The sequence below is a fragment of the Gracilinanus agilis genome, chromosome 2 (assembly GCF_016433145.1).
Source record: "Gracilinanus agilis isolate LMUSP501 chromosome 2, AgileGrace, whole genome shotgun sequence".
Classification (NCBI taxonomy): Eukaryota; Metazoa; Chordata; class Mammalia; order Didelphimorphia; family Didelphidae; genus Gracilinanus; species Gracilinanus agilis.
In genome coordinates, this window is record NC_058131.1 from 148,797,543 (window position 1) to 148,865,130 (window position 67,588).

Genomic DNA, 67,588 nt, shown 5'->3' on the forward strand with positions numbered 1-67,588 from the left:
CTGAGAACTCTATCATGGAACAAGCTGCAAGACAGTGCAGTGCATTGAGTGCTAGATTTGGAGTTCAAATTTCATCTCAGAGACACTAGCTATGTCTGGGAAAGTCAGTTAACTCCTCTGTACCTCAGTTTCCTCATACGTAATGCAAGAATAATAAATAGCACCTACCTTACAGGGTTGTTGTGAGGATCAAATGAGGTAACATGTTAAGCACTTTGTGAACCTCAAAGTGCTATAAATGCTAATTATTGTAGACATGTAAGCTATGTACCACTTCTGTGGCATATGAGGCACTAGACATTTTCTTACACTGTTGATATTTTAAGCTCATTTCTTTCTCAGACTTCACTATAGTTGAAAAAGGAAGAGAAATATAATCTGTTACAAACCAGAAATATATTTTGATCTGCCTTTTGAGTCCATTACCTTTCTATCTGAAGATGAGTGTTTTCATTATGCGTTCTCTAGAATTCTGGTTAGTCATTATGTTGATGTGAGTTCCCAAGTCTTTCCAATTTGTTTGTCTTTACAGTATTATTGTATAAATTGTTCTCCTGCTTCTTACTATGAATCAGTTCCTATTTATCTTTCCAGGTTCTTCTGAAGCCAGCAGAAAACTTCATTTCATTTTTTTTAAGTTAATGTTTTTGCTGACATTAAAGTACAAAGCAAGAAATAGTATAAAGCAAGAGATAGAGGTACAGAGGAAAGCTATGAGCCAGGTATTGAACTACATGAAAAAAGGAACATGATCTCTGTTTGGTAGATAATAACCACAAGGGTAGTGGATTGGTTGATGAACTTGAGTAAAGTAGACTTCAAAGGAAGAGAGGTTGCTAAGTAATGAGAGCAGTGGGAGAATATGGAAATGACAATGGGGACTAAGAAGTATTCTGTTTCTCCTTCTAGAGCTAATGTGTCAGGTGGTATGAAAGAATGTAACAAGCAATATGGAAGAAACTATATATATATATATGTGTGTGTGTGTATATATATATATATATATATATACAGGAATATTATCAGGAAGGAGTCAACTCTGTGACTATCAAAAGAGAGGATCATAAAGAAAGAAGTCTAAAATTAAGAGAATTTTGTCACTTATGGAATTTTTGTTAATTCCATAGGGGATAGTAGAAGTTATAGACAAAGCTAAAATAAGCCATTGAAAGGATAGGGTTGAGTTGGATGAAAAACAGAGATTGGATATTGGGGTTGGAGAAGATGATTTCCTCTTAAGTCATGGGAAATGAAAGTGTCAATGAAGGGGGAGGCTAGTTGTTTAAAGGGGCATTGAGGTATTTGAATACTGAATTTTGATCTTTAAATGGATCATTTCTCTTAGCTGCTGAACATTTTTATAAAGTACTATTTGAATATAAAAATATATACTGTCATAGAATAGGGATTCAGAGCTAAAAAGAATCTTAGAAATCAAAAAGATCACTTCTCTCATTTTATAGATGTGGCAAATGAGACAAGTAGTAAGTAGAAGATGCAAGCTTCAAATCCAGGTTCTCTAAATCCAGAGCCTGAGCCCTTTCTGTTACACCATAGAATGGTCTCTTCGTATCTTTAAATAAATTAAACCATAGACTTATTCAATGCCTTTATTAACTCCATAATTCAAGTATATTAAAATATTTTTAAGTTAGTTCTTCTTTCCACTATAGTCCTATCCAGCCTCAGTAGAAAATGATATGAATTGCTGGGGCCAAAAAAATTTTTTTTAATGCCCTTATGGTTAAACTTCTTGTGATTAGCCTTTTTAAACTGAGTTTTACAGCAATAACTTTGGGGTTGATTTTCCCGATTCTTTTCTTTTTCTGCATCAAATTTATTCTACACTCCACCTTGTCACCAGATTAATAACCATAAAGCATTTCTTCATGCTATTTCCCTGTTCAAAGACCTTCAATGTTTCCCTTATTTCCCATTGAATTAAATCCAAACTCCAAAGTTTACCATTCAAAGCCCTCTACAATCTGTCCACACATTGCCTATCCAAATATATTTTCCTCCAAATAGGAACCCTGCACTTCTGTTCTCTGAAAGAATATTAATTTTATCTATCTCCTGAAACTCTGCTTTTCCCCCTGCCTGGAATGCCATCTTCTTCCTGTGTGTACATTCAAATCCTACTCATCCTTCAGCCAGTCAGTCAACAAGAATTTAAGTGTTTACTTTGTATCAGGCACTGTACTACCAGGTATTGATACAAAGAACGGCAAAACCATAGTCTCTTGCCTTTTCCTTCAACTTAACGGAGATAAAGGAAAAAAAAAGACATGTATTCAAGATGTAAGATGGCAATAACCTACATTAGTAAAGACTTTTTCCTGAATCAGTGATATAACGGGTCTAGTTGCTATGCCTGTTTCTTTGTTCACGTTATATAGGACACAGTCTAAAGTTGATAGAACATTTCACTTCTGGGAAAGACAATAGCCTACATTATGAGTATAGATAGAAGTTAGTTGGTCATGGTAAAAATATATATATATTTTAATTTATTTATTTGTTTGTTTGTTTGTGAATGCAGTTCACTGCAAAATTTTACCTATTTTCTTTATTTGCTGGAAGTCATCTTTGGAAATAAATTTAATCTTCTTGTAAATCAACTAATCTACCAGGAAACATTCTACAAACCTCTACATTATTTTGATTCTTTGGAGATTTTTGGTATTCTGAGAGTTGTTGTAATATAGCATCACTGGCAGAATGTGTATGTTAAAGAGATGAATTTTTTGTGTGGAAGAACAGGTTGGGGCATAAAAACTTTGTGGTTGGGGCAGCTAAGTGGATAGAAAGCTGGGCTTACAGGTGGGAAGTCCTGGATTCAAGTCTGGCCTCAGAAACTTCCTAGCTCTGTGACCCCGGCTAAGTCACTTAACTCCAATTGCCTAGCCCTTACCACACTTCTGCCTTGGAATCAATACACAGTATTAATTCTAAGCTGGAAAGTAAAAGGTTTTTTAAAAACAGCTTGTGGATTCCAAAACTCAATCCAGAATATTCCAAACGACTGTATAACTAAAGGCTAAAATGAGCATCATAAAGCAGAGAAAGAGGGGATCAGTCTGGGCTAGATAAATCAAGAAATGCTCATTAGAGGAAGTGATACTTGAGTCACCTCTAGGCTCAAATATAAAATCCTCTCTTTAACTTTTAAAACTTTTCACAACCTGGCCCCTTCTTGGTCTTTCCAATCTTCCTACAATCAATCTTTTCATATACTTTACCACCCATGCTGACCTTTTTGATATTCTTCCATCTCCCTTTTTACTAGCTGCCCCACAAGCCTGGAATGCACTCCCTCCTCAATTCTACCTCCTTGCTTTTCTGGTTTGCTTCAAGACTCAGATCCTATCTTTTCTAAGGGATCTTTCATAGTCCTCATCCAGACACACACACACACACACACACACACACACACACACAGTTAGTGCTTTCATCATCAATAACAACAAACATTTATTAAGCATTAAGCATGTGTCTGCAATAAGCACTGAGGACACAAAGAAAGACAAAAACCTAGTCCCTGCCCTCCAGGAGTGTATATACTCTCTCTCTCTTTTTAAATAGCATTTTATTTTCCACCCGATACATGTAAATTTAATGTTGGGGTGTTTTTTTTTATTTATAGTTCCAAATTCTCTCCCTCCCTCCTACCCTCTTTCCCTTACTTCCTCCTCTCCTACTCTAGATCAGTGATGGGGAACCTTTTAAAGATTGTGTTCCTTGCCCTGCCCACCACCACCACCTAGTGGGGGTGGGGGAAGGATGTCCCACCCCCTTACCCCACACAAGGGAGGGAGAAAGCATTCTCATTGGGCTGCTGGGTGGATGGGTGGGTGAAGTGAAGAATGTCCTCAGTCAGGGTAGAGAGGGGGAGGGAAGTGGCCCGTGTATTCTGTTCTGCCCCCTGTGAGCTACCCACCTTACCCCCTGTGTGGTCCCATTGGACTGCTGAGCAGAGTGAAAAAAATGCCATCAGCTGTGGTGGAGAGGGTGAAGGGAGCAGCTCTGCCTGAATCCCTCTACCTTTCTAGTAATGGACTGGGGGGGGGGGGGGCAGTCACACACCCACAGAGAGTGCTCTACATGACATCTTTGGCACGTATGCCTAGACCAGTGATGGGCAAACTTTTTAAAGAGGAGAACAAAGGAAAGGAAATGCTCATCTGTCCGTCTGTTTCTAAGGCAACTCTTTTGAAGTTTCATTGTATTGTATCCTACTCATTGTATTCGTCAGATTAGGAATAATGTCCACCTGCCAGATAGAACATTTCAGAGGGCTGCATCTGGCTCTCAGGCTGGCCGTAGTTTGCCCATCACTACCCTAGATCATAAAGAATCTGATATAGATCTTACATGTGCAATCATGTAAAACATTTTTCCATATTATTCATTTTGTGGAAGTAATAACAAACAAAAAAAGAAGTGAAAAAATTATAGTATATTTTAATTTGCATTCAGATGCCACCAGTTCTTTAAGGCAGATAGCTTTTTTCATCATGTGTCTCTGGGATGTCTTGTATCATTAGATTGCTAAAGATAACTAGGTCATTCACAGTTATTCATCTAAAAATATTGTTGTTACTGTGTACAATGTTTTTCTACTTCTGCTCACTTCACTCTGTATCAGTTCATGTGAATCATCCTGGTATAATTTCTTACAGCACAATAGTATTCCATTATAAACATATACCACTTCTTTGGCCATTCCCAAACTGATGGACAACCATTCAACTTCTAATTCTTTGCTACCACAAAAAAAAAAAAGCTACAATAAATTTTTTTGCATAAATATGTCCTTTTTCTTTTTAAAAATTTTTTTCTTTGGGATACAGACCTGGTAGTGGTATTGTCGGATCAAAAGGTATGCACAGTCTTAGAGCCCTTTGGGCATAAGTCCAAAGTGTTCTACAGAATGGTTGGCTCAGATTACAAAGGAGTGTACATTCTAATGGGGGAGATAACATGTAAAAGCAATGTACACACATGAAATATATAATCAAAATGAAAGTTAATCTTACAAGGAAGGAGTTGGGAAGGAGGGGGACAGAGAAAGATCTGTAGAAAGTAGGATTTGAGCTGTCATACAGAAATCAGAGAAGCTAGGAAGTGGAGGGAAAGAGGGAAAGCATTTAAAGACTTGCGTGCTGTTGGGAGATAGGTTATCCTGTGTGAAGGGCAGCACAAATAGTCCAGGATAGCTAGATCATAGAGTTGATAGGAAGGTATAATAAAATGTAAGAAGACTAGAAAGGTAGGAAAAGGCTATGTTATGTAAAAATAAAAGGTGAACTGTAAAATTGAAGGGGAGAAAACTATGCAAATATAGGTTCGAAACTGTTTAGATACTTTTGATAGATGTAATCAAAAGTATCTTCACAGATAAAGTGAAGTGAAGCTCATGAATGAACTTCTCTTCAGGGCCAGGTGCAAGGATGCAAAGAGACTCTTGTTATAGAAAAATAAACTATTGAACTATATCAGGATAAAAAGGATTTCTAATTCTAAGAGATTCTAACTCCACCCAAATAAAACTCTCTGGTTCTGCAAGGAACTGCTTCTGTGTTTCACAAACTACACTAATCCTTCCTAATTTGACTAATCCAAATTTTTACTATTCTAAATAAAACTAACAATATTATCCTTATAATTCTTAACTTCACCTTCAAGTTATAAAAATAACAAAGGCTAGCTGGTTAAGTCTTAACAAGAATCAAGTTAGGACTCTGAGCCTTAGCAGACTGAGTTCAAACCAAAGACCAGGTCTTTCTTTGGTCTTCTCAGAGTTAAATCAATCTATAAAAACCACAATAGAGGGGGCAGCTGGGTAGCTCAGTGGATTGAGAGTCAGGCCTAGAGACGGGAGGTCCTAGGTTCAAATCCAACCTCAGACACTTCCCAGCTGTGTGACCCTGGGCAAGTCACTTGACCCCCATTGCCCACCCTTCCCACTCTTCCACCAAGGAGCCAATACACAGAAGTTAAGGGTTTAAAAAAAAACACAATAGATAGTCAATAGTGTTTCCCAAGTTGGCAAAGAGGTTACCTCCTCCAGCCCTGGAGAGAAAGTCCTAGTGTGTGACTCTGCCAACTGCCAAAGACCAACTGCCAACTGCCAGAGGAAAAACAGTTACAACTTTCAACATTTGAAATTAACACTCTGTCTCAGCTCTGCTTCAAACTCCAATTCTTTCTCAAGCCAGCTTCTCTACTTCTTATCTCTAAAGTAATATAACAATGCTTATTTTCTAATACCATCCTTATAGTTGTGAAAGGCTTTAAATGAAAGAGTACTTTTTGTTAGATTTCAATGTTTATAGAGAGTCACTAGAATTTATTGAATAGGAGGAGGAGGAGGGAACATAACATGGTCAGACTTTCACTTTAAGAAAATCAATTTGGCAGCTGTGTAGAAAATAGATTAGAGTAGGGAGAGACTTGAAACAGGAAAACCAATTAAAAGTCAATAATATTCCAGGAGAAAAGTGATTAGAACCTGTTCTAGGGTGGTGGCTCTTTAAGAAAGGAGTACACATATGACAGATGTTAAGGAGGTAAAAAATAACTAGTGACAACAGATTGTGTATGTAATGTGTAAGATGGGATATTAGTATAACAATGAAAGAACCAGAGCAAAACTGTGGGCCTGGGTGACGGGAAAAATGGTGGTCCTCAGACAGTAAAGGTAAAGTTGGCTATTAGAGAGGATGAGGAAGCGGATGGAAGAGAAGGAAATGGCAAATCACTCCAATAACTTTGCCAAGAAAACCCCAAATGGGATCATATTGATCACAACTAAAACGACTGAACAACAGGAGGAAGAGAATAATGAATTCTCTTGGGACTTGTTGAGTTTGAGATGCTTTTGGGACATCCAATTTGAGATATCCAAAAGGCAGCTGATGATGAGGGAGTGGACCTCAGGAGAGTAAGTCAGTCTACAAGCAATTATTAAGCACCTACTCCTCGACAGCCACAGTGCTAGGGGCTGGGGATACAAAGAACACAAAAACAAGGTCCAACTCGGGGAGCTCACATTCTAATGGGGAAACAAACAGACAAGCAACTACGTACATACCAGATATCTAAATGTCAAGTAATCTCAGAGGGAAGGTATTAGCAGTGGAAGAAGAGCCTTGTGAGTATTGGGAACAGCTACTGAAAAAGACCCAGTCAAGAAATTAAGTGTCTATGAGCAGCTAAGTAGCACATCGGAGACAGTGCCAGGCCTGGCAACATGGGAGGTCCTGGGTTCAGATCTAACCTCAGACATCCTAGGTGTGTAGCAGGAGGCAAGTCACTTAAATCCAGTTGCCTAGCTCTTACTGCTCTCCTGCCTTAGGAGTCTAAGTCAGGAGATAAGAGTTTTTAAAAAGAGAGAGTTGGAATCTCAAGGGCAAGGAAAGATAAATAAGTTGTCCGACAAATTGGTTCGTAGGGTTCTTTGAGAGGAGTAAACTTTTAGTCTGAAAAAGATAGGAGCTGACTTGGTCGTAAGGGCTTTTAAAGGGAAACCCAGAGATTAGGGCTGGATACATAAGTAAGAACAACATCTGCGGAGATAAGAATCGAACTCCTCCTAGAGGGCTAATGAAATCGCCCAGTTAGACATGGAAAAGAGGACCCAGGAGGTGACTTGATTGCTGACGTCCCTTCAAGCCCAATTTCTTAGTAAATGAGTGGGCAAGGAAACTAGTACGACGAGAAGAACTGGTCTTGGAGTCAGAGGACCTGGGTTCGAATGACCTGTTTGACTTTAACTAAGTCATTTAACTCCCCTTAGCCTCGATTTCCTCTCTTGTAATCGGAGGAGGTAGGGCTAGACTCGGGCTCCGAGGTTCCCTTTATATCCATCGAATAACACTAGGAAAAGAAGAAGAGGGAATGGGCGGGATGGAAAGTAGACCCGACTCTCTGGACCTAGCCGCCGGGGCCGGACAGTAACGAGGCGCCTGCGCACTTAGGCCGAGGCTTTGTGGCTTTCCTCTCCCACGCTCCGCCTCCCACGGCGCGTGACGCGAAGGCCGCTGGGGGCGGAGCCCGAAGCCGAAGCCGGAGCCGGACCTGGGCTGGTGAGCCGCGAGTCCTCGGTGTACGCAGTGGGTCGGGGCAGTAGAGCAGCACGAGCTGGGGGAGGAGCGAGCAGACCTCGTCGTTGGATGGGGTTAGCCCCGGGAGCGCGGCCGGCAGGCTGAGGGTGAGTGAGCGAAGGGGGATGGAAAGGAGAGGGGGTCGGGAGCGGCCTCTGCCCCTGCCCCTGCCCCTGCCCCTGCCCCGGGAAGCTCAGTATAACCTGTGCCGCGGGGCCCTAGTTCGTCCAGGAAAACCTTTGTGATTCCCCTCTTGGGGCCACTAGCCGCAGGAGGTGGACACTCTAGTGGCACGGTCCTGGGCTTGCCACATAGAACTGTCTGAAGGTGCAATCCAATGGGTGCATCATCTTTCCATATCTTTAAAAGCAGCCCAACCCCTCAAACCCTGGCAATAATGATAATAGCTTATATGTAGGTAGTGCCTTAATATTTCCAGAGCGCTTTAAATATTATCTGACTTTGTCTTCACAATCCTGGGAAGAAGGTGCTCTTATTAACTCCATTGTGGAGGCGGGGAAACCGAGGCAGGAAGAGGGAACCCAGCTGGGTAAATGTCTGTGGCAGGCTTTGAACTCGGGCTTTCCTGACCCCAAGCCCAGTGCTCCGTTCACTCGTGTCATCTAGTTGATGCTTAGGCTTCTGTTGTCACTGAGCGTGTTGTGTTCCAGTCACCCACACCCCGAAATGCAAGCTCTTTAACAAGGACTGGTTTTCATTTTGTCAGTGTATCCCCCTAAAGTCTGTGGCTTACGGTTTGTTGGATTGGACTGGAGAAGGTGTGGGATTTAATTTGATTCAAATTCAGCAAGCATTTACTAAAATCCATCCATGTGCAAAGAAGGCTAAACCCAGTGGAGATACAAAAACAGACATGAAAAGCATCCCCTGCCCTCAGAGAGGTTGCATTCTACTAGGCAGTGGCTGTCTTTGAAGCTCCAGCCCCTCAGGAAAATGGATGTCTACTGCCTTCTTCCTGACCACAGACCCTCACCTCTAGTGTACATGAGCTGCCTCAGAGCCCCACCCTTTTAAACCAGAAAGGTGGTTCCTCATACATGGAAGGTCCAGGGCTTTATGGATGGTTGAATTGAGTCATGACCTTGTGCCAGCTACTCTGTACATACCTGTGCTTGGAGTTTCCAGTTGACAGCGGAATTCACTACTGGAGATTTCCGCTATGCAGATGAAACTTTTGGAGTGAATTTTGCAGATTTTGACCCCTGAGGCATATAAACTATAACTTCCTCAACATTATATTTGAGGGCCTCTACATTCTGGTACTGCCTACCTTTCTTTCTACCCTCTACCTTCTAAATATTCTTTTGCACAGTGCGTTCCAACCATTCTTCTCAGTTCCCAGATTGTCACCTGCCCTTTATCTCCACTATGTTTTCCTGGAATCTATACCCTGTGCTTGGGACACATTTCCATATCACTGCCTATCAAAATCCTCTCCAAGGCCTATCTCAGATGCCACTTTTACTAGACACCAGACCACTCCACCACCACCACCCCAAGTGAAAGCACTCTTTGTCTAGTCCCTTCCTTTGCACTTATCACATTTCTCCTAGCCATGACACTTACCTTGGGTGCCCCTTCTTCCTCATTCCACTGCAAACTTTTTGAGGCCAAAGAATATACTGGGGTTTTGGGGGTTTTACCATTTTATTCCCAGGTCCTTGCACATAAAAGGCATTTAATAAATATTTCATTAATTGAGGTTTTTTTCCAGAGAGAATTCCTTGTTAATAATAAATAATATGTTTCCAATATACCTAAACGTGAAAAAGAAAAAAAAAAGTCCCAATCCCTTTAGTTAACAGTTCATATAATGACAAACCAAGAAATATTTCCACTTTTCTCTTCCCCAAAAAAGAATCATTTGAAAGGGATTTACTGTTTTTTTTCCTCCTCCACATTAAAGTCTTTAATAGAAGACTGGGAGGAAGTGAACAGTGCCATAGGTGGAGAAATAAGAGTATTCCACATTGAGCCTACCAGGAATTTGAAACAGCAGGTAGGGTGAAAGGATCCTTTTTTGGCTAAGAAGATTTCTGCTATAATTGATACTTTTCTATAACAACAAAATTGACATTTTGTGGAAAGGGGAGGAAAAGCCCTAGTTAACACTATTAAAGAATTACTTGTGGTTTTTGGAGTATGTCTTTAATGTACTTAAACTCTTTCACTTAAGTTTTCAGTGTACATTGTAGTCATTTTTCTTCATAACCCTTTCATTTTCTTTAACAAAAATCCTTATATACTTAGTTAACAGGCTGCCTCTTGCTTCTACTGACAATAGGTTCAGTAATGGAAGCCTTATTTTTCAAGCCAAATAATGTTTAATGTTTCCGGAAATTTATTAGGAACCTAATTCCTAGAAATTTGGCTGGAGCATGGTGTCCATCACTTCTTAAGCCTGGGTTTAAAATTGACTTCCTCTAGTGAAATCTGATTAACCTCATTTTACCTTTTATAAAAGGCACAAACAAAAGAAGTTCTTGGTGGCCTTTTTCTCCTTAAACATCCTTTATCCCTCTTACAAAATCTTTCCTTAGGTACCTACTGCCTTATGTTGCTCTTTTCTCCCTTCCTAAATGGAGTAGTATATTCTGGTCCTATACCTTAGACCTCTTATCAAAGTCCATGAATTGTTTGGTATAAATTTTGGGAAATTAATTAATAACTACAGTGTTCATGACGGATAATGGCTTCATATATTACCCTTCCCAGAAATATCTATGTTTTAAAAGGGTCTAAACCTCAACGCCAAAAAATAAAACATTAATGGTAAAATTCTACAATTAGTGATGTGGGAAATACAATGTTTTCAAGCTAGGCCTCCTTTTTTTTAATATTTATTTATTTATTTGGAATGTTTATATTCATGATATTTCCCACCCCTCTTGCCTCCCCCACAGCTGACAAGCAATTCCACTGCATTATACATGTATCGTTGTTCAAAACCTTCCAATCATGTACCCATCAAACCACATGATCAATCATGTTTTTCTTCTGCGTTTCTATTCCCATAGTTCTTTCTCTGGATGTGGATAGCGTTCTTTCTCATAAGTCCCTCTGGATTGTCCTGGATCATTGCACTAAGCTTCCTTATTACCCAACACTTACTTTAAATTATAACTGTCTAAAAATGTATAATACAGTGCCATAATAGGTTTTCACTAGTTAGCAGAGCCTGGAAGACTCCTTGTTGTTTTTATTGTAATAGTGATTCTTTGGGGGGATATGGGTTGGAATAGATGGGCACTGGAGTCCCTTCCATCTCTAAATTTCTGCGTTTCTTTTTTAATTCGCATATTACTCCCCAGGCACCAAGTTCAGAAATAGGCCTTCTGAAGATGTTTCTTAACTAAATGGACTTGGTATACCCAAAAATCTAATCTATACATCCACACTTTTTTTGGGGAGAGGGGGGAGGAGAATTGAACTATTTTCTGGTATTTTCAACACTTTCCACCTGGAAAGGGGCACTAGTTAACAAAGTCCTTTTTTATCTCCAGTGACCTATTAAAAATCTGATGTATAGGGGCAGCTGAGTAGCTCAGTGGATTGAGAACCAGGCCTAGAGATGGGAGGTCCTAGGTTCAAATCTAGCCTCAGACACTTCCCACCTGTGTGACCCTGGGCAAATCACTTGACCCCCATTGCCTACCCTTACCACTCTTCTGCCTTGGAGCCAATACACAGTATTGGCTCCAAGACAGAAGGTAAGGGTTTAAAAAAAATAAAAATAAAAATCTGATATATAGATTATAGTCAGTTAAATCCACATATACATAGGGAATATCAATATAGGATAATGTTAAAGCTAGTATATGAAAATAGCAAACCAAAAGCGACACTTTCACAAAGGATACTTTTTAAAGGGATCCAGGTTTTTTGTACTTTTGTTATTGACATGCCTATCAAATGTAACCTTGTCTGACCTTCCCCCAAAGGCATCATTGGAAAATCAGTAGACAGTGCCAGGCACCTGAGGCACTATGCTGTCTTTCAGAATCCCTCTGAACTCCCAATCTGCCTTTTGTGGTGCTTGTAAGAATGTCTACAATTAGGAATTTTCTGGCCCCCTTGGTTTTCAGTCTTTGGGGGTATCAGAAGCCACTATATAAAGGAAATATTTGAATGAGAGCCTCAACCATTCTTTTTCTTGTTTTTAAAATCTCTAAGCAGATTGCTCTTAAACAAAGTCACAGCAACCAGAAGATATGTTTGCTACTTTCATAAGTGCTTATAAAACCCAGCTAAAGGCCTATTCCATGTGGTTTTTCCTGTGTAAATTCAGTTAAATCCAGCCATTTATACTTCCCAAGTACATAGATTTCTCTGGATACCTATAGTTGCTTAGAGGCAATTAGGTAGCACATTAAGTAGATAGGGCAGTGGACTCAGAGTTGGTAAGAACAACTTCAGATACTTAGTACTAGACAAGTCACTTAATTTGTTTGCCTTAGGTTCATTACCTGTAAAATAGGTATAACATCTACCTCTCTCAAGATTATTTTGAGGATAAAAAGAGATATTATTCCTGAATCTCTTTGTAAACTCTAAGTACTAGCTATCATTATTATCACCATATAGCAATATTGCTCATAGTTTTCCAACATCCTCTTTAAGATTTTCCAAATGTATTTATAGTCTAAATCAGTATTGTTATTTTTTTTTTTTTGCTGGCAGGAATCAAGTATTTGCTGATTAAGGTCATTTTTAGGCTCTTCATCTCATTGAAAAGTAATTTTCATCTGTAATCTGTATTAATGTCCTTTCCTTTATCCATTTTGCATTTCTGTTATCAGTAACTTCTCTAAATAGGTCAGGTTAGAGTTATTTTAACTGCATGCTACATAAGGGAACATGACAACAATCTAGTTCAACCCATACCTGAAAAGGAATCTCCTCTATACCATTTCTGACAAGTGGTCATTCAGCCTCTTCTTGAAAATATCCAATGGTGGGGAGCCTGCCACCTGTCATAGCAGTTCATTCTATTTTTAAATAGTTCTAATTTTCAGGAAGTCTTTTCTTATACCAAACCTAAATTTGCCCCTTTGAAGCTTCCACCCTTTGCTCCTGATTCTGGGGAGGAATAGAAGTCTAATCATTCCATATGGTTGCCTTTCTGATACTGGAATACAACTTTCATATTCCCTACCAAGTCTTCTCTTTTCCAAGCTAAACATCTCCATCTCCATCATCCAATCCTCAAATGACATGGACTTTCACTATCCTATTTGCCCTCTATTGACACCTCCCACCTTATCAGTGTCCTTCTTAAACTATAGCATCCTTAACAATAGCCCATATAGAATCTGACTGGGGCAAACTACCTTATTCCCAGAAGTTTTGCCTCTCACGTAGGCCAGCTACTTTTTGGGTGCCAAGTCACATGAACTAAATTACAATGAGTGTACAATCCATTAAAACCACCAGATGTTTTTTCAGGCTACCTGTTATCTAACTATACTTTCCCAGCTTGTTATTTGTGAGTCAATTTGAAGTCAAGATGAAGACTTTACATTTAACTCTATTTTGATTCATCCTATTAAGTTGAGTTCTTTCTTTCTAACTTAGCAAGATACATTTTTTTAAACCCTTACTTTCTGTCTTAGAATTAATACTAAGGCAGAAGAGTAGTAAGAGCTAGGCAATTGGGGTTAAATGACTTGCCCAGGGTCACACATCTGGGAGTGTCTGAAATCAGGTTTGAACCCAATGTGCTACCTAGCTGCCTCTTATCAAGATATTTTTAATCCCATCATCCAACTTTCCTCCTAGCTTCTAATCACCTACAAATTTGACAAACATTCCATCTGTGTCTTTATCCAAATCAGTCATAAAAATGTTAAATAGAACAAGACTAAGTACCCCTCCCAAGGGCACTCTGCCAGAGACCTTCCAAACTGACATCCAGTCACTAATGAGTACTCTTTGACTCTAGCCATTCAGCCAGTTCCAAATAGATTTAATTTTACTATCTTCAAATCTATATATCTTTTTCCTCATTTTATTCTTTCTACCAGTTTGACATTAATTCTCATATTTTCTCTGACAAGTTGGTAATCTCACTGTACCCGGATTTAAGTGTGAGTCTCATATCAATGGCAAGTTGTTTCTCCTATGCTAAAGTACAGTAAGTTTTATATTGTGTGATGTTAAATGGTACCAATCTAGCACCTTTAGATTATTTTCTCAATGGAAGCATACATATTGGTTAGTTGTGAAAATCCTGTGTGGTCCACAAGGCTCTGGCCCCTCTCATTCCTTACTCCTGAGCCATCTTTTTAGATATATCTTTCACCACCAGATTAAGCTTGATGAAACATCCTTTTCATCATGTTACTCCCCTATTCAAAAATTATCAGACATACCTTGTTGCCAGAAGGATAAAGTCCAGACTTATTAGGTTGAATTCAAAGTGCTCCAGAGTTGGTTCTACCTTGTCTGCTTATTACTATTCCTCTACAGGAACTCAGAATTTCTGCCAAAATAGTCCCCTTCTGGTTATGGAAATGCTTTACATGATGGTGAACTTCTCCAGGGGAAATATTTCCAGAGTACTAACATATTGGGTCAGTTTTTCTAAGAAAAAAGTGTGTTTTGTGGGATTTTTACTAGTTTTAAGAACTGTTTAGACAAGTTCAAAAGCAGATCTTCAACCCAAAACAAATCATGTCATTCTATTGCTCTGACAAATTGCATTTTAGTCCCTTGAGGAATATACTCAAATAAACACTTTGCTGACTCTGTTTTTTTTTAAGTCTCCTTCCATACCCTTTAACCTGTTTAGAGATGTCTTACCTCTTTGAATTTTTGTACCTGGAATTTCTTTACCTTTTTATCTTCCTGTACATTCTTGCCAAATTTATATTCTACCTCCTCATCCCTCTTCTCTATTCTTTCAGAAATGAAAATCTCCCTTCATTTGAAAGTAATTACTCCCTTTTCTGAATCATATGCCACTTTGTGGCCACACCACTTACATGGCACTTTGCATTTATGCCCTCGAGTGGTAATTATGTTTAACACATATTATAGCCCTGTATATATTCCAAGCTACTAGAGGCCTTGGACTTTGTCATGTCTTTATATTACCAAAATATCTTACATGTAAGTACTCAGATATTTGATTAAAATAGTCATTTGTTTGGAGTTGGTAATGACTAGTTGACTAGGCAAGTGGTAAAGAATGCTAAATTAATTTTATTATGTAAAATATCTTGTAGAATGGTTTTATAAGATCAGTGTGTTATATTTTAGTAGCGTGTTGTTTCGGCTTAGTAAAAAAGGGATCCGTTTTTTTATTCATCATTAGCATCAAATATTCACAGAATAAAATCACTCAGATTTGTAAAGGACCTCAGAGTTCATGTAATCCAACCTGGACTTGAACAAGGAGGCACCCCCACTCTCCTAACAATTTGTTTGAAGGCCTAAAGTTCAAGAGCTCTGCCTCCTGAGGCATCTCTTTCCACTTGGAGATAGTTTTAATTGTTAGAAAACTTTACTTTTCATGGAACCTAAATTTACCTTTTTGCAGTTCCACTTATTGATCTTCATTTTAGGATCTAAAGATAAAAAAACAGAACAAGACAAAATGAAGATTCTTTTTATATGCTATCTTCTAAAGGCTAAATCTCAGTCCTTCAAATAATCCTCTCCTGGCATGAACAGAAGGCCCTTTAGTATCCTTATTGTCCTCCTCTGGACATGTTCCAGCTTATTGATGATATATTTTTAAAATCTAATGCCCAGAACTGAATGTAATATTCTAGATGTGGTCTGACCAGGGCAGAGAACAGCAAAACTGTCACTTCCTGTTCCTAGTACTCTGCCTTTCCTAATACAACCAGAAATTGGATTAGCTTTCTCAACTGCCATAATACATTGATTATATTGAATCTGACATCCATTAATAATAATAATCCCAGATCTTTTTGTACAAACTGCTCTCTACTTTTCCCCCTCTTGTACTTGTGAAGCTGATTTTATAAAAGCTCAATGCTGGGCCTAGATTCAGGAAGACCTATCTTCCTGAATTTAAATCTAGCTTCAGACACTTCCTAACTGTGTGACCCTGGACAAGTCAATTGCCTTTGTTTGCCTTAGTTTCTTCATCTGTAAAATGAGCTGGAAACCACTCTAACACCTTTGCCAAGAAAACCCAAAATAGGGTCAGAAAGTCTTACATAACTGAAATGACTGAATAATAACATAAGACTTTACATTTATCACTATCAGATTTTGTCTTTACATTCTGATTCTTTAATCCATTATGTTAGCTCTCCCTTCTAGCATTTTATCATCAGCAAATTTGAGGTTCGTGTCATCTCTGCCTTTATTCAAGTCAGTGATAAAAATGTTAAAAACAAATACACATCCGTAAGGGGTGCTCCACTGGAAATCTCCTTCCCAGGTGACATCCCATAAAAAGCACGATCAAATTCAAAGAACTATAAAATAGAATCTCTACCTTCAACTTAGTGTCAATTAATTAAGGACCAATGTGCTAGGCACTGAAGGTATGAAGGAAAAAAATGAAAAATAGGCTATGCTCTTACATTTTAGATGCATTTTTTGTTCTAAAATCTTAAGATTGAAGATCACCTAGGCCAGTTTTCTACCAGATACATGAATCTCTTCTACAATATTGTTTTCAAGTAGACAATAGAGAAAAGGCAGACCTGTCCATCTCTTGTTTCCTCTATTGCAAAGAAGCATGATATTCTACTAGAAAGAACAAAACAAGAACAGCTAACAAGAAGCTGATACCCAGGATAAGCAGGCAGATTTTTTAAAAAGCACTTACTTGCCCTTGATTTAATTCAGTTTATTTGGCCCAGATGAAATAACTACATTTGCTGATTCTGAAAATTGGTGAATGTATTATCTGAGCCATTTATTGATGGTATTTTAAAGATCATGGAGAACATAGAGATACTACAGAACTGGAGAAGGATGAATGTCCAGATTTCAGAAAAATAAATAAATAAGGAAATGAAACCTGCAGCCTGTAGTCCAGTGACCTTGACTTCAGTTACCAGCAAATTTTAGTACAGATTTTTAAAGCATTGATTGCTAAATGGGAAGAAATAGAAATAATGATCACAGAGCAAGTGATTAAAGTTGTGCCAGATTAATCTTATTTCTTTTACTGACAGGTTTACTAAACTAGCCATGGGGGAATGCCATAGATAAAATTTAGCAAAGTATATAATGAAGTATTTCATGCTATTCTTGTGGAGAGGATAAGGAAATGTGGGCTATATGATGAGATAAATTTGTGAATGATTTTATTGTTAATCTCAGAGTAGTTTTGCATGGTTGTAGATCAAGTTAGCCCAGAGATCTCTAATGAAGTACTACAGGAGGATCTATGCTTAGTTTTGCAATATTTAAGTTATCAGTGATTTATATAAAGGCACTGGAAAAATCCTCATGAAAAGTGACACAATACAAATCGAGTGGCACTTTTCATACAGATCTTGATAAGGTAGGCCATTGGGCTAAATCTAATAGAGTGATGTTTGATAAAGAAAAATATAAAATCTTACATTTGGGTTCAAGAAATCAGCTTCACAAGGCACAGGCGTGATTAGATTGCTGTTTGCATGAAAAAGATCTGGGGGACTTAGTGTAGCATAAGTTCACTAGCAATCAGCAGTCTAATAAAGAAACCAAAAAATTCAGTGCTATCTGGAGCTACATTATGAGATGAATTGATTCCAGGAATAAAATGGCAATCATCCTCCTATCCCCACATTTTGAAGGATTGTGCTCAGTTCTGATGAGCCTTCTAAGGAGGGAGAGCAACCAAAATAGTAGAGGGCCTTATGCCATATGAAAGAAAACTGGATGAAGGAACCCAAATTTAGCCTGGAAATTAGTTAGAAACCTGGTGTGGAGTGAGGAGAAGAGGGTTGAGATTATAATCTCCAAATATTTGATAGATTGTTGGGTATAAATGGGATTAGACTTGATCTGCCCCAAGAGGGAAGAACCAGGACCATTTGGTAGAATTAACTACAGGAGACTCTTGTCTTGATATAAGAAAAAATACTTCTCAACAATGAGAACTATCCAAAAGTAGGGTGGGCTGCTTCAGGGAGATAGTGGGCTCTTCCCATACTGGAGATATCCAGCCAAGGATTGACTTTTCCAAGGTGTTATAGTAGCAAGTCTCTACTGAATATAGGCTAGACTAGAGGCATCTTCTAACCCTTAAATAATGTGATTCTTTGCTCGAGTTCTCCCAGTAGTTAAGATCTCTCAAACTTGTGATTTATTTAATCAGCAAATATTTAGTAAGTTCCAACATTCTACCAGCTAACTTATTTCAATCTTTGAAACCTTTAATGGTTAGAAACTGTTTAGATGCCATGCATCTAAAGCTGCAATTTCTAGTTAGGTGCTCTCCCATTCTTCTTGGCCCTTCTACCCTTTCAAATCTAAAAAATTCATAATTATTTTGGAATAGTATTAAGATGCTAACTATAATAGCATAATTGCATTGCTTTAATTAGTCACTAAAGTCAGTGAGTAAAGGATCCTTTAACCAACATAAATAAATGTATAGAAGTTATTTTTAAGAAGGTGCTATAAATGTACTAAATCATTAGTCTAGAATGCTCTTAAATAACACTTTTTTAGTCCTAATAGGAATCTAATGGGGTTTCCAGAGAATTGATGGTCTCATCCTTTTAAAAAATCCCTCACTTCATCCATCCTTGCTAGCTGTCATTGCATATATCGCCTCCCAATTGTGGCTAAATTCCTTGAGAAAACCATCTATAATTGGTGCTTACATTTTGTTTCTTCTCATTCTCTTCTTAACTTTTCACAGTCTAGTTTCTGATCCTATCATTCCACTGACATTGCTCTCCAAAAATTTACCAGCGTCAAATTTAATTAATTAGGGGGCAGCTGGGTAGCTCAGTGGATTGAGAGCCAGGCCTAGAGACGGGAGGTCCTAGGTTCAAATCCGGCCTCAGCCACTTCTCATCTGTATGACCCTGGGCAAGTCACTTAACCCCCTTTGCCTAGCCCTTACCACTCTTCTGCCTTGGAGCCAATACACAGTATTGACTCCAAGACGGAAGGTAAGGGTTTAAAAAAAAACTTAATTAAATTAAATTAATTTAAAAATTAACTGTCAAATTTAATGGTCTCTTAATCCTTATCTGTCTTGGCCTCTGTTAAAATAGACTTTGACATTGTCAGTAATGCTCTTTCCTTAGTACACTCCTCCATCTAGGTTTTTGTGACTACTATATCCTGATTTCTCCTCCTACCTGTATTATTTGCTTCTTCTCAAGTCTCTTTTGCTAGATGTTCATCTAGATCATTCCTGCTAGTCATGAGTATTCCCCAAGATTCTATTCTGGACCCTCTTCTTTCCTCCCTTTATACTATTTTGCCTTACCGTTAGCTTTCATTGATTAAACTATCATCTCTTAATGATAATGACTTTCAGATCTACTTATACAGCCCTAACTTCTCTCCTAAACATAGTCCTTCTATCTCCAATTACTTGTTAGACATCTTAAACTGCATGTCTTTTTTTTTTTTTTTTTTTTTAATCCTTACCTTCCGTCTTGGAATCAATGCTATGTATTGGTTCCAAGGCAGAAGAGTGGTAAGGGGGAGCAGCTGGGTGGCTCAGTGGATTGAGAGCTAGGCCTAGAGATGGGAGGTCCTAGGTTCAAATCTAGCCTCAGACACTTCCTAGCTCTGTGACCTTGGATAAGTCACTTAACCCCCATTGCCTAACCCTCACCACTCTTCTGCCTTAGAAGAAAAGGCAGAGGAAGAGGGAGTGGTGGTAAGGGCTAGGCTATGAGGGTTAAGTGACTTGTCCAGGGTCACAAAGTTGGGAAGTGTCTGAGGTCAGATTTGAACCCAGGACCTCCTGTCTCTAGGCCTGGCTCTCAATCCACTGAACCACCCAGCTATTCCACAACTTCATGCCTTAAAGACAGCTTAAACTCAACATATCCAAAACTTAACTCTTATCTTTTGCCCCAAGATTGTCTTTCTTCCTAATTTTCCTATTATTTGTAGAAAGCAACCATTCTCCTAGTTTCCCAGGCTCATAAACTAGATGTCATAATCAACTCCTCTTTCTGACTTCCCATATCCAATCTGTTTCCAAGTTATATTAGTTCTACCTTTGGCAACATACACGTCCTTATCTCTCCTCTGATTGCCACAACCCTGGTCTGGGTCCTCATCACCTCATGACTGTCCTATAGCAATATCCCACTTCTTGATCTCCTCATGTCAGATTTCTTCTCCCCACTCCAGGCTATCCTGCACTATCAAATTGATCTTCCTAATGCACAAGTCTGGCCATATTATTCCTCTGTTCAGTAAACTCCCCTGGCTTCTTATTGCTTCCAGGATCAAATATAAAATCTAATATTTGGCATTCATAGGCCTTCATAACCTGGCCCCTTCCACTCTTACGTAGTATGTGATCCAAAGTACATTGAAGGGAGAAAAGATAACACTGTACAGATATTCCTTATATAAATTCTTCAACAAAATACTCCATCTCACAATTCTGCATTTCACTGACTACGCCCTGTACCTAGAATTCTCTCCCTCTTTATCTGTATTTCCTTGTTTCAGTCTCTACTAAAACCCCACTTCCTACAAGAAACCCTTCCCAGTCATTCTTAAGGATAGTGCCTTCCCTCTGTTGATTATCTTCAGTTTCTCCTTTTTGTACATTGTTTATTCATTGTTCTTGGCAGCCATCTCCACTCTTTAGATTCTGATCTTCTTGAGGGCAGTTTTTTGTCTCTCTTTGAATCCCCAGCATTTGGCAGAGTACCTGGCACGTGGGCACTTAATAAATGTTTAGTGACTGCCTGAAGTAAAAAGCAAGAAAGCACATGCAGAATAAAAAAGCAATCCACTGTTTTACATAATAAGTTTTTTTTTTTTTTGCTATAAATGGTAATAAAGGAAGCAATAGAAAAGAAAAAAGATATAGCAAACATTTTGGACCACTTTCTATGTAGAGGTTGTGAAAAACCTAGCAAATAAAAACTTACTATCCATAATCATCTGTAAAGAACAGGCTTAAATATGGAAGGTGACCATATAGATCCCAAATTCTCTGCAAAAAATATGGTACATTTCCAAATATAAATTCTCATAAGTAACTAAAAAAATACAAAACAACTTAAAGGTACAATTATAGTGACATTCAGGTAGCAAAAAATAATTGTGAGACCTAGTGTTGGAAAGGATACAGGGAAACATAAACAATTGCTAGTAGCACTATTGCTTGGTTTAATCTTTGGGAGAACAGTTTGATGATAATGTTAATAAAGGCTATACAACCATTCATATCATTTGACCTAGTAATTTTATTTTAGGGGAATATGCTCCAAGGATATAACTCAAAAAGAAAGGACCTTTCAAATATTTTTTTCCAACAACTTAGAAGTACAAAAGACTGGAAACAACCCAAAGGCCCTAGGGTGGCAACTAGCTAATAAGCAAACTATAGCATATCAACATGATGGAATGTTGTGTTGCTATGGAAAACAAGTGTGTGAAGCCAAGTCATCACTGCCTGAAAAGATGTATATGAAATAAGTGCAAAAAGAACACAAAATTATGGGTACTTAGTGATCACAACTTTGTGAAAAGTACTATATTAACAAAAATCAACATAAAAGTGATATCACCAGAATAACACTCAAAATTATACCCATAAAAAAGAGGAAAAAATTATGTCAGCGACCAGTTTCACAAATCATTTTTAACTAAGATTTTTGCTTGTTTTTCAGATTCAGTAATAAGGTTTTAAAACTCATACCATTTCACAGATCAATTGATTGTCCAGTAACTTCAGAATGTTTCAAGTTTTGTTTCTGGTTCAAGGAAAAGAAAACATTTGAAACAGTTTCTGGTTGAGATTTGATTCCTTGGCTACAATGAAGTTTACACATTAAATGGTTTCTTTTTTTTAAACCCTTACCATACTGTGTATTGGCTCCAAGGCAGAAGAATGGTAAGGGCTAGGCAATGGGGGTTGAGTGACTTGCCCAGGGTCACACAGCTAGGAAGTGTATGAGGCCAGATTTGAATCCAGGACCTCCCATCTCTGGGCCTGACTCTCTATCCACTGGGCCACCCAGCTGCCCCCTAAAATGGTTATTTTAATAAAATGCCATGTTGGCTAAAATATACCTTGCTTTTCCTTTCTGACAGTTGTAACACAGAATTCTGATATCCAAAGAAATGAGAAAAACATTGAGAAATAGTAATGGCAACATGAAGATATCTAAAATTGCCTATCCATTGGGACTGTTTGTATGTCTGTTCATATATGTTGCATATGTAAAATGGCGGTGGGCCTTTGCTACCCAAAGAATCTTCAGCATAACAGAGACTGCTGTGGGGACAAGAAGTCAACAATACCATGAGAAATCTATGGCAACTAATCAAGCAGTATTCTACGGAATTATGTTTGATGCTGGAAGCACTGGAACCCGAATACACATCTTTAAGTTCACCCAAACTTCAAAAGGTATGACCACGAAGATGAAAACACAGACCTTATTTTCTTTGTTTTTTCATTTTTCCTTATTTGTATCACCATTCTCTGTTGACTAATGGCATGTTTTGCTTTGTTTCACTCATCTGAAGCTATGATTTCCTCCCTCACAGGATCTTTTAGTGAGAACAGTCTTTACCAATAGATATCAGCAACTCTTCTGCAACTTATATCTTAGATATGCTTACCGCCCTGGAGATTAAGGGATTTGCCCAAGGCTTCATGGCCTTGGGACAGAAGTGGGACTCCAACCTGAGTCTCACTGACTTGGAGGCTGGCCCTCTATCTGCTGCGTTGTGCTCCTGCTTCGAAGGGATGTTGTTGGAGTGAAGATTTCCCAGAGTAGACTATGAGGACCCTCCTGGCACATGGTTCCTATGATTCCCCCAGAGCAGTGATGGGCAAACTATTCCCTTATGCAATTCCCTAATCGCTTGGCCCCTACATCCAGATGTAGTGATTAGGGAATTGTTTAAGGCAGTGATGGGCAAACCAAGGCCTGGATCTGGCCCCCGGGGAATAGTTTGCCCATCACTGCCCCAGAGCATTCAGCTACACCAAAAGACAGGTTGAGAATCTTTTGGGGATCAGATGGAAGTAAAGAGAATCATTTAACCTTTCTGGGTTTATATGCTCACTTGTAAAATGAGGCATTCAGTTCAAATGGTCTCTAAACTCCCTTCCAGGCCAGAAAGTATGGTTTCATTGTTCTGTAAGATTTTATGAAACAAAAATTAAATGGAGATTTAGGGATAATGCCCTTTTTTCCTAGAGGTTACTCCAACTTGGCTTTCCCAGAGCACCTTTTGAGAAGAACAGGAGGACCACATTTTGTTGTGTTATGCTTTAATGGTGGTGGCATACATAGACATTTCTTATTTTATATAAATTTGCATTATGAAAATTTGACTTTATGTAAAGAATTCTGAAAGAAATCCACATTCTAAAGACCTATTTAACCTTCTTGTATAGTACTGTGCTCTCTTCACTGTTCCTGCCCCTTGGCTCAGTACTCTATAGCCTCCCATTACCCTACAACCCTCCCTTCCTCCCCCCAAAAAAACCTCCAAGTGAAAGCAGAAGCACAGACCCTTGGAGAGACCACCATTGCTGCTCAATCAGGGGGTCTTCTGTCTGTTCAGATATCATGTGTCTGGCCCCAGCCCCTACATGTTCCTTCTCCTGCTCTCACTTCTCTGTCATTAGCCCACGTCGTCTTTGCTGGCTCCCTATCTTCTTCCCTTCCTTCCCCACATGTGAAGACAAATTTGTATTATGTAGAAATTGCTTTACAGAGAGGTCTGCAAAATGGTCCACTTACATGAAGCAAGAACTGTCTATATAACTACTTGCATACCTCTTTTATGCAGTTCTTTTGGATTGATGCTCCAAGCACAGTACAAAAGACACTGGTTAGTTTATCATTAAGTGTTTGTTAAGGAGCAACTATGTGCTAAACTTTCTGTCTATACAGTCAAATGGCACTGTCCTTTCTGTTGGAAGATTACAGTCTGGTTGTAGCTTTTTCCTAAAATGAAGAGAAAACTTTATCACTTTATCATTAATAAAAAACTCTTGATTCATGTATAACCTAAAATGAAGGAAAAGGGGAAAAAATGAAATAACAAAGAAGATATGATTAAGGTAGTGAAGGTCAGTATTAAAAGGCTTTTAAGTATTCTTATTGAGTTTCAGGAAGTATATTTAAATGGATAATTTCATTTTCTTCATTTCCCCAAAGATATTTCTTAAGTGGAAAATTCTCTATTCTTAAGCAAGATGATAGATCTGAGTTGGCTCATAGTAAAATGAGTTTGAACTGGATGATCTATAAAATTCTATGAATGTGTTTGAAATTGTACTTACAGGTTTTCTTGACTCTTTGAAGACTAGGCAGCAAAAACAAAAACAAAAAGAATATTGTCCCTGTGATAACCAAAAAATTCCAGAGAGATAGTGAAACCAAACTATGAATAAGCTTGAGCATCTGAAAATTAAAACTCTTACTGGTGGGCAAACCAGCTTTTATCCCAGAATGCAAGGCATGGCTCTAAACAGAGATTCATTTGATTCAGAGCCCTTTGTGCCTGCCTCCCTTTGCCTTGCATCTCAGTCTCTGACCTTGACCAGTAATGGCACCCATTGCTACATGTCCTTACTTATGCAATTGCTGAATTTATTGCTGTTTTTTATACCATAACTCAGACAATAAAAGGTCAAAGAAAACTTGGAAAAAGAAGATGCTAGGATGGGGAGGTCAGCTAGATAAAAAGATAATAGGAGGAACAAAGGAGGTCTTGTCCAGAGATTCCAGCCAAGACAGAGGGAAACAATCAGGTACTAAAAGTTCAGGCAAGTGAGAAGACTGCAGTCTTAGGGAAATTTCATACAATAAATACACAGAACAGGGTTAGACACTCTCCCTGGAATGCAGACAATAAGTTGTCTTGAAAATGATCTAGATATGTGGTCTGAGTAACCAGTAACCGTCTAGAGCTTGGTGTTAAATCAATACCCCTCTAAGACAGGGGTTCCTTACATGCTTTCTACCCACCCGAGACCATAACTGGTTTCAGTGTATTAAAATAGTCCATAGGAGAGGACAGGAAGGCACATTTGATAAGGTGGTAAACCAATAGTTCCTGATGTATTGGTTAATGACTCCACTTTCTATTTTCAGAATACCTACTGCTGCTTCTTAACACTGCTGCTACCACCTCTTCCAGTGTCCACTATTGGATTTGCTTTTTACCATTCTCTAAATTTATACTGGAGGGGGGAAAGGGGGAATTCTGCCTGGTTTTGCTATAATTTTCTCCTTTGTATTATTATGTAATTATTAGCTTAATATTTAAGTGCATTTAAAATTTTTTCATGGCATATGAATTCACAAATTTGTATCATTTAACATTCATTAAATTTTTCTCTTAGCACATTTTTTTATAGATCTTTGAATTATTAAGCTCATGAATTATTAAGGACATTTCTTTGTTGTTGTTTTTTAAATTAAGGTTTAGATAGCAATCAATGTAAAATTCTTTTGGGTTAGAAAGTGGGAAATTATAATATACATAGTAGTTTAAAAAAATAAATTTGAAGGGCAGCAAGATGGCCCAGTGAATAGAAAACCAGACCTGGATTCAGGAGGACCTGGGTTCAAATCTGACTTCACATACTTCCTAGCTATGTGAACCTCAGCAATTCACTTAACCCCAGTTATCTAGTCCTTACCAATCTTCTGCCTTAGAGTGTAAAGTGCAAGATTTGTGTGTGTATGTGTGTGTATATGTGTTTTAAGTTTGATCCAGTGATCCCACTATTGGATATCGTAAGAAATAAAATTAATATAAAAAAGGATAACTTTAAAATTATTATGGTTTTTATAGATTTATTAGTAGCCATTAGAAAATGAAGCCATGTGCCATTCTGTTTTAGTCAGTTTAAAAGGCCTGCCCTTACTTGCCACCTTGCTGGATCAGGAGCAAAAGAGCAAGAAGAACGCCAGCCACTCAATTTTATCCTCCTGTCTACATCATCTTGTAACTGTTTACATCATCTCATAACTGCTTACATCATCACATAATGATAGGAAGCCAGTGGACTCATGGAAAATGTAGTTCAAGGACCCCAAAATTTCCAGTAACACAATATGTACCCTGACAAGGTCAAATATAGAAACAAAGATTCAATGTAAAACCTGTATTTTAATAGAAGTACTGTTTGTGGTAGCAATGATCTGAAAACAAATTAGTTGTCCATCATTTGGTCAGTGACTGAAAGAATTGTGAAGTACAAATGTAATGGAATATTATTGAAAAGAAATAATGAATGAAAAATTCAGAGAAATATTGGGAAGATTTATAAGAAAGAGTGAAATCAACAGAACCAAAAAACTATACACAGTGACAACAATGTAAATTAAAATAGCTGAAAGTAAGCCAAACATTGAGTAAATTTTAAAAGTAATAATAATAATAGTCCCAGAGAACAAATAATAAAACATATCTACAAGGGTAGAATGTTGTATACATTTTCAAATCCTTGTTTCAAATGTTTTGCTTAATTGTTTTTCTTTGTTACAAAGAGGGTACTAGCTTTTTCTGAAATGACTGATGTAAAATTTTTAAATACATCATTAAAAAAATTAAAGCACTCTACAGAGCAATAGTCACATAAGCATCTTACAAAAAACTTGATTTCCACATAAAATTATCACATTTGCTATATTCAAAATTAACTGTAAAAACTGAAACTGGGGGAGAGGAAAATTTTAAGGCAAGATTTTTTTTTCTTTATAGAATGAGAAGAGGGAGTAGGATCTTTGAAAAACATGCCCTCACTCCAGAGTTTTTCTAGTTTCACTCACCCACCCTAAGTATTTGTACTCAAAATTTGTATTTGTGATCTTCTAAAAGATTCCTATTTTGATCTGTTCCTTAAGCAGAACATCCTCAGGAAATACAAGCTAATCTTCAAAACAAAAAGGCAAAAGAAAATTGAATATGATGCAATAGAATCCTAAAATGTATCCCCAAGATAGATTATGTTTGGCTACTCTATTCAGTTTTACATTATCCATAATATGGTTCGTTTCCTTTAGCTGGATCACCAAATATTGACTTTGTTAAACATAAAACAACTTTAGGGAAAAAATATTCTAAGATCCCAGAACACCATTATATAAGATTTCAAATCTACCTAGTCAAGCAAGACTGGAAAGAACAAAGATAAAGTAAATACAATGAAAGGGATGATATTTTTCCCCACATATAAAGTTTTACAAGTTATAAAATAGTTTGGGAGTTGACATTCTTTGATGTTTTTTCAGCATCTACTATTAAAAATTGCATCATCCATGCTGATAGAGAGGTTGACAAAATTTCATAGTGGTACTATTCACAAAAAAGATCTAATTTAAGCAAATTTCACATAACGGTGATTTTTTCCTTTTAACTTCTTTTTCTTCCTAGAAACTCCCACTTTGACCCATGAAACATTCAAAGCACTGAAGCCGGGACTTTCTGCTTATGCTGATGATGTTGAAAAGGTAACTTTGTTTTCATTAATGCACTGTATTTAAATGAAATTTTTCTTTAAACTGATTTTTTTTAAACCCATGCTTTCTGTATTAGAAGTAATACTAAGTATTGGTTCCAAGACAGAAGAGCAGTGAGGGCTAGACAATTGAGGTTAAGTAATTTGCCCAGAGTCACAAAACTAGAAGGTGTTTGAGGGCTAGATTTGAACCCAGGCCCTACTATCTCCAGGCCTGGCTCTCTATCTACTGAGCCACCCAGCTGCCCCTACAGTAGTTTTTTTTTTTTTTTTAACCCTTACTTTCCATCTTGGAATCAATACTATGTTTGGTTCCAAGCCATAAGAGTGTTAAGGGCTAGGCAAGGAGGGTCAAGTGACTTGCCCAGGGTCACACAGCTAGGAAGTGTCTCAGGCCAAATTTGAACCCAGGACCTCCCATCTCTAGGCCTGGCTCTCAATCCACTGAGCCACCCAGCTGCCCCCAACCCTATACTAATTTTCAAACCAACTCTCTTTCTAGTTATAAAAATGTGGTAGCCTAATAATTGAGTTTGTAATCTCCACTAATAATAAGAATTTTAAACAATGAGACTCCCTATTACAAATAACAGAAGGGCCAGCTACGTGGCTGGGTGGATTGAGAGCCAGGCCTAGAGACAAGAGGTCCTGGATTCAAATCTGGCCTGAGACACTTCTAGCTATATGACCCTGGGCAAGTCATTTAATCCCCCTTGCCTAGCCCTTACCACTCTTCTGCTTTGGAACCAGTACACAGTATTGATTCTAAAATGGAAGATAAAGGAGGAGGGAGGGAAGGAGAGAAGAAGGAAGGAAGGAAGGAAGGAAGGAAGGAAGGAAGGAAGGAAGGAAAGAAGCTTCATAAATAAACAGTAGTTTGTAAAAAGTATGTAGTAAATCACCACCACCCCACTGACTGAGAGCTTATATTTGAAGGATGATTACAGAATTACAGAAAATCACTGACTTATTCTACTTGAGAATTAATGTCTATTTCTCACCTACTTTGAGATTAATATTCCATTGGCATTGTAATGAACTGAAATAATGGTTTTATCAAACTAAATGATACAGTGGAAAGAGCACTGGGCTTGGAGTCAGGAAGACCTGAGTTCAAATCTAGTCTCAGATACTTAGCATCTATTTGACCCTGGATAAATCATTTAATCTCTGTTTGCCTCAGTTTCTTCATCTGTAAAACAGGAAGAAGAATAATGGCACCTACCTCTCCTGGTTGTTGTAAAGTATAAGGAATTAAAATTAAGAGTTTGACTCAATATATGAGAATTTTAAAGATAATACTGTAGTTGCCAATTTAAAAAATATTATAGCTCAAGCCAAAATGACTTTTAGTAGTTTTATTTACAAAAAGGTGGAAGGAATGAAAGTAGAGAAATATAAAAGAGGGTAGAGAAGATGTCTAGCCTATCACCCTAAATGTTGTTCTAGTCTCCAGGTCAGCCAGGGAGGGCTTGTTAATCCTCAGCTGGAGGACCAGGTGGTGAATTAAACAGAGGTTCTACCCACATGGCCTCCTCCAAGAGGGGAAGGCCTCTCTGGAACTAATCTCTCCAGAAGCCAGGAAAGAAGGGTCAGCCAAATGAAGCTCCAAGGTAGAAGATCCAGGAGCAGTCTTAGCAGAAGCAGTCCAAGAGCCAGAGTCCCAGGTGGAAGTCCCAAGTCATAACTCTAAGCCGCAGTCCCAGTCCAAGATCCTCCAAGCCCAAGATTCAGGCCAAAGACACTTGGACAGGAAGTTCAGGCCTTTTTCCACATCATTTCCTGACCCTTTCTCCACTTTATAGGAACCAATTGCAGTCTTTAAATTTGCTTAGCACTGCCCAGGGGATGGTCAGTTGCTTCTGGAGTTGACACCCACTTTTAGCAAGTGATTTGCGAACTTCCCCTACTTAGTGTTAAGTAAGAGTATTTTTAGTTTTTGTTGATTAATTTAAAAATAGGCAAGGGGAGAGTTTAATCCTATCTTCACAGAAGATCAAATGAGATAATTATAAAACACTTAGCCCAGTGCCTGGCAAATAGTAAACTCCATATAAATATTAGCTATCACTATTATAATTATCATCATCATCATCATCAAATTCACCATGAGTCTAGTTTAAGCTATTTAATAAAAGAATCCAGGGCTGAAAGTGGCCTCCTTGGCCAACTTCATAATATATACATATAGATTATGTATAAAGAAACTGAGGCTCAAAGAGATTATTTGCCAAAGGTTATGTAGAAAAATAGTAGCAAAACCCATCTCTAGAAAAAATGTGGTTTGGAGTCAGAGGGATGAGGATCAAAGCTTATTATTTTTCACATTAGTGTATTAATGTTTTGATTTTGGGGTTTTGATTTTCTATGAGTGTAGTCTTACAATAATGACCAATATGAAAGTGTTTTGCATGATAATTAAAAAATTAAATTAAAAAAAAAAGAAAGAAAAATAGTAGCAAAGCTAGGATTAAGACCCATTTTATAACTCCTGGTCCAGTGCGATTTCTGTTATATGACAAGGTCTTTGCTAAGTCATCTCAAACCCAAAATTATGGGTGGCTTCTGGGATACTTGCATTATCATCCCAAACATTGTAAATTTAGAGATTATAATGCTGCTTTGAAATTCTTTGAACAGATTAAAAGAAAACAAAAGGTAATAACTTATACATTTGTAATTAAAAGAGAATTCATAATCAAACAAATGATAGAAAAAGAGATAAGATGTACAATTTTGATTGCTTGGACCTTGTTTAGAGGTTGCTAACGTAGATTTGGAGCTGGAATGGAGTCAGGGATTATTTAATCCACCCACTCACCCTTCATTTTATAGATGATAAGCAGCTCCGGAATGATTTGGCCAAGGTTACATGGGTATGGGCCATGATAAGATGATATCACTAGTATATGTAACAATTATATGTCAAGTTATATGACTATTATTCCCAGCTGATTGATAAAGAATAGAATTCAATTCATTTTTGCTGGGAAATAGTTTAGGAAAATGGTGGTAATGTATGACTAACTGAGTTATATGGTGGTTAGTTAGTGGTAAAATATGGGAAAGATGTCTCTGGCCCATGAATTTGCAAATCAGTAATGATATTTGTGTGATGGTACTCAATTACATACTATCACCATTTTCTTTAAGCATTTCCCACCATAAGTGAGTTAAATTCTGTTTTGTCTCTATCAATAAACAAACACTAATTAATCTAGTATATGCTAGGCACTGTGCTAGACACTAAAGATTTAAAATTGTCAAGCAGCTTACATTTTTTCTTTTTTTTTTTTTAAATTTTGAGTATTTGCCCATAGTTACATGTTTCATGTTCTTTCCCTTTCCCCAAACTCCTCTACCCCCCCCCCTTAGCCGATGCACAATTCCACTGGGTTTTACATGTATCATTGATTAATACCTAATTTCACATTATTGATAGCTGGACTAGAGTTATCGTTTAGTGTCTACATCCCCAGTAATATCCCCATCAGCTCATGTGGTCAAGCAGTTGTTTTTCTTCTGTGTTTCTCCTCCCACAATTCTTCCTCTGAATGTGGCTAGTTTTCTTTCTCATAAGTCCCTCAGCCTTGCTCTGGATCCTTGCATTGCTGCTAGTAGAGAAGTCCGTTATGTTCAATTGTACTATAGTGTATTAGCCTCTGTGTACAATGTTCTCCTGGTTCAAGCAGCTTACATTTTAATGGTGAAGATAATATATATTTGTTTATATGTAAATATATAAATATAAATATACAAAACAGCTATAAAGGAATATTGTGGAAGATTGGCATTGGCAGTTGGGGGGTCCAGGAAAGGCCTTATACAGAAAGTGACATTTGATCTGAGTCTTGAAGGAAACTATATTTTCTAGCTTGGAAATGTCAGAATCATATTTTTATTTATTGCTTTTAAAAATCTCAGAGCACTCAGGGAATACAAGAACTATTGAATGTTGCTAAAGAAGAAATTCCTTTTGATCTGTGGAAGGTCACACCTTTGGTTCTTAAGGCAACAGCTGGTTTGCGTTTGTTACCAGGTGAAAAGGCTCAAAAGTTGCTACAGAAGGTAATCTTGTCCATTTTCCTTTTTTAGATATGATAGAATTTTTTTTGGTGTTTAGGTATTTTTAAATTAAATGTTTTATTAAAAACCTTAATATTGAACATCAGTACAACCAGATTAGCTTGCTTAACAATTGTTTGCCCTTTAATTTCATCTCATAAAGTAAACAACTTTTCTATTACCTTCACTATCCCCTCCAAATCCACATCAGAATTCTTTGTCCACTTGCTTTCACTTTTCTTCTTATGTGGCCATGGTTCATGTGTATTCTGCTCTTCTTGTTTTGCTTTTTTTCACTCTATATTATTCCATGAGGTCATTAAAGTTTCTTTGTATTTCTCATACTTGTCAATATTAATGGCATTACAATAGTCCATAATTTTAATGAATTATAATTTATTTATGTATACTCCAATTTTTGGATCTCCAGTTTCTTTTAATTACATAGAATCAGACTTAGATATTATAGTGCTGCTTGCTATGGAAATTTTTTAACAGATTAGAAGAAAAGAGAAAATAATTTCTACAACTATATTTAAAAGAGAATTCATAACCAAACAATTGATAGAGGTAAGCATAACAGGCAAAATAGACAATTTTGATTACTTAAAATTGAAAAAGCTTTTGCACAAATAATACAGATAGGAGTAATAGAAACTTTTGGGGGCAACTAGGGAATATTTACAAGTACCACTTCGAATTTGTTATCTAAGAAAATATAAGCAAAGTGAATGTCTGCTACCAAGATCCAGTACTTCTGTAGATAAGCGGTCAAAGGATACAAAGTTTTCAAAAGGAGAAATCCAGTATCAATGACCATTTGAAAACATTCCAAATCATTAATATGAAATGCAAGTTAAAGGAAGTCTGAAGCCCTCCATAACGGGTCAGGTTCTAATTGTTTTCTGCTGACAATTAAGATTTAATACTAGGAGTCAGCAATTAGTTTGGTCAGTGTTTTCACCTAAGAGCAGGGTGCGGTGGGCTTAGTAGAAACACTTGAGTTATAGGCATCAAGTCAAAATGCCTGTGAACAAGATTTGATACCACTCTAAACTGTATTTATTTTAGCTAATGTTTATAATTCTTATAAAGCAAACTATATTATTTGGCTATTAACTCAAGACTAATGGTTATGTTATTAAAATAATCATAAATGCTAATACTATTATAATCATAAAAGGGTGGTAGGGGGCTTCAAACTCACATTATTTAAGCATCAAATTGTTCCTTTCCTCATCTCTGCCTCTTCACTTCCCTGACCTCCTTCAAGCCCTTCCTAAAGTCTGACCTTATATAGGAAGCCTTTATCAATCCCCTGTAATACTAGTGCCTTCCCTTGGCTGACTATCAGATATAGATATAGATATAGATATAGATATAGATATAGATACAGAGAGAGAGAGAAAGAATATGTAGTTGTTTGCACATAGTCTTTGCCTGGGAGCACCACAAGAACAGGGAATGTTTCTTTTTATTTTAAGTGCTTACTTAATAAATGCTTATGGTCTGACTAGTTGACTTTCTAATTTTTTTAATATCAACATTTTTACATTGTTTTACAATGCCATAATATTCTATAATCGAGTCTCTTTCCCCATTGCACATATAGATTATTTCTGATTTTTTGCTATTACAGATGAACCAAGTATAAGTATTTTTGTACAGATAGGCCCTTGCTTCCTTTTCCATAATATTTTTAGGTTAAAGTCCTTGCAGTAGAATTCCTGAATCAAAGGATAGGATCAGTTTTGGGTTTTTTTTGTTGTTTTTTGTTTTTTTTTTTTTAAACCCTTAACTTCGGTGTATTGTCTCATAGGTGGAAGAGTGGTAAGGGTGGGCAATGGGGGTCAAGTGACTTGCCTAGGGTCACACAGCTGGGAAGTGGCTGAGGCCGGGTTTGAACCTAGGACCTCCTGTCTCTAGGCCTGACTCTCAATCCACTGAGCTACCCAGCTGCCCCGATCAGTTTTTAAATATATTTTATATACACAGTTATTGAGCCAATCTTGAGAACATATCCTCTTGACCCAGGGACCCTGCTTTCAAGACAGAACTTTATAACTGTATTGTAAATTCTGTTTGCTCTTAATTTACTGCTGAGAGGCCCTGCCCTTGAGTCATGTAAGGAATTCTTGTTAAATGCCCAAAATCCATTGTATTATAGGTCTGTAGTTGAAGGCTTCTCCCCAGGGTTTCTATCCCCTATATAGCTTTAGGAAAAGAGCATGCAACACATTTTGATGCTCTTGGAGGTATGGCTTCTATCCAGAACTGCCCCAAATGAGAACATGAAAGTCAAATTTCATAATATATGCAAACCAGTTTTTAACTCAAAGTGCTAGATAAATATCAGCTATTATTAATAATGCTGCCTCATCCCTCCTGGTATTTTAATTTAAAATTTTTTTTTCAAGTAACAAGTATTTTTAATTCATTGGTTCTTCCAAATTCCTCAATGCATCTCTACAGCAAAACAAATTCCTCTATTAACCATGACTGGAAAAGTGTCTCTGAATTTTAAATTCATCACCTCTCTATCAGGAGACGAATTGTATGGTTAATTAACATTCTTTTGGACTTGCAATTTTTATCATTTTGTTGATTAGAATCCTAATATTTTTCAAAGTTTATTTTTTTTGCTTTCATGTTGTTATCATTGTATAAATTGTTCTCATCTTTCTCATTTCATTCTCCTTCTATTCATAAACATCCTTCCAGTTTTTTTGAAATTTTCCCTTTCATAATTTCTCATGGAACAGTAATATTCCAGTGCATTCATGTACCACAATTTGTTTAGCCACTCCCAAGAATGAAAACACCCTTTTAGTTTTGAATTTTTGGTTACTAAGAAAAGAGCTGCTGTAAATATTTTTCGTACATATAGTTCTCCTTCCTCTTTTATTTCCTTGTGGGTATAAGTCTTATAGTGCTATAACTGTGTTAAAGTATATACTGTTCGGTAAGTTAATGAGCATATTTCAAATACCTTTCCTGAATGACTGAACCTATTCACAATTTCATCAGTAGTATACTCTGTGTTTTCTTACAGCCCCTCCAACATTTATTATTTCTTCTTTTGCCACCTTTGACAGTCTTATAGGTATGCTATAGAACCTTAAGATTGCTTTAACTTGCATTTCTCTATTAGTGACTTTTTCATATGATTGTTGATGGTTTAGGTCTTTTGAAAAAAACTGCTTTTTCATATCCTTTAACTAGTTATTAGGGAATGTGTCAGTCTGAAATATTTGAATCAGTTCTTTCTATTTCTTGGAAGTGAGACCTTTATAAGAGAAACGTGTTACAAAATATTTTCCCCAATTACCTTTGTCCTTTCTAATTTTTTATTATATTAGATTTGCTGGCACAAAAACTAATTTTGTATAATCAGAATTGACTGCTTTATCTCATGTAATACTCTGACATTTATTTAGTCATGAACTTTTCCCTTCTCCATAGATCTGAAAGGTAATTTCTTCTTTGCTCCTCTAATTTATATGACCTTTTATATCTAGGCATATATCCAATTGGAGCTTTTCTTGGTGTATGATGTGAGGTGTTGGTCTAAACCTAATTTCTGCCAGACTACTTTCCAGTTTTCCCAGCAGATTTTTTCAAAATAGTGAGTCCTTCCCCCCAATAAGTATGGTCTTTGAGTTTGTCAAACCAGTGCTATTGTGTTTCTATATGTTGGGTACCTAATTTACTCTATTGATCAACTTCTTTTTTTAAACCAGTTTTGATGATTAATTGCCTGGTAGTACAGTTTGAGATCTGGTACTGATAGATCTTATAAATCACCCAACCTCTAGAGTTCATCTGAATAAGGACAGATCACAGCTAGCTCTCCCAGGATGACTTTGGAGTAAACCCTTCAGAAGGTGTGTCCCTAGAACCCAATTTAAGATTCTTGAAATAATGGCCTGGGATATCTCATAACTAAAGATTTGGAAACTGCAAGAGAGAACCTCAGTCCTATTCTCTGAGCTTTGCTATGCCAAACAAATCCAGAAGTCATCATGGTGCTTATCTGTTCTTTTATTTAATAGAATTGTGACATCAAGTAACTAATTATAAATAATGAAATTAATTTTCTTTCTAAAAATTTAGGTAAGAGAGGTTTTCCAGGCATCTCCTTTCCTTGTAGGAGATGACTGTGTTTCTATAATGAATGGAACTGATGAAGGTAAGATCAGAAATGACACCTCAATGTTAACTTAATGTTTAAAAATCTAATACTATCATATTAGACTTTTTATTTTACAAAATGTTGAATGAACTAATGAATTTCTAAAGTAAAAATTAATATATCAAGTTTCACGCCTCAAAATACTTTTGTATTGAATCAATATCCATAATGCCCTTTGAATGGTGACACTACTTTTGGTGTCTTTATCTGACCTTGGATGGCAATTCTTAAACTGGATACCTTTTTACTTTTGCATCTCTTACATTTAGACTTTCCAAGTCAAAAGGAAAATCCACACTACAGTGTAACTGTTGTAGATTTTCTTCCTTTTATTATCCTAAGTAAGAATTCCATCAGAGTAGCTAGTTGCTGCTCAAGAGAAATGAATAAATGGTATTAAGTTTTCAAATTTTCCTTCCTTGTCTTTTTCTCTAAAATAGAACTTAATAGTTTAAGGAATGGAGGATGGGAAAGTTGCTAAACATTTTTCTCTCTTATTTACACAAAGATGAATTTCTCTGACTCCCATCCCTGGGGAGAAGTGGGAAAGGGATAAGAATAATGAGGAGGGAAGGGAAATCTGGGGAGTATCAGGAGGAGAAGATCTGCCATCCTGTGAAAATTTGCTAAATGTTTGAAAAGATCAATTTTGGCGCTTATTCTGTTTTTTATATTTTCTTCAAGTGAATACTCCTAGAGGAAGAGAGAATGTCTGAAATATAGTATATATATATTTCTAACTTTTTTGGCATTGTTATAGCAAAGTGGATTTTCTAGTTTAATTATAGTCTGTTCCAGTTTTGCTTGGAAATTACATATGTATGTATATGTATACACATTCATATATATAGTGCAATTTTACATTTGTATATGTGTATATATACATAAAAATGTAAGTATCTACATAAAGATAGATACATAACCATTTATTAATTACTACAAAGAGCTGTAAGTAGATTAGGTAGAATCATTTTATTAAATTCATGGCTTTTAGACCTAAAAGGAATTAGGGATCCAATTAGCATAGTTCTTAGTATTTAATAATTTTTTTTTCATTTATCCACCCACTTTATATTTGAAATGTCTATGTCATATGTTTAATTATTTTTCCAAACTTAAATATTGTATTTGTAAAATGCTTTCTTATAGGAGTCTCAGCATGGATCACGGTAAACTTTTTGACAGGTATGCTTTAATTTAATAGACCAATAAAGCTATAATCTAAAGATCACTATTTCATAGATATCTCAGGTTAATTTCCAAGTTTGGATATTCAAATAGACTTCTTGAAAGCAAGATGTTGTTTGCCAGGACTTCAGTTTTTTTACTTCTTTTGTTAATTTCCCATATTTATAGTGTAATATTTGCACAGGCTGTGTTAATGAATTGATTTTTAAAATCTACATGCCTCAAAAAGGTCAAAAATGCCCTGGACTCAAGTGTTACACTTTTTTATTGTATTTTTAACCACTTAATCCACTTGGGCAAAAGTTCCTGTGTTAGCCAGAGTACTTTAATGCTGAAGAAAATTAATGTTTTGACTTTTTATACCCACACCATGGCAGAACTATTTACCTGACCTTTCCATCCAGAAGCAATAAGTAAGTAGCTGTGTAGACATTGTTCATGCTAGGCATTCATCCCCAAGACCATATTAAGGGGTTAAAAAAATAAAATTTCAGATCTGAGATAATGTGAGAACCTCCTTTTAAGAAGTCACATTTCTAAAGAGTAGTTCATAAAGCTAATTATGAAGTGCTTTCACAAAATTAAGTTTATCTTAAATGCTTATTAATTACTTTCTCACCTTACATTTAAGTAGTGCTCATAAAAGCATTTTTACATCTATTATGTGTTTGGAAATCTGTGTTGTGTAGTGGAAGTAGCGTTAGATTGGAGGATAAAAAAAAAACCTATCAGCTTAGTTTGGGCAAATCATTTAACCCCTTGGGCACTGAACTAAATGATCTCCAAGAACCTCTCCAGATATAAGTACATGATCTGCACTCTTATGTGATTCTCACAGTAAACATTTAGAGTACAGAGGGTAGGTGAAGCATCTGAATCATTCAAAAACTGCATGATGAGGCAGCTAAGTGGTTCATTGGATAGAGAGGTAGGCCTTGAGATGGGAGGCCCTGTGTTCAAGTCTAGCCTCAGATCTTCTTGGCTGTATGACCCTGGACAAGTCACCTAACTCCAGTTGCTTAGCCCTTACTGGTCTTCTGCCTTGGAACCCAGACTTAGAATAGATTCTAAGACAGAAGGTAAGGGTTTTAAAAAAAAAACAATGGCACCACTTCATGATGCAGTGGGGATTTTCCCCTCTTAGGGAGCTAACAGTTAATTTTCCTTATATAATTCAAGATACCCAAGAAGATATATTTTTATTTTTATCCCACTACTAAAGCATTTAAACTCTATTATAATTAAACGGTATTGCATTCAGTCTTATAATGTAGACTAATCACAGAGCCTTATCTTACCAATGACAAAGAATGGCATTCCTTTCTATGACCCACTAATTGTTTGTAAGGGAGTTAGTTTAGGTGGTATGTTTTAAAAGAGAGTGACTCTCCAAGGAGGGCCCCAGTTATTGATCACCTTCTTATCAGGGGGGTCACGCCTAATTATCTTTCTTGGTGCTAATTTTGTTTCAGTCTTGTTAGACTCTTCTGAACCCCATTTAGGGTTTTCTTGGAAAAAATAGTGGAGTGGTCTGCTATTTTCTTCTCCAACTCGTTTTATAGATGAGGAAACTTCAGCAGACAGAGTGACCTGCCCAGGGTCAAACAGCTTGACAGGCTAAGCCAGGGGTCGGCAACGTATGATATCTTTCTGCAGGAGCCATAAAGTCAGTTTTTTTTCAGGCGCTGTTACAGGAGCGGCACTGTGAGCACTGTACGACTCTCACGAAATTACATTTTAAAAAATGTGGCGTTTATGGCTCTCACGGCCAAAAAGGTTGCCGACCCCTGGGCTAAGCAATTGAATTTGAAAACATCAAAATGAGTTCCTGATTTCAGGCCCGCACTCTATCCACTGCACTACTTTGCAGCCTCCTGATTTTTGTGGCTATAATTATTTTAACTAAGGTGATGGATGACCAAGCCACTGTTTCTTCAAAACATGTAAGATCTCTAAATCAAGACACTGGAGCATTTTAGTCTGTCCACTTAAGAACCTAGGATTTTTTTTTCTTTTGTTTCATTTTTCTATGTTATGTATGTAATCGCCCTCATGAGGCAGCACTGTTGTGATCCTATTTTGTGTACTTCAGGCAATTTAAACACTCCCGGAAAGAACAGTGTAGGCATGCTGGATTTGGGAGGTGGATCAACACAAATCACATTTCTTCCAAAAATTGAGGTAATCTAAGCCTACTGTCTGTTTTCTGCAAGTACACACTGACTAAGAGCATTACTAATTTTCAGCACTGGTTTATATACTCATTATTATAGCCAACTCTTTTCTAATTTTAATTACCTTATTGGATATTAGATTGTTATGAGACTTACTACAATACCCAGAGAATTGAATTAAAGTCTCTCTCTGCATTTCTTAAAGCCTCTATGGAGCTGTACTTTATTAGTAGTATGGATTCAAGAAAAATCCTTGACAGAATTTGCCCAGGAAAATGTACACTTAGCAAAGTTAGGTAAAGGCATCCACATAGTGCTATTTATATTTTACTGAAATTAATGGCATTGTTCTCCACTTTTTAAGTAGGAACCATAGATTGTGGTAAGGGAATTTGTGCTTTCACTCCATTTGGCAGGCAGTTTAATGGGGTGATAAATAAGGTAATAACTTCCAATCCTTGGGCCTGAGTTAAAAGCACTTTACGACATTGCCATCTTCCTTCCTGCAATTTTTCTGTGGCATGAAGAAGAGCCAGGTAATATTGTTTTACAGTTAGAAAGTTTTAAATCTTTTAAAAATAAATCTCCTATGAAAATTTTAAATATTTTAATTGGCATCTGTTTTTTTTTTTATGTTGAGCCTCTCCTTTAAATCAGAGGAATCATTTGAATTTATTGAAATTATCATCAGTTCTGTGAATTTCTTGCTGTCTTGATTAGGTCTCATATTAGGGAATAGACTGATTGTTATCCTTGAGAGAAAATATATTGAGTTTTAATCTTAAACATTTTATTTCAGTCTTTGCAAAAATGAAGTTCTATGTGACTTAATTTGACAAGATGGTTTATATGAAGTGATTCTATAAAAATCTTTGTAATCCTTCCAGTGTTCTAGTTTGTGGGAAGTTGAAGATTTCTTCTGAAAATGACAGTGTTGGTCTATCACATTAACCCTTCTGTTGCTCTTCAGGTCACCCTTCAGACATCCCCAGCTGGATATATAACTTCATTTCAGATGTTCAATAGTACCTACAAGCTATATTCATACAGGTTTGTTATAAGAAATAGAGCTGTTGACAGTTTAATCACAAAATAAGTGTGAGAGGCACAGTATGCTCTCTTTGATTTCCAAACTCTGTTCCAGGGAAATGACTTTGAGCTGCACCATTTATAATTCCAGTATTAAAAATTATGCTAGATTTCCCTTACCTCTTATCAACCAGCATGCATTTTTTTAGACTTTTTATTGCCATCAAAGGAAGTGGAGGATCTATTTTTTATTTAATTTTATAATAAAATCAAAGCTTCTTAGCTATTTTTTTATTAATATAGATTCTTACTCATGGAAATAACAAACTGCATCTGAAGAAAACAGGGAGGGAAACTTTAAATTATGCAAAAAAAAATTTCCAGACTTTGTGTTGCTATATATCAACTTCAGTAGATTATCATAATAAAGCATGAATTCTGTAGAGAGAAGTGTCTAAAGAAGACTAAAAGCAGCCTTTATATCCTCCTCTCAAACAAATTGCTTCTGACAAAAGCCCAGGTAGATGTATTACAAAATGACTGTGTATGTTCCTGAGTTACAGGCCTTTCTTTTCACCAAGGATTTTATTTTTAACAGCTACTTGGGACTCGGTTTGATGTCAGCAAGGCTTGCAATCTTAGGAGGAGTAGAGGGAAAACCTGGTAAGTAGGAAGAAGTTTAAGACCTGTTTCTGATACTTCTACTTTTCATGCCTATCAGACATAAGCCATCTTTGAAAAAATCTTTACAACTTACTCACCAATGTGTGGAAGTTCCCCTGTTGGCCTTTCTTCCACTCCTGTGGGGATGCTTATAGTGGGGATACATATACTGGTGCCCCTCTGCACAACAATCACTCTCTGTCCTATGTCCTATATTTTTCAAAGGAAAATGAATTGGTCTTTCACTCTCAGTGTCAGAAATGGATTTGAGAAATACAACTTATTTGCTTCAGAGATCCAGCTGCATGTCATTTATGGCAAAATGAACTTTGAAAGCCTTGATCTTGAGTATCTTGAGGATCTCTAATTTCAGATATTTGAAATATTGCATTACCCTGAATATAATTTTACACTAACTAGTGAGTACTATAAATGAATGACTATATAACCTTCCAGAATTGCTACACTACAGATAGGGATTTTTTTTTCTTTGAAATGAAGTACATTGAATTGGAGTAAATGCTTCAATTTCTAGCATTGTGGGAACTTTCCTTTAGTGACTTTTTTCTTTGAAAATTTATAAAAAACAAGTTAGTCTTTCCTTCTAAGGAAAGGTTTTTGACACTATATAACATAGAATTTGCTAGATAAGATCCTGAGTTACTTTATTTCATTTAGCAATGAAATTGAATACCTTAAAAAAGTTTGTTAGATTATATAGTTTCATCCAATAATTCAAGTTTTTAAAAGACTCATTTTTTTAGTTCACTATTTTAGGAGATTACTTTAACTCCCATAAACCCTTTTTAAGGGTAATTCAAAGGTTTGAGCTTAGTTTCAATTCTAATGTTTCTACATTCCCCTTCCTCAGTTACTGAAAATTATCCTTCCATTCCATACACTGAAAACTTAAACAAATGTCATTTTGTGAAATAGGATTTTAAATTTGTAGCAACCAAAATTAATGCCAATTGTAAGCACTTATAGATGATCCTCTCCTCACTGTCACATGCCAGTTTCAAAAACTCTGAAAATTTATCTGGTAATTATAATTTCGATTCTCCATTGCATATCCTTCTTGTATCCCTTTTTAAAGCAAAGTCCTAAAGCCTTCTCCAGTTAAAATAGTACTTATAATCACAAAGCTGGCACCAATCATAAGGTACTATAAGCTACAAATTATGTGTTCCTAGTTTTCATTGGTTTCAAGGTTTCATGACCTTTCATAGGACCATAAAGGATTTACCAGTAGGTTCATTAGAGTTCAGGCCCTCATTAGTTATGGAGTCATGTCATCATTGTGGTTCCTTATTCTACTGTCTTTGGAAATGACAGATGGTTCTAATTCATCTTCCTCAAATGATACTAATATCCAATATTTATGTTGCCCTTCACAGTTATAGGTCAGGAAGATGGAATGAAAAGATGTTCAATATTAAGGGCTTGCGTTCTAACTAAAAACTTTTGTTTCCTTAGAGGCTAGTCATACTTTAATTATACAAATGCTAACTGTTGAGGATTTTTTTTTCAAATTTGAATATCTTTCCCTATTTTTAGTCATTTGTTCCTCACTAGTTTCTATTCTGAAATACTCTGGAGCATTTTTCAAATTTTTTGCCCCAAATTTTATAAACAAAAGTCAAATTTTTCCTTTGACCAAACTATAACTCCCCATTCAGTCTTTGAAAAGAGGAAGCTTAGTCTTTCAGTCTTACGTACCTCCTCTATTGGCCAGAACAACAACAGCATAATGGATCTCTGTACTGGGATCCAAATGACCGTGTTGGTTTTATGTCTTATCACTGTAACATGATATTTTACATTTTTGGTTTCAGACAAGGAGTTGGTTAGCCCCTGCTTTCCTCCCAGTTTTAAAGGCGAATGGGAACATGCTGAAATAACATACCAAATTTCAGGATACCAAACAGGTATGGCTATTCCTTTTGTTTTAGGAATATTGACAGATTTGAGAATAGTCGTCTGAGAAATTTAGTACCTTGTATTTTTTATTTTATTTTCTTTACCTATATCACACAATAAGAAAGAACAGTATCAAGAGGTCTACTGATTTTTTTTTCTCTAGAGTTTTGTTATAAATTAGTGGTAGGATTAGGAATCATTCTCCTATGCTTACTCTCCTCCTTATGGGTTCACTGTTTTCTCAGTGTGGGGTCCTCCATGGAGCTTAGATTTCCTTCAAACTCCGGATTCCAAATGAAGGTCATGAAGACTGGCTCTCAAAAGTCATTATAATCACTGGCAGCATTTAGGGCCTAGTGCCTAGGTACACATTGGGCTATGATGAGCTATATGGTTTATGTACCATAAGCATCAAGTTAAATAATCCCACGGTCCTCACAGCCTAAGAATGCACCTAATGTACAGGGTCCTGGACAGAATACAAAGAGAAGAAAGTTGGATGGGAAATAGAAGCTAAGCTGTGAAATTTAATTAGATGAACAAGCTGCATTTAAGAGTCACAGTTTCCCTTGCCTTTCTCTTTCTGGCCTTTGTATATGGAAATGTTCATGTTGATGATTTTCTTATTCATTATAAAACAATTTTTAAAGCATACAAAAAAGAAAGAAAAACTTAATTAGATGGCAGATCCTACACCAAAAATAAGTTGGAAACCACTGCACTAAGCAACAATACTAAGTCTAAGCATACAATTTGTTATTCCAAAAGCCTCTCTACATCCCCTGCCAGCCTCAGTGTGCCATTTTTCCAGAAAGGGTATCTTTTCCTAATAAGCTCTTGCAATCCCAAGGACCTGGCAGAATAACTGTTCTTCCACTCACTCAGTCACCCACCCACCCCTGGGATTTGGAGCTGAACAAATGTATCTGTGCTATTGGCAAAGAGACATAACCTTTTTGCCAAGTTTGTGAATAGGACTGGGGGTGGAATCTTGGCATTTTTACTTTGGCAACTGTTGCCACAGAAATAATTTCCCACTCATCTCTCTCCATTCTGCCTAGCAAAGAAAAAAATAAAACTACTGAAGATAGCCCTATCAGTGTGTTTCTTCAAGGGATAGTGAATCTGCTATTCAGTCTTAGGCAGTCCCCTCTTTTAGGAACAGATTTTATTGCAAAAAATCATTTATACATCAGTTGTTTGAAAATGGAACACATTTTCTTTTAGAAACAATGTTAGAAACCCTTAAGTTCCTGAGCTCTGCCACCACCACCACCATTGAATTCATACAGTACTTGAAGTGGGTAAATCTAGTGTTATCGAATCTAACCTTTATTCACATTGCACCCTTGTCATAGAAAGCCTATCTCTTAAGCACCCGTGGTTTGTAAAGCACTGAAGAAAATTCTTAAGATCATTAAGAAGAGTTCATTAAGGCATGGGCTTTGCCCTCATAGAGCCTACCATCTAGAGAGAAGATAGAATAGAGACCCAATATAAATCTAGCATTGAATAAGCATAAATACACAAGGCAGTTAGAATGTGCTTTTGTAAGGTTGGAGGAAAGCACTTTTCTGATTTAGGGAAATCAGAAGCAGCTTCCTGAGGATCTGGAGTTGGATCTCCAAGGGTGAATTCTAACATCTCAGAAAGATCTCTCTCTGATAATATTTGGAGTTCCATCACAGACTATCTTGTTTTCTCTCTAGTTCTCTTATATAATAGATACTATTTGATATATGCTGATATCTTCCTCCTCTACAATACTATCTCCTACTTTGCACATAAACAAGAACAGCTCTCCACTCACAGCAGCATTGACAGGAGGACCAGAAACTCCTATTCCTTCGTAACTCCCTTTCTCCCCACACAGACCTCCTGTTAGGCCCTGAGAGCAGGGACTTTTGTGCAGCTCCACACCCCTGGGGGGACTCCTGTGGCCTAGGTCGGGACTCCCTGGGGAGTCAGGTGAGGGACAGCAGGGTTTGGGGGTGATAGGCTGGAAATGAGGACCTTGGGCAGACACTTTTTGAAGAAATAGGATAATGCTGGAGATGGGGAGAGGTGATGCAGAGTAAAGAATTAACCTGAAGAGTAACTGTGGGGTAGAAACAAAATGTGGAGGTGGTATGAGGTGAGTGGGGTCAGCATGAATAACCATAGAGGGACTAGCACTTCCTGTCAATACGATACACCACGGACATTACTTTATCCCATTACTCCTTTTATCTCCTGCCTGCTACCTCATCCACTAAAGCAAGGCCTCTTAGAGTGTTTATCTTGGAGTCATGAAGTCCTGGGTTCAAATCTTGCCTCTGATATTTACTACCTATGTGGCCTTTGGCAAGTTACATAACCCCTCTTGGCCTCAGTTTCCTCATTTATAAAATGGTAATAAGAATGATACCTGCAGTATTTCCCTCAGTGTTATTGCAAGGTTCAAATGAAATATGCACACTATAAAGGGCTTTAGAAATGTCAGTTGTCTTTTAACCTCCCCTGACTCTGAAAAAGGATATAGGTTCATATCTTCTCTATCCTTAAGGAAGCAGAGAGTGCTAGCCTTTATCAGGCCTCTTTTTTTATGATGGAGAACAAATTGGATAAAAAGTTTTCCTTACTATTTTCCTTTACTTTCACTTTTTACATTTCTTCATTAAACCTGATAGGAAAAGATACAGATAATGATGATAGATATTTGTTATACACAAGGCTAAAATATAAGATGCATCTCCTGAATATTTGGGATTAAGAGGTAGGCTTCTGAAGGGACAGTGATGATAAGATGGAACAGAGAGCCTGGGAAAGCTGCCAAGAAAAAAAATCACAGGAGGAAGGTTTGGCCCTTGGAGTTGGAAGGGAAACAGGGGAGAGGATTACCTCTCTTTCAGCTCCCCTAGTTCTGCTACCCCAGAGCTTTCTCTGGGGAAAAGTGAATCATGAAGCAGAGAATGGGAAAGAATATCCTATCCTAGGCAGTTCAAGGTCTGAAGCAGCCAAAAGTAAAGGGAGGGAAATCCAATCATCTACTATAGGAAAGGCAGTTTCTGGGACCAACAAACCACTTGGATTATTCCTACGTAAGAGATGTATATGAGTAAAACATAGATGAGTTGAGAATTACTCCTAGCCTCCCTGTTTCTCTAGAACAGGGGTCGGCAACCTTTTTGGCCATGAGAGCCATAAACGCCACATTTTTAAAAATGTAATTTCATGAGAGTCGTACAGTGCTCACAGTGTGCGCTCCTGTAACAGTGCCTGAAAAAAAATTGACTTTATGGCTCCTGTAGAAAGAGCCAGATATGGCCCTCAAAAGAGCCAGATATGGCTCGAGAGCCATATGTTGCCGACCCCTGTCCTAGAGGTTTTTGGCTTTTCACTTCAGTTAATTTTGTATCTTTCTTAACCATATGAGGTCAATCAAGAGACCTCATGGAACTAATTCTATGTCAAATCACCCAACCCTGACTATGATTTGATTTGTGTGTAACATGAAGCAACCACCACTTGTCCCTCCCTATGTCCTATGACTATTATAAGGATAAATTGGCATCAGTATAAACCCAGAAGTCTTCAGAAGAATTGCATGAAATCAATCCAGCTAGTTAGAATTGTGGTGGTTATTGATGAGCCTCTATTGCTCTGAAAACTACATTCTTGTTTTCCCAATCCCCCAAGCCTTTTTCATAACCATAGAATTTCACTGTTTCAGTCAATGTACAAGAATATTCAGTTCCCACCCCATGCCTGGCATTATACCAAGGATACAAAAGCAAAAGTAAAATGATCCCTGTCTCCAACAAGCTTACTTCTATTTTTTCCTTTGCAACAAAAAGCTGTTGGAGCTTCTCAAGCAGATTAGTGGCATGGTCAGAGATAAAGCTTTAAGAAAATCACTTAGAGGGGGCAGCTGGGTAGCTCAGTGGAGTGAGAGTCAGGCCTAGAGACAGGAGGTTCTAGGTTCAAATCCAGCCTCAGACACTTCCCATCTGTGTGACCCTGGGCAAGTCATTTGACCCCCATTGCCTACCCTTACCACTCTTCTGCCTTGGAGCCAATACGCAGTATTGACTCCAAGACAGAAGGTAAAGATTTAAAAAAAAAAAGAAAAGAAAAGAAAATCACTTAGGCCATTGTATGGTGGACGCCATTTAGAAACTGTTGCATTAGTCCAAGTAAGAGATGAAGAGATGGTGATTGTGGAGGAACTGGGTGCAAGAGAATTTAAGGGAAGCAAAAATGGCAAGATTTGGCATCTGGTTAATTTGGATGTATGGGCTCTATGACAGTGAGTAGGCAAGAACTGAAACCAAGGTTTCAAACCTGAGTGATTTAAAAGGTCATGTTCTTGATAGTAATAAGGAATTTTCTTTAAACCCTTTAAATACTGTAGATTGACTCCAAGGCAGAAGAATAGTAAGGGATAGTCATTGGGGGTTAACGGACTTACCCAGGGTCACACAGCTGGGAAGTGTCTGAGGCCAAATTTGAATCTAGAACCTTCTGTCTCTAGGCCTGGCTCTCAATCCACTGAGCTACCCAGCTGCCCTCAGTAATAAGGAATTTTTGAGGCAATTTGGGGGAAAGATTAGAAGAGGATAAGGATTGGGAGAAAAGATGAGTTCTGTTCAGACCCTTTTGATTTTGTGATGTTTCGGGAGACATCCAGTTCAAAATGTCTAATGGAAAGTAAGTGATATGGTACTGGAGCTCAGGAGAAAGCCTAAGCCTGGCTATATCTGACAGTCATCTGTACAGAGGTGATGTAAACCCATGAGAACTGATAAGGTAACCAGGTGGAGGGGTATTGACAGACTAAGCCCTGTGGCACACCTACAGTTAGTGGGCATGATAGGGATAAGCCAACAAAGAAGACTGGGAAGGAGCAGTCTTACAAGTAAGGAGAGAACTAAGAGAAAGCACTTCCATGAAAATCAGAATATAAAAAATATCCAGGAGGAAATGGTGTTCAACCTTATTAAGAGAAGACACCAACAATGAAGATTGAGAGAAGGCTATGAGTTTGGGCAATCATGCAATAAGTGGTCATTTTGGAGAAAGCAATTTGATATGAGTAATATAGTTGGAAGTCATTTTTCAGAGTGTTTAAAAAAAATAAAAGGGGAGTGAAGGCAATGAATGTCGGTGGCTTCTTCTAGGAAATTGGATGAGAAAGGCAAAGAGTAGAGAATGGCAACTCACTGTGATGGTTAGATCTAATGATGTTTTCTCTGAAGACAGAGGAGACTTGAACATGATTTTTAGTATCAGGGAAGAAAACAGTGATAGGAAGAAATTGAAGATGGGATAGGGAATAGGTCTGGGGTGTAGTCTACCAAAGACAATGGGAAGGAATAGAAGTAAGAGCATAAGTAGTGGGGTGGCTTTAGTGAGGAGAAAGGCCACCTCATTATCAGAGGTGAACATACAGGATAACAAAATAGATTAGAATAGTAAGTGATTATGAGATATAGAGAAGGGGAAAATACAGAGTTCACACAAATGGCTTTTCACAGAACAAGAAGTGGTAGTAATTCATTTGTGGACAGTACAATAGCGAGACACTTGAATTCAAATCCCACCCACTACAGTTTTATAATCACTGGCAAATCACTTAATATCCTATGTTTCAATTTCCTTGTCTGAAATATGTCAATGATAATACCTATAATAACTTCACAGGGTTGTGATGAAAATACTTCTGAATGAAATATGTAAAGCTCTTTGCAAACCTTAACACTCCTAAAAGATATCAGGAGTTACTATCATTTCATGGGCCACTCAGCTTAGAGTTTGTTTATTTTTTTCTATTTGAGGCTACAATAATAAAACTTCACCCAACCCAATAAGCTGTGAATTTGTTCTCCCCATCATCTTCTAATCATTTAGTAATTTCTATCACCAATTAAGAAAACAAAGGTATGAGTTTTCTTCAGCATTTCTGTTATGTCTGGCATCTTATTTCACATATAACTGAACTACTTCAAAAATTAAATATAGAGAGAACCATTAGACCTTCACATATATGTGTTCTTAACTATTTTTCAGAAACCAAAACTAACTGCACATTTCCTTTTCTTTTAGGGGATCACTTATATGAATTGTGCTCTAAGAAAGTATCAGAAATCCTTCATAATAAAGTGCATAAAACTGAAGAAGTCAAGAACTTGGATTTTTATGCTTTTTCTTACTATTATGATCTTGCAGCAAAAGTTGGTCTCATAGGTAAGGTTAACATTCCATGTCTTTTTCATGCCCATTTTAGTGGTGCCAGAGTTAGCATGGTCTCCAAATACCAGATCTCTTTTATGACCTCTGGAAAAGATTTTTTTTTTCCTTCACTCCTAATCATGCCAAAGGAATCAGGGAAATAAGATTATGGAAAATATTCTTGAAACTGTTTTAGCAATTTAGACCAAGAGGCCTGTTGAGAATATGTATGATGGATGGGGGAGGTGGAAGGATGATAGTAGACCATGTTATTTCATTCCCTACAGAGAATTCCCAGAGAGCATACTACTTCTACCAATGCAGGTTGGCATCTTCTCCACAGCTTATAATTTTAGAGATTTGCCAGGTATATGAGCCATTAAGTAATTTGCCCAGAGTCAAACAGCTGGTATGTGTCAGAGGAAGGATTTGAATTTAGGTCTCAGGCTGATTCTCTCTGCACTATACCAGAATTGTCTATGCTTTCATAGTTCTGAATTAAGGAATTAAGGAACCTTAGCTTCTAGGGATTAATGAGTTATATTGATACCACTAAACCTGTCATTCCTTTATATTAAAAGATACCTTGGGGCAGCTAGATAGCACAGTGGATAGAGCTGGGAGGACCTGGGTTCAAATGTGGACTGAGACACTTCCTCATGGTATGGCCCTAGGCAAGTCACTTAACTTTACTTGTCTAGCCCTTACCACTCTTCTGCCTTAGGAGCAATACTTAGTATCAGTTCAAAGACAGAAAGTAAGAGTTTAAAAAAACAAAGAAAAAAGATACCTTATACTTATATGACACTTTAAGATGGAAAGTAACCTTTATGCCCATAAGTTGAACCCAGATCTAACCAGTTTCCATGGAAATAGCTAAAGCAGCATCTCTACCCTGCCTTAGCAACAGAATACTTGGATAAAGCATCCCTTTTCCCATTCTTGAATCTTAACAAAATTGGAATTTGGGGTAGCATGCATAATTTTTCTGAAGAAAAAATTTGCAAACCTTAAAGCACTATATAATTGTAAATTATTATTGCATCACTATTGTCTCCTAGCTGATTCTAACTCAAGCCTCTCCTTGTCTAAGCAAGACTTGCAGTGGAAGGGACCAACTTATTCAATCCTGCCAGTTTGTTCTGAATAATTCAGAATGGTCTAGAGCAGTGATGGGCAAACTACAGCCTGCGGGCCATGTGTGGCCCCCTGAAATGTTCTATCCAGCTGCACGACATTATTCCTAATCTGACGAATACAATGAGTAGGATACAGTACAATGAAACTTCCAAAGAGTTGCCTTAGAAACAGACTCAAAGATGAGCATTTCCTTTCCTTTGGCCCCTCTTTAAAAAGTTTGTCCATCACCGTACTAGACAATAGATTTTCTTCAACTATTTTATATATTTTCTGTTACAAAGGACATATTCCTTTGGATGCCTGGATCTCATTTAATCCTTTCAGAGTTCCCGAGTTTGATACAAATAACAGAATTTCATCTGTAAATAGGAGAATCAGGAGAGCCTTGCCAGTCTATAAAAAATCCTTCCTTAAGATGGAATTGATGTTGGATTTCCCTGACTAATATGTGTACCTTAGGCAAACCTACATCTGGCTGTCTTAGGCTTCATTTGTCACTAATGATTATCAGAGTTATCTGTGTTATATCTTATTTATATTCTCTTGACCATCCTTTTTTTTTTTAAATAACAAAGTCTCAGTTGGTAGGTTTGTTTTTTTAAATGCTTTTGTTACCTGCCTTTCCTTCAGATGCCTTAAGAATCGATCTTTGTCCCTTCAAAATTGTGTCACCTTCAGCACAGACATCCTTTGTGTGCTCCTGGTCTAGTCCACCCTTCTCCATCCTTCTATAGGGCCATTTCCACTTCCTTTAAAAAGATGTCCAGTGCTGTGACCTTAGAGTTCAAATGTGGTTGACTCCATTGTCCTTACTGGTGAAGAGAGTTTCTTATAAAAATATTTTCTATCTTTCACCTGTTTATTGTCTTCAGGTTTCTTCTTGAAATGCCCTCAGGATGACATTGTTTGGTAGGGTCTTGTATCAGACTTCCTTTAAACACGGTTTCCTCTCTACTCCTTCTCACTCTTATACACAGCAATAATGCCAACCTACCTTTATACAATTTTTTAAAACAAGTTCATATTCCAAACAATGGGTACCATACATTTTTACTTCCCAAGTGAGTGATGATTTGAGGCTTTTAAGTGCTTTTGGCATCATTATAACTATTGAATAAATATATTTCTATGAAAAAGTTATAATTGGTGTTGACATTTTTTTTCCATTTAGTTCATATTTCCTGCTAACAGTAGTTTGTTTAAATAAAGCAGGTCAGAGATTTAATTGCATGCTACATCTTTTTCACTTTTATTCTCCTAGCCTTTTATTGATTTGTATTTTTGCTCTAACAAGTCAGTGGTCTTACTTTACACAAACTGCTGATTCAGGAATAACTCCCACAGAAGTAATGATTCATCTTCTTTAAAATATAGTCAGTTTCACTTTTTGCAATATTAATCAGTGCTTTCTCAATCCAATGCCTTTGAAAAAGAAAAAAAAGAAGTCATAATGTATAGACATGAGACTGCTGCATACTATGCAAGTTCTTTGGCCTTTCTAATTCCCTATTCATGAGCTATATTTGTCAACATATTTTCACTCTAATTTGTTCCTCCTTTTGGATTAAAGTCAGCAGATATCAAAATATATGCTGATTTAATTTGGAGAAACTCAGAGAATTCTTTGTAGACTGTCTCTTCCTCTTTATAATCTCCAGCATATGTTATGATTTAAGCTACAATCATTTTCTTGGTGGTCTTTTTGCAAATAACAGGAGCATTGAAACACAAGATGGCAAAGTGTCCTGTGATATAATATTACAACCAATTTCTTTATTTGAACTCTCCAAGAATAACCTCTGACCTAATCTTCAATTTAGCTTCAACTCCTTCCTGAAGATTCTTTTAATGATAGGAAGATCTGGGTTTCTTGAGTTGTAGTTGATAGAGTGCTGGCCTTGGAGTAAGGAAGACCTGGATTCAAATCCTACATCTGTGTAACCATTTGTCATGTTATTCAACTTCTTTGAGCCTTGAATTCTTTATTTGTAAAATGGGGATAAAGATATCTTTGTGCCCACTTCATAAGACTGTTTTGAGGGTTTCAAATGGGGTAATAGATGTAAAATCCTTTACAAACTTTAAAGCACAATATGTATCCATTGGCCTTTGCCAGTTTTTAACCATGTTTATTAAAGTATTTGATGGTAAATAACAGTGAAGAAAGAAATACAGCTTATCCATATTTCTCTAGTTACACAATGTTTTTGTCAGTGTGGGTAGACAGATGGCTTGGGAATTTGAAGAAGAGAGAGCATGTCCCAACAAATTCACAGGCATCTTAAACTAAAAAAAAAAAAAAAATGACGAAACTCCAGTCTATGCTACAGTTGGTATAAAGGCAATACATACTGTTTGTCCCTTAATCTGTTCATTTTTCACATCCTGGAAAACATGTGAAACAACCACAAAATATTCTGGCGCTATTTGAGTTCAGCTCTTCAGGGTATAAAAATATCCCCCTGGAAAAGTAGAGAAAATTTTACCAATCTAAATTAGTGTTCTGACATTGGCAAGCCATAGACTTAATCCCAATGATGTAACCACTCTTCAAAACAGTTTTAGAATTGGAAAAAACCCCAGACTTAACAGTCTTAAAATCTGGGTTCAGACCCTAGTAGTTCATGAACCACCCATGTAGCCTTGAGTAAGGTACTTATTTCCCTCTGGATCTATAAAATAAAAGAACTGGACTAGAATTAGGAATTCTTAACCTTTTAATATCATGAACCCCAGCATCAAATTAGTAAGAGCTCTGAATCCCTTCTCAGAATGTTTTTAAAAGCATAAAGTAAAATACATAGGATTCCAGAGCAACCACTTATACTGAAATAAAAATTTGATTTTTTTTTCCTGTCCAAGTTCATGAAATCCCTAAAATTGATCTACAAACCTGTTAGAGGGTCTTTTAAGAGCCTCTAGACTCAATCTCTAAGGTCTCTTCTAGTTCTGTTTTTTTTATCTTGTTTTAAAATTGATATTACCCTTGGCAAGAAACCATTTAGGTTCTTAGTGTCTCAGGCAACTTGGTAACACGATAATTTGCAAAGATATTATTAATTTGTAGGAATTCTTCACCAGGAAATCCCCCCCAAAAAAAATCACATCTGATAAAATATTTGTGTATGCAATAACACATGTATACATTTGTGTATTGCATATAAACATGTTTGCCTATATATACACGTGTCTGTATATGTGTGTACTTACAGATACAGAGAGAGAATTACACCTCAATTCTTTTTTTTAGCTAAAAATGGTTTTACTTAGTTTGATTAGCAAACTTAACTTTGAATAACTTCTGAATTTAAAAGTCATCTCCACCCTCAAAAGATAAAGATTTACCACTGAGAATATTCAAAAAATTATTCCAAAGGCTCCAATGCCATTTATTTCCCAAAGAGAACTTGGGAAAATACTTTTAAGAAAATACTTTTAAACTGTGTCACCTTTGGACTATGTGTAGAAACTCTCAAGATGATTCCTTTGAAAGTGAAAAGTCATTTAAAGTGTAAATTCAAACATGATTGTTTGAAAAATCAGGCAAATGACTTCAGAAAAAGACCTCATAGTCTTCTCAGGAAGCTCCCAAAGGGAAATGAATCAAGTTTTTAGTGCCTGCTGTCATTCTGTAGAATACCATGAAAGAGATCTTACTGTTCCAAGAAGGGATTTTTAAAAGAACAGCCAACTGTGTTTACCAAGTTTGTTTTTTAGACTCAGAAAAATTATTCCAGAAGACTACCACCAAATCTGTTCCACAGCTGAAGAAACACAAACGTCAGAATTTTGTATTAACCTAGATTTAGAGTTGTTTTCCACCTTAGATCAAGGAATTAGCTGCTTGGTGGGTTTTTTTCTCTCTTAGTTGAAACTTTGGAAGGCTCTCCAAAACCTTTTGACTATGTTTCCCTTCTTCTCCCCTTTATTATCCTGCACAGAATGCATGCCTTTCCCAAAGCTCTATCATCTTAAGAAAAGATAATGATCAGTAAGTATAGCAGCTGTTTCTGTAAAGTTAGTGATCAGCACCACATTATCCTAAAGGCTTGATTGGACAAGGATAATTACAATAATGGTTTTATGGAACTTTTAAAACCACAGGGACAAGTCAAATTTCAGCACTACAGAGCAGGATTTTTTCCATATCAGAGTGCCAAACTTAGAGTCAAGAAGACCTGATTTCAAAACCTACCTCTGACACTAGCTGTGTGACCCCCAACAAGTCGCATAACCTCTCTGATGACTAGCTCCAAAAGGGAATTCTTTGCTAAGTTGTAGATCGTGTCCTGCATTGGTAGAAGGAGTCTCCATATAAAGCATTCCCTAGCTAATAAAATCACAGATTCTTGTGTGCGATAACCTAGAATCCAAAATGTTTGTACAAATTTAACATTTTTTTCTTTTCTTTCAGATAATGAGAAAGGAGGCAGTCTCACAGTTGAAGACTTTGAAATTGCAGCAAAATATGGCAAGTAAAGTTAGACCTTCACATATGGGAAAGAAGGGTCCAAAGGATGGTGTCCATGTCAATATGGAAGGCAACCACAGAGCCAGGATTAACATTCTAGATTCTCAATACTGTCCACTAGACCATACTATCTTTCTAATTATTATTCTGTACAGCATCACAATTTACTCCAGTGATGACATTTCCTAATTGTTATTTTATGAGCTACATCAAATTGAGTATAAAAATCATCATTTGTTTTTAAAAGAACGTAAATGGTAGCCAGTCAGTAAGAGATGGCTATCTAAAACATGCTCATGCCAGAGAATTTAGCTGTACTTCAGTCAGAAGTGTTACTTATCCTGGTTGGTAGGTTCCAAATGCTCACTAGTGCAACTGCAGTTTTGAAATTGTTCATGTTTATGCTCCAAAATTCAGTTCTATTTTAATTCCACAAATATTAACTGCCTACTATATGTCTGACATGTACAGTAGGTTCTGGTGAAACTAAGGCAAAAATGAAAACAGTCGCTGCCCTCAATGAGCTTGCATTTCTCTCTGACTTTGAAAATTATTAACTATAATTTCTCTTAAGATTTTATTCAGTTCAGGGGAGCTTTCATATAGTACATCTGATAATATAGGCTGAATTGAATATTTTTACTTTTAAAAATAGCCAAATTAATCATCTTAAATTGTATAAAATAACTAATTTGTGATTGTCCATGACTTGATTCCAATACTGAGTAACATCAGTAAAGCAGAGGTAGAAAACCCTAGTTCTTGGCTCGATTTCACCTGATCTCCAGAACAAAATGTAGAATTTGGAATTTGTAGAAATCTTTTATGCAATCAATTTCACTCATTCCATAAAGAAAATGCCCTCCAAGAATCTTCTCTTTAACAAACCTAATGCATAATGTGTGACTATGGTTCTTCATGAAGTCATTGGAAAGATTCAAATATAAACTATGAGTTTGTACTTGAATCTTTCCAGTGACTTCACGAAGAACCATTTTCTAGATAGTCCTGTTTAAATGTTCTTTCTTACAGTGAACCAAAAATTGCTTCCCTGTCATTTGTACCTACAAGTCTTCTAGTAGTTCTGCCCTCTAGAATAATAATAGAGTAAGGCAACAATCCTGCAAATATGTGAATATAGCTATTAGCCTGCTTTTCCCCCCCATCCTAACCAGGTCTTCTCTTCTTTAGGCTACAGTTCCCCAGTTCTTTCTAACTTTTATAATACAAAGTGGTTTCTAGATCCCTTATTGTCCAGATTGTCTCTTCTCTGTAACCTTAACAAGGACTTTATGAAGTATAGCAATTGGACCTGAGCATAGTAACTCAAAATATGTGATCAGTTGAAAGTAGAACATTTATCTTCTCATATTGCAAACATAGTTCAAATACAACCTAAGATGCTAGCATTTTTAATAGCCATCTTCATGCTTGAGTCTCACTGAGACTGTCACTTAACATCTCCCTTTGATGTCAGTTTAAAGGTCTAAGGCTCTTTCTCATCAGGGGCTTTCCAGCCATCTCTTCCCACCACTATAATTTTTCATTTGGTTTCTTTGCCCATCTTACTAACCTTCTGAGATTCTTCTAGATTCTGATTTTATTATCCAGAGTATTAATTATCCTTCCCAGCTTTTTGATCCATAGATGCAGTAAGTCTTCCGGTGTCTGCAAGTATTGATAAATATATCGGATAGCATAGGGAAAAGGCATGCTTTGTCAATTTTAACGAAGTACTGATCATTGTCATTACAGCCCAGAGAATAATTTCTCCTTGGCTAATTTATGGCAATATCATGAATATCATAGCTTAAGAATTCCTTCGGTATAAAGTATATATAGACTAAAGAACAATGAACAGAATTATGATCATAACTAGCAAAAAAACAATAAAAATATTGTTTCTCAGAAGCAAAAGCCTTGATATGATTGGATTTCATAATAAGGTAGTGATTTACTTATTGTTTAACCTACTATGGCTTTTTCCTCCTCACCTGTCTTTTACTATTTCTTCCCATGCCTCTCTCTTCCTTCTTTCTTTCTTTGAGGCTATCCTTCTCTGTGGCACTCTTTTTATTTCTCTTTCTGTTCCCTTTTCCCTCTATCACTCCCTTGCTTCCCTTTCTTCTCTCTCTTTTATCTTTCCTAGCCTAAATGAACTGAATCATGGAATTGAAAATGCAATTTAAATATTCTTTTCCTTGGCTAACATTTTTTGTTAACTTTTTCATTTTAAAATCAGATTTCTAATTTCTGTCTTCCCCCAAAAAATTTACTAATCATTTAAATTAAGTTGTTTTTTTATTTCTACTTCATATGTGGTTGATCCTTTTTTTATCAGAAACCCTTCATTAAAGGAAATCACCCAAGAGATCATTTTTGTAACTAATCTCAAAAACATCACAGTTATTCTGAACTAAGCATTTTGCTTGTGAAGTGTAAGTAGGTGGGTTCAAAGAAATTATATAGAGTCATAATAAAGAGAGAAAATATGATAAAGATGTGGCTTTCTTCCTCATATTTATTATGTAAAGAAAAATAATTTTAATTATTAACTATTTCAAAACTAGCTGTGAAATGGAAGGTCATTTCCCTTATTCTCTCTAGTTTGTAGAACCATGGAAATTAACCCTCAAGAAAATCCTTTTATTTGTATGGATCTTACCTATATTAATCTGCTACTTCAAGAATTTGGGTTTCCGAAAACCAAAGTGTTTAAGGTAAGTTTGCTATTTTTGCACTTCTTCCAACCTCAAAAATAGTACTACATATAATCCTTTATGGCAGAATTATAAAAACTATAATCCTACCATAAAAATCTCCAATATGATTTCCTTTTAGAAATAATTACAGCAATTTAAATAGGAGAGTAATATAAATTTCATTTTTAAAAAATAGCTACAAGAACTTTTAAGTGTTACAGAAATATTAAATTCAGGCCATACCAAGAGTTTAAAATTTCAAGGAGTTTCTAGAACAAAAAGAAGTATTTTCAAGATGACCTGGTCACAGCATGTGCCCAATTGAGTGTATTTTAAATAAAGTTTCTTTTGCAAATGAGATATACCTTTTGCATGGACTAGTTGAAATAATAACAAAAAGAGGAAGCTACATAGTGAAGTGATCAAATCACACTTTGGAGTTATTCCATTTCTAGTATCTGACTTTAGTGTCCCGTGTCAGTTAGAATGTGTTGATCATTAGTGACTATCCTATATGTAGCCCATTTTGTCAGAGATTCCAGTGAGTGGGTTAGAGTCGGAAGGGACTTCAGAGCCCATTTGGCCCAACCCTCTCATTTAACAGATGGTGAAACTAATGCTAAGGAAGATTAAGTGATTTGCCTAGGGTCAGAGATGGGATTTGAACCTAGTTCTACATAATGCCAAGTCTAACACCGTATCCTACACCACACTGCCTCTTAACTATGATCTTTTTTTTTTTTTTCCTTTAAGCTGGCTCGGAAAATTGATGACATCGAAACAAGTTGGGCTCTGGGAGCCACTTTTCACTACATTGATTCATTGAACAGACAACAGAACAAAGTCTCATAGTGCCTGAGACCTTAATACGAGCCTTAGTTTGGAGAACATTGCCAAGCCCATTATGAGCAGAGCCCCCAAGCACCTTAATAAGGGGTTAGTGATCTTACTCGGGATCTTACTCCACAAAAGTTGCTACAGTCTCCATGAGAACCCAACACCTTTGTGGAATAGATGTGACTCCATCTTCTATAGAACAGCACTTGGGAACAGTTTGGTGAACAGCCAAGCAAACATTTCCCAACTGTGTTCACTAAATCCTAATTTATTATGAATTATGAATTGATTTTTAACAAAGACTTCACTATTTATGTTTTGGACAGTTTCTATTGGTGCATTGTGTTGCCTTTTCAGTGCTGACCCCTAGTACACCTACAGTGACGTTAATGTGTGGGCGATAGGCTGCTTTGTTTTATTCAGCTCAGAATGCATTTTCAGTCCAGTTTTGAAGTTGTGCGACTTGTTCAGTGTCCATACAACCTATACTTGATGGTAAGGCAGACTTCTATAGCCCTACTAGAGGAGATAAGTGATGTAGGTGCTTTGCTTGTACTTAACGGATTCTTTTGTCTGTCACTAGTTTTGTGTGGACAGAAGAATGATGTGAGCTAAGTTTAGGCCAGTTTTCTTCAGTCAGTAAGTGATAGGCCCTTCCACAAACTGGCCAGAAAGTTGTGAAAAGGAAGGTTCACTGACTGATCCCCACATTTTTCAGCATTTCTAGTACTGTGAAGATCCACCCTCATGGCACATAGGTTATGTCCATTCCATACTTCTGTTCTTGCCTTCTTGCTATCCATGGTGACTTTAACTTCTCCATCCATTCCTAGGAGAAGTTGATGAAGAGGTAGCATACAATTTGATGAATTTATCTACTCTCTGTTAAACAAAATCTAAATTGAGCCCCACTAGGATAAACTAATCCTGGAGGTGTGCTACTGTGAACCTTAGAATTAAAATTCTTTATCTCTTCATGTATATTCAAATTCCATTTTTCCAGAGACTTGTCCTGGTAAATGCTTAGAAAGTTTGGTTGGGATTTACTTCTTTCTTCATCAGAAGAGTTGTCACTGTGATTGCAAATGTATCTCCTATCTCCAGGAAAGACACCATGGAAGATGGTAGAATCGCAACTTATGTGCCTCTGGCTACGAAAACATTTAATGATGAATATAATTCTGGGCATTAATGGATATAAATATATTTCTTTTTCCCCCAAAATTCTCCACGTGAAGGATCACTGAATTTTCAGGCTTTTTGAATGCCCTTCCCCCTCCTCTGAGCATTGTCTTCCTTGTCCAAATGAATGTATTTCTGCGTTGAGCCAAGGTTGCAGCCAAGCTGAGTGGTAACTGGAATGGCATCAGTGCTCTAAGGAGGGAAATCAAAAGAAATGTTTTGAAGCGGCAAATACTGATCCTGTGAAAACTGTTCTGCTCCTTCTGAAGCTGGACTTGAGTACCCAAAAGTTCCCCTCCACTTTTCCTGAAGTTACAGACAGAATAGAGGATATTTGTTAACATGCAGTGGCATTTCAGGTACTAATACTAACTCACCTCAGTGATCTCCAAGCGTCTAACTCTAAACTACCTCCATGGTGCTGTCCTCTGTATACCAGTCACCTACAATTTATGGTGGAGGAGACACTGTACTTGTTCTGCCAAAACAGTTTAGGTACTCATCAGTCATTTCCTAAAAACCATCTGTGCCCATAAATACCCAAAATGCTACGTGTTTTATGTGCTCCCAAAAATAAAAACATTTACACCTATCATCTTTAACTCTTTTTGTGTTTGACTCATGACTATAAAAAGGATCTTTCTCTGAATAGATTTTTAAAGGTTCAGCCATTAAGTGTCCAGTTGTTATCAGTAAAACAACTCATGAATTACAGGCAGCTAGTGGCCCAACGGAGAGAATGCTGGGCCTAGAGTCAGGAAGATTGGAGTTCAGATGTGGCCTCAACTCATTAATAAAAACTGCTATACAGACGCCACAAATCAGCTATGACCTAGAAATTTGAAAAAACAAATCTCAAAGTTCAGAGAAAAGTTAGGCATGATATGTGTGATCTGCTAAAGCCTGCTTAAAAAAAAAAAAGCAAATACCTTTCAAGAGAAAAGGGAGTTTCTCAGAAATTAACTCTTGACAACACAATCATCATACTGGGCTAGTGAAGAAACAAAGGGGAGGTGCTTAACATAAATGGAGGTGCTCGGATTTTTTTAAAGGGCACATAGAAAACGACTTCAGTGCCTCATCGTACTGTGGAGTTAAGAGGCTCTCGAGGGCTGTGCTAGCAGTGCATAAGTTCTGCCAAGTTCTACCAAGACAAAAAATCTTTGACTATAATCTTGGTCATTGTTGTCCAAGGACTAGCTTAGCTCAGTATGGGGAGGCTCATCACCACAGGGTTCGCCAATAGATGGTGAATTTTTTAGCCACAGAAACTCATAAAAAATCAGCATCAGGGGCAGCTAGGGGATTTGTTGAATGGAGAGCCAAGCCTAGGGATAAGAGGTCCTGGATTCAAATGTGGCCTCAGACGCTTCCTAGCTGTGTGACCTTGAGCAAAGCACTAAACCCCCACTGCCTAGCCCTTATAGCTCTTCTGCCTTGGAACCAATACACAGCATTGATTCTAAGAAGGTAATGTTTAAAAAACCAAACAATATGACCTGTTCTTTGCAGCCACCTGCCACTGCAAGACAAAAAGCAGAACAGCCTCTGCCCTTCAGGGAACTTACATTCTAACAACCACATAACTATACATACAGGCATACATACAACACAAAAATGCAAGGTAAACCTATGTGGGAAAGCCCTAGTTGGGGGTGAGGCCAGGAGCAGGAAAGACCTCAAGCAGAAGGTAATGATTTAAAGGGAGGCAGAGGAGGGAATCCCCATCGTGGAACACTATGCAATGTCAAATGCCACATTAAGGAATGACAAGGACAATGTAGGTGGACAATGGAACACGAGGAGGGGAGTTCCATATAAGTATGGAAAGGTAGGAGAGGGACAGGTTGAGAAGAGATCCAAGTGCCATACAGAGGAGTTCATATTTGGGACAGGTAAACAGGAGCCATTGAAGCTTACAGACGCCAAAGCTTTAGGAAAACCACTTTAGTGCCTCTGTGGAAGATGGATTGGAATGAGGAGAGATTTGAGGAAAGGAGATCAAAAGACTGCTGCAGGGGTAGTGAGGTATATATCTAAGACACAAGGTAAGGGTTTAAAAACAAGACCATTGTACTAATTCAGGGGAAAGGCTATTAGGACCTGAACTAGAGTGGTGATTGTGGAAAGCATGTATTAGGACTAAGAAAACCAGAGGCTAAAGCTTCCCAGATTGCTTACAAACCTCCCCCATTTGTATACTGTGAATACTTTCTCTGAGCATAGTAGCATGCTGGATAATCCCTGAAAAACATAACCAAAAGTAAAACTGACCAGCTGGAAACAGATAAGGAATGACTGATTACTGACACGGAAGTCATTTCAGAATTAGATGTCAGTATGCGGTCAGATCATCAGCTGAGAAGAGCAAATATATTAATGCCAACCTTGATGAAAGGACAAAAATGACACGTCAATGCAGCTGTGTGGATCTTTTTCTGAGACACCACTCCCCCCACCCAAAAAAAAAAAAGGCTTCACAGAATTAGACAAGCCAGTCAATGCTACAATTAGTAAGCTGTCTTATTTGGTATATTGAAGGAAATGCCATGTGGCTTAATCAAAGACACACAAGGGAGCACAGAAGGGGACAGAGGCTGAAGCTGAACCAGTTTCAGGTGGCATCCACCCATACCCCAAACTGGGGAAAAAGCTGACTTTTTCCCAGATTACAGCAGACCCCTCTGACACTAGCAAAGCTGGAGAGACAAGGGCTACAGGCAGGGATACTAAAGTCTTAAGAGTCTTCAATCTAAGATAGGATGAGGGAACCCACAATGATCTTTTAAAAGACTGTCCTTCGGATGTTAATCTAACCTCTCTCTGGGACTGTTCCAACTTTACTCCTTACCTCAGAGCAGCTCAGGTATATTATTGAGACAGATGACATATTCCAGAGGTAAATCTGAAAAGTTTCTCACCTTTGATGCCATGTGTAGAGCCAGCTAGGAAAATGAAAGTTTCTAGCTTGGAAGGTTTGAATTCTAAAATATTCCCTCAGGGGAAGTTCCATAAAAGTGAAATGGCAAAAGGGAAAGAGGCTACCAGGCAAGAGGAAAAGCTATGTCTAGGGAATAGATATTTTGTTAGACTCATTAAGATTAGATTGAAAAAAACAGAATTTCTGGACAGCATCATCATTTTTTTTTTAAACCCTTGTACTTCGGTGTATTGTCTCATAGGTGGAAGATTGGTAAGGGTGGGCAATGGGGGTCAAGTGACTTGCCCAGGGTCACACAGATGGGAAGTGGCTGAGGCCAGGTTTGAACCTAGGACCTCCTGTCTCTAGGCCTGACTCTCACTCCACTGAGCTACCCAGCTGCCCCTAGCAGCATCAACATTTTAAACCAACTATCAACTTTGAAAATGGGTAACTGGTACAAAAATAAAGTTAATTCTGATGATCATCATTTCATAAGGAAGTTTTTCTTGTGTTGAAGAAGTTACCTAAATAAGGAAGGAAAAAACATGCAAACACACCTCAGCCAGAAAATAATTAATCTCTTTGGCAAGTGGTGAGACATGACAACCAAGTATATGTTCATTTGCATATTGTTACATACACAAAAGAGAATGAAAGAAGGTTTTGTATAATTTTAACAAAAACAAAACAAAACAAGGAAATGTAGTAAAGGGGAAGATAAGTCTCTAGAAAGCTTGGCATGAATAAGACCCAGGTTAAACCGCATCACAAGAACATTTATAAATGAACCTGGAAATACAATAAAGACATGGAATGCAGCACATATGCAAATATGTCCATAGCAATTTTTCTCATCATTGATGACAGTGAAACCTCCACAATGACCTCAGTTCCTAATGTATTATATAAGGAAGAGGAAATATCCACTTAAGACAGAGTTAGCAAGAACAGCTGAATTTGACCAAATATAGACAGAAGAAATCTGTATGAGAAATTATTATTTTTCTTAAAACCCTTATCTTCTGTCTTAGAATCCAAACTCTGTATTGGTTCCAAGGCAGGAGACTGGTAAGGACTAGGCAATGGGTGTTGTAATAGGAAATTGATTTTAAAAGTAGGAAAGCAGACTTAGCAGGCAGACTAAGGGGAAAAAACCTTGGCTGGCAGCCATGGACATTCTGAATGGAATGCAGGCAAAGAGGAAGGAGAGAGAAAAACTGTCATTGCTGTTTCAGAGGGGTTTGGAGCAGAAATGCAGCCAGCAGTGTCTCCATAGACTTGGGATCTGTGAGATTGGAGAAGCTTGAAGACAACAATTCTCAAGATAAGCGTTAGTAGTGGAAAGGGTCTGTTTCTGGTAGACAGTTGCAGGCATTTTTCCCTACCTGGTATCTCTTAGATTATTTGCTGTGCAAGGTGTTGGTTCCTGGTATCTTGAAGCCATCAAGGAAGTGACCTGGACCATTTGTGAGGAACCCCAATATCCAGCTCTCTCCCTCTAGACCTCAGCCAAGGCTGTCAGCCTGACTGAAATTAGGTTGACAGAGAAACTTTCCCTTAGAACTCCAGTTCTTGGCATTTAGAGATTTCTAGTTACAGATATACCTCTCCCACTCTCCTGAACATAATAATATAATTAAACTGTTATATTTTTCCCTTTTCCTGTTGGTTTCCTCATAGTGTGTGTATAGTTAAATTTGTGTTTTTTCCCTGGCTAGGTGGATCAGTGTGGCAGTTAAGACCCAACTGTCACTCCTGTCAGTTGCCCAAACCATTCATTGAACTATATTTCCCCAGCTTGTTAGGTCCCAACCTATTGTCCATTCCTGTCTCCTACTCACCCCTTCTGAACCCAGATAAAATATATAAGTTTTTACCATAAGTGTTAAGTGACTTGCCCAGGGTCACACAGCTAGGAAGTGTCTGAAACCACATTTGAACCCAGGACCTCCCATATCTTAGCCTGGCTCTATCCACTGAGCCACCTAATTGCCCCAAGAAATTATTTTAAAGATACTCAGGATTCAATTTTTAAGCTATCTCGAAGAGGGAAAGAGTACAAAAGAGTGAAAAAAAAGTAGTACTATTATAAAAAAAAAAGACAAAAAGACACAAACTAATACTTACATTCATTTATTTTGATTACTAAAAGAACTGGGGTGTTCTGAGTAAGAATCTCTGAGTATAAAAAGTCTGGATAGATGGGCAAAAAATCTGAACAGACAATTTTCAGACGAAGAAATCAAAGTCATATATAGGTATAAGAAAAAATTTTCCAAATCACTACTAACTAGAGAAATGCAAATCAAAACAATTCTGAGATATCACCTCACACCCACCAGACTGGCTAAAATGGCACATGTTGGAGGGGATGTAGAAAAATGGAGACACTGTTATACTGTTGGTGGAGCTGTGAACTGATCCCACTATTTTTTGGAGAGCAATTTGAAGTTACACCCAGGGTATTATAAAAACCTTGTATATCCTTTCCCAAGGAGATTAGGGGAAGAGGAAAAGAACCCATGTGTTCCAAAATATTTACAGCAGCTCTTTATGGTGGCAAAGAATTGGAAACTTAGCATATGCCCATCAATTGAGGAATGACTAAAGACATTGTGGTATATGATTGTTATCAAATACTACTGTGCCTTAAGAAACAATGAACAAACTGATTTTTTAAAGACCTGGAAAGAACTATTTGAGATAATGAATAGTGAAATGAGCAGAACCAGCAGAACAATATGAATAACCACAGATCTAATACTAGAAGAATAAACTGAGAAGTTACCTCCAGAAAATGAACAGAAAGATAAAAACAAGAAATAATTTATATGAACATGTTGGTCTCCATGATGATATCCTATGTGATTCGGGGAGGGTGAGGAGCAGTTGGGCCACTAATGGATGGGATCTTTTATGTAGATATGAAGAAAAGCAAGTTAAACATGTAGGAGATATGTGATTTCATTTGTGTAATATCTTCTTTTTCTTCATAAATGGAAATGCTTTTTTGTTTGGATTTGAAAACATTTGGAATAAAATATATATATATATATATATATTTTTTTAAGAATCCAAGAAAGATCTTAACTATAGATCATTTTTATCAGGAAATGTCTGAGTATCAAATGAAGCATAAAACAAGGAGATATATGTTTGCTTAGTAGTATTTCTGGCATATAGTAGGTACTTAATAAATGTTGACTGATTAAGTGATTGATTTATTGATTGATAGCCAAACCTGTTCACCAGCATTGGGGAAGAAGTCTTATGTAAAAAGGGGGCAGTCTCGTACGTAATAAAATTTTCCAGATGTTCTTATTTACAAATGACATTGTGCTGCAGGTCTCCTTAATGAGATCCACCTTTATTCAACTCAGCCTAGCAATCAATATAGAAGAACCAACTGGATAAGGAATATCCATTATCCAAATTACAAAACACCATTGAATAAACAGTATAGTACAGGTACTATAAGTGAAAAATGAACTAGGCCCAGAATTAAATAGGAAAATTTGGGGCTAGATTGAACATAGGAAATTGTGTGGTGCTCCTTATAAGAATTAATTAATTAATTTGGTTAATTAGAGAATAAGGTTGCTTATAAGAATGATCCCTAATTTGTCCTGGACATCAAAATCCATACAGTTAATAACAATATTCTCTTAATGATGTCATATATGAATCATTAAATGTTTTGACCTCAAATGAATCAGAATTTTAAGGACTACAAAGAATAGAAAGATGTATTATAGATTTAAGTAGACTTCAGTATATGACCAAAGATGACCTGTACATGAAGAATGGCATAAAGTGTATCACTAAGGATATATAAGACCAGAAAAGAAAGCAGTATAAAAATGTAGAAAAAATAAGTAAAAACTGATGGATGAACTGAATATTATCTTGGTATCTGTGAAATATTAAAAGGAAACAGAAGGCCTTCAGTTCTTGGAGTAACTTCTCTGGAAGATATATTGGGAAGACAGAGACAAAAATTGCTCAGGATGAGAAAGTATTCATGTACCTGTAGCAGGAGTACCCCTCACATTAATAAGATCATTGATTTGTCAAAGTAGTGTAACAATTAAATTTAGGTTTTTACTCAATATAGGAGTTCTTCACAGTAGGTGCTGATGATGGAAGAATAGCTAAATAAAGAAAACTCTAATGGAATTGAAAAGGAATTTAAATAATAGCTTTAGGAAGACTAAAGTCCAGGAAGTTGAGGTTTCTAAAAAAAAACCTAAGACAATGAAAAAGTTTTTTAAAAGATATGCTTAGAGCAGTGACGGGCAAACTTTTTAAAGAGGGGGCCAAAGGAAAGGAAATGCTCATCTGTCAGTCTGTTTCTAAGGTAACTCTTTGAAGTTCCATTGTATTGTATCCTACTCATTGTATTTGTCAGATTAGGAATAATGTCGCTGGGTGGGATAGAACATTTCAGGGGGCGGCACCTGGCCCACAGGTGTAGTTTGCCCCATCACTGGCTTAGAGTAAGAAGAACAGGAAGAAGCACACTCATGATGTTTGGAGATAGAAAGTATGCTGATTAGAGACAAGAACAAAAAAAGCAGAGCTTCTTAATCTCTGTTTTTGCTTCTATCTTCTTTATTAAAGAAAATTATCTTGGAACTCTAAAAGAATAGAACAAATATGGTTAAAAGAAGATAATAAGGAAGTGCCTAGTTTTTTTAAATGAATCTAGATCTGGATGAACATCTAGGTCTGAATCTATATCTCAAGATAAGTTATGAAAGTGAATATTATCAAAACCATATTTCTATGATGTGGGGAGGGGAGGGAGTGGCTGAATAAAAATTTTTTTAAAAGATGAGAGCTGGTGTTCTGACAGCATTTAAAGTTACTACCTCCATGCCATAATGAAACTTTAGAGTTGTAGAGTCTCACTGACACTGACACTTCAACACAAAAACCCATTTTAATGTCCTTTCACTGAAAAGGCACTTAATAAAAAAGTTGAATTAAAAAGTTGAATCAAAACAACCTCGTAAGATAAGTAGTACAAATATGTCTATCTCTGTTTCACAGATGAAGAAACAGAGAAAGAGGGAGAGTGGAGAGAGAGAGAGAGAGAGAGAGAGAGAGAGAGAGAGAGAGAGAGAGAGAGAGAGA

The 67,588-nt window shown here is 37.0% G+C and overlaps 1 protein-coding gene across 1 annotated transcript; it reads left to right on the forward strand.

The window, feature by feature from the left end:
• The first annotated feature begins 8,088 nt into the window (after positions 1-8,088).
• ENTPD6 (ectonucleoside triphosphate diphosphohydrolase 6) lies at positions 8,089-60,113 on the forward strand. Its single transcript, XM_044660765.1, has 13 exons — positions 8,089-8,215; positions 22,356-22,674; positions 27,672-27,748; positions 31,681-31,824; positions 35,935-36,010; positions 37,163-37,198; positions 39,294-39,382; positions 40,346-40,425; positions 41,003-41,067; positions 49,072-49,212; positions 54,752-54,808; positions 57,416-57,528; positions 58,264-60,113. The coding sequence occupies exons 2-13, from the start codon at positions 22,386-22,388 to the stop codon at positions 58,360-58,362; spliced, it is 1,266 nt and encodes a 421-aa protein (XP_044516700.1). The 5' UTR covers positions 8,089-8,215; positions 22,356-22,385; the 3' UTR covers positions 58,363-60,113.
• Positions 60,114-67,588: the final 7,475 nt, after the last annotated feature.

Excerpts from the sequence above, each read along its gene's own strand:
- ENTPD6 (XM_044660765.1), top strand. The coding sequence starts at position 22,386 with ATGAGAAAAACATTGAGAAATAGTAATGGCAACATGAAGATATCTAAA. Across the intron at positions 22,675-27,671 it reads GTTCACCCAAACTTCAAAAG|AAACTCCCACTTTGACCCAT; the intron begins GTATGACCACGA and ends TTTTCTTCCTAG. Across the intron at positions 49,213-54,751 it reads AGCAAAAGTTGGTCTCATAG|ATAATGAGAAAGGAGGCAGT; the intron begins GTAAGGTTAACA and ends CTTTTCTTTCAG.